The sequence below is a fragment of the Poecilia reticulata genome, chromosome 16 (assembly GCF_904066995.2).
Source record: "Poecilia reticulata chromosome 16, P_reticulata-male-v2, whole genome shotgun sequence".
Classification (NCBI taxonomy): domain Eukaryota; kingdom Metazoa; phylum Chordata; class Actinopteri; order Cyprinodontiformes; family Poeciliidae; genus Poecilia; species Poecilia reticulata.
The window spans coordinates 9,573,416-9,630,412 of record NC_088845.1 but is presented as its reverse complement, the minus strand read 5'-3'; the positions used below and the strand labels follow the sequence as shown (position 1 = coordinate 9,630,412).

General features: G+C 39.2%; 1 protein-coding gene and 1 long non-coding RNA gene across 7 annotated transcripts; one reads left to right on the top strand and one right to left on the bottom strand.

Annotated features, from left to right (window-relative positions):
- Positions 1-8,191: 8,191 nt before the first annotated feature.
- LOC108167037 (uncharacterized) lies at positions 8,192-11,383 on the bottom strand. The gene is made up of 2 exons (XR_001777446.2): positions 11,078-11,383; positions 8,192-9,364 (listed from the first exon to the last, which is right to left on the bottom strand). It is a non-coding gene; the product is annotated as an uncharacterized LOC108167037 (long non-coding RNA).
- Positions 10,399-53,948, top strand: map7d1a (MAP7 domain containing 1a). 6 transcript variants are annotated; one of them, XM_008431100.3, is made up of 19 exons: positions 10,399-10,799; positions 24,778-24,975; positions 31,747-31,815; positions 32,363-32,383; positions 36,685-36,848; positions 37,129-37,240; positions 38,629-38,733; positions 39,594-39,716; positions 39,791-39,936; positions 40,633-40,763; positions 41,132-41,370; positions 42,216-42,495; positions 43,607-43,787; positions 44,319-44,423; positions 48,581-48,631; positions 48,722-48,782; positions 50,585-50,669; positions 50,860-51,089; positions 53,123-53,948. In XM_008431100.3, exons 1-19 carry the CDS (start codon positions 10,769-10,771, stop codon positions 53,131-53,133), a joined length of 2,343 nt encoding a protein of 780 aa, XP_008429322.2. In that variant the 5' UTR covers positions 10,399-10,768; the 3' UTR covers positions 53,134-53,948. The 6 variants fall into 6 exon arrangements, with proteins under 6 accessions (XP_008429322.2, XP_008429323.2, XP_008429324.2 ...); XM_008431101.3 differs by lacking the exon at positions 32,363-32,383; XM_008431102.3 differs by lacking the exon at positions 38,629-38,733.
- Positions 53,949-56,997: the final 3,049 nt, after the last annotated feature.

Here is a 56,997-nt window from a genome sequence, read left to right as displayed (position 1 = left end):
TGATCACATGACATGTTATGAGTACAATCGTTCCACTGTTGTTACATAACTAACTGTTGCTGATACGTTGATGTATTGAAAGTAGATCTGTATCTAAAGACAATTATTGAAATGCTTTTTAAATGATTTTTTGTGAATTGTTATGCTCATGTCCTCATGTTTTATTGAGGTTAAGTTGTGTTGTGCTATTTGGATTTCACAGGAAAGTTTATAAGTTATCTTTATTGCCTTTGGGGAACCAGGATATTTTTTACAAGCAATTAAGTACCCAGTTTCATTTGGCATGCAAAACTATATCTTGTGAACAGCTATTTCTTTTAGCAATACTAACTAAATTGTGTTGCAGAATATAGTAACTGCTGTTTACTTTTTATGTTGTACGACTATTCCAGTTCTACGTAGAATTAATTCCAAATGTAATCTTATGATCTTGAATTAAAAAATAATCCCTTGTACAGTATGTGCCCACATAATACCATGTTTATGTGTGTGATGGACCGAGCAGTTAAGGAACAGTCAGGCACCGATTTTAAGTCAAAAATAATTATTTTTTATTTAACCCAAACAAAACTTGGGTAAATAATAGAAAAAATGACAAAAATTGGGCCCATAAAAGAGGTCAAAGTAACAGACATCAACTCAAACAAACAAACTAACTAACAAAGACAAAAGGGAAAACTTAAATACTGGCTGATCAGGCCACATACAACACCAAGGGGAAAATACACAAAACCTAACTGAAATTAACATAGAAAAATCACATCCCCCCCCTCTGGATGATGAATAGTGGTATGAACCAATTTGGAGTCTCAGCTGGCTTGCTCCACCCCTTCTCCACCTCTCTGCTCTCCTAAAGGATTGGAGCAGCCAGCACTGAGGAAACTCAAAAACAAACAAAGGTTAAATCAAGCAAAACACAACAATGTAGACTAAAATGTGCTCACTTATTCTAGAATACAATGTGATGTGTTGCCTTCTAAACAAAACCAATTATTCTGCAAATTAAATCCGAGACTTAAAGAAACCCAAATATCAGTGAGGTGAACCGTGAACCTATTTGTAGTGAGAGTGAATGTGAACCTGTTGTGTGTGGTGAAAGTGAATGTTACCACATTTGTGTGGCTGTAACTGCAGCCATCACAATGTGTTACAAAGAGACTGGTGTTTGACCCAAAAGCCTTTTCAGCATTATTCTCTGTTGTGAAGCCACTCATCGGTCATGTGCCAAAAAAATCAATGATTTCTGCAGCAGAGAAATCAACCTTTAGACCTCACTAGACATGATTAAGGAAACAGATACATATATGTTCTTTTAAGAGGCTGTGTCTTCAATTAGCCACCATGCAGACGTAACAAAAAACACAACAATGCACACACACACCGACTGAATGAACACTTCTCACTTCTCAACATAGAAAAACTCTGCACAGCAGTGTGAAAGAAAACTGTCTGAAGCTGCATGAAACCTAAAACATCAAACACGGTAAATAAGTTTCATTAAGTATTTAACAAACAAATCGCTTCTACCGCGATAATTGTGTGAAATTAAATGAATTGAAATAGTTTGGTGCTGTCGGGCTCAGAGTCTGAGAGGCTTTTCCTTTATCAAACAATTTTTTTGCCTCTTATTTAGTGGAAATATTGATGTTGATGAGATTTTCTCCAAAATAATAACCTTTTTCAACCTTTAGAACTCCACTGTTGAAAATGAGGCTCTAACATTCACAAATGACATTGAAATAAAATCCAATCCAACATCTGGTTTGAGGATCTTCAGAACAAACAGGCCATGATGCTGGGCTACTGATTATCCCTCTGTCTGGATTACAGGATCAATAGAATCAGTTTAAAAACTAAAATTAAAATGGTTATATGCCAGACATGGAAAACTGGGATGCACTCCATGCCATGATGTTCAGAATTTAGGTCTCATGGCATCTCAAGGTGTCAACATTGCTGCCAGTAGGCTGAGGGAAATACAGCTTTATTTTGTAGCAATTCAAGAGCTACCAGATTTTATATATATATATATATATATATATATATATATATATATATATATATATATATATATATATATATATATATATATATATATATATATATATATATATTTATTATATATAAATATATATATATAAATATATTTATATATTTATATAAATTTTTTATTTATTTATTTTTTTTGTCATAGTACCCCCAAGAATTTAAAACTACTTTCACCCCTGTTGTCACCTAAAGCCGAGATCTAAAGCCGAGATCGACTCAATTGATTGACGTATTGCACCACTGCTCTAGCAAAGCAGGAACAGTTCAGAAACAACATGAAATGAGAAAAAAAACTATGTATTAACTGATTAAGTCATATTGTAGATTGTTCTTAAAAAACTAATCAGTCACGGCTGATTAGTGGGTGAACTCATGGCTGCAGAGTGAACCCATTCATGTTTTACAGCAGACAGCTGCTCCCCTGTCTTGCAGGTTCTGCGTACCCCCGCTAAATCTTTTAGGGGTACGTAGTACCCTGCTGTACCCCCTTACTTTCACCCCAGGTCCCACCATAAATACTGCCTCTGTGCTGTGTTTCAGTTTAAGCCTTTCTGTCCATTGGAGCATTATTTGCTCTCTGTTGTAAAATATCGTGTTGCTATGGTTATGCATCAAAACAAAACGGCAAAGTATGAAAAATATTTCCAAAAATCAGTCTTAAATGGTGTTGGACATGCTTGGACTGTTTCACTTTTTGCCACATCATGACCAACATTTTCAATATATTTTATTGGGATTTAATTTGCTCAGCCAGCACAGAAACACACCTCTCTCCCACATTATTTCTCTACCTATCTTTGCACCAACACTTACAGACACAATAATAAGAAGGGAATGTGAAGCAGGACTTGGATCTTGAAGCTTAAATAACATCAGGAAACTAATAATATTATAGTCCAAAAATTATGTGAATCTTTGGACTTTTCTACAGTTGCTGTTGACGACTTGTTGTCTAGTTGACAGAAGCCAATGCTGCTGTCACAAAAACAGAGAAAGCTGACAGCAAAAACACCCTATGAGAGTTCTGTAATTTGCAATGAAAAATAATGGACCTAGCAAGTGCACACAAACATTTCAACCAGGAACCGAAAATAGTAGATTCATATTTTGTTCATTCTTTTCTTATCCACTACCCTGTTCATGCTGCTTAATGTGCAAAATTTGCTCAGGGGAAAATATTGTGTGTTCAGTTATCTATACCATAGTCTGGGTCAGTGGTCCAGGGAGATTCTAAACATTCCAGCTATTGTTATTTCATTACCAGGATGAGCGTCAGCCTCGCCATTCACAGCAGCTGACCTGCAAAGTGACTGGTGAGGGCACTGCTGGCTGTGGCCTGAGATAACTCTGTTGTTTTTCGATTGATTGCCAGAGGCGGGTAGTAACTAGGTACATTCACTCAGCTGCATCTTCTTGAGTAACTTATTGGAAGAAGTAAACTTTTTGATACCAGAAACTTTGAGCCAGAAGAATATGAAGTTAATGGCAGCCATTATTACAAAGAAATGAAGAAATGGAGAGTAGTAGGAGAATGTGATGTAGTAAAGAACTCGTGATAGGTGATATCAGTGAAGTACCTTTATTTTTTACATTCATCATACAGCATAATTCTATACTGAAACCAAAGAACAACACCTGTTTTCAGGCCCAAGCATTTTTTTAACAAATAGAATGCTTTCTTACAAATAACTACAGTAAAATAATCATTTTAATCATCAATACAAAGTATCGATGATTAAATTAGGACAAATTTTTTATTTATTTATTTTTTTTGTCATAGTACCCCCAAGAATTTAAAACTACTTTCACCCCTGTTGTCACCTAAAGCCGAGATCTAAAGCCGAGATCGACTCAATTGATTGACGTATTGCACCACTGCTCTAGCAAAGCAGGAACAGTTCAGAAACAACATGAAATGAGAAAAAAAACTATGTATTAACTGATTAAGTCATATTGTAGATTGTTCTTAAAAAACTAATCAGTCACGGCTGATTAGTGGGTGAACTCATGGCTGCAGAGTGAACCCATTCATGTTTTACAGCAGACAGCTGCTCCCCTGTCTTGCAGGTTCTGCATACCCCCGCTAAATCTTTTAGGGGTACGTAGTACCCTGCTGTACCCCCTTACTTTCACCCCAGGTCCCACCATAAATACTGCCTCTGTGCTGTGTTTCAGTTTAAGCCTTTCTGTCCATTGGAGCATTATTTGCTCTCTGTTGTAAAATATCGTGTTGCTATGGTTATGCATCAAAACAAAACGGCAAAGTATGAAAAATATTTCCAAAAATCAGTCCAAATACATGGTATAAAAAAAGAAGCAACTTTTGTCCAAACAAAAGCTATTTTTCCTCCAGAAAGGCGGAAATGAAAGTTTAAAAAGTAAAAATCTCAATGAAACAACAGAGCTATTCCAATGTGCTACAACCTTGAGCAGCACAATTTTCCGTGCATCATAAGCAGCTTTTGTATTCTTATATCAGTGGACTGAATTTTTCTGTTATCATGCCAGCAGGGTATATGATATCTGTCAATGCATACCTGTTAGTATCCATAGCCCTTGAACTTTTCCATATTTTGTCACAACTGCAAATATATTTTCACAGAATTTTATGGGAAAGACAAACACAAATTGGTATACAGTTGTAAAGTAGAAACAAAACTATACATGATTCAAAACGTTTTTTACAAATAAAAGCTAAAAAGTGTGGCATGCAAAAGTGTTCAGCCCCCTTTCCCTGAATGCAACCAATTGCCTTCAGAAGTCGCCTGATGACTGCTCATGGTAAACAAATTCAACTCCTCTATGACTGCCTCAAAAGTTGGCTAAGAGAATATTGGGGAACAAACAACATCATGAAGTCCACAGAACACACCAGACAGACAGGTCAGGGATAAAGTTGTGGAGAAGCTTAAAGCAGGCTTAGTATAGAGTACTGTTCCATGAATCATCTGGAAATGAAAAGACAATGGCACAGCTGTGAACCTACCAAGAAAAGACCATCCACCTAAACTTACAGGCTGAACAAGAAGAGCACTGATCAGGGATATAGCCAAGAGGTTCATGGTGGCTCTGGATGAAATGCAGAGATAGCCACACCTCAGGTGGGGGAATCTGTTCACAGTAAAACTATTAGTCATGCACTGCAAAAATGTGGCTTTATGGAAGAGTGACAATAGAAAAGCCATTGAATAAAGAAAACTATAAGAAGTTCCATTTGCAACTTGCCAGAAGCCATATTGGGATACAGCAAAAATGATAAGACAAGACCCAAATTGAACTTTTCAGCAAAAATGAAAAGCGCTATTTGTGGTGGAGAACAAACACTGCGCATCACTCTGAACACACCTTCCCCTCTGACAAACATGGTGGTGGCAGCATCATGCTCTGAGGGTGCTTCTTTTTTTCAGGGACAGGGAAGATGGTTAGAGTTGATTGTAAGATGGATTGAGCCAAATACAGGGTAATCTTGGAAGAAAACCTGAACACTCCTGAACCTGGAGTCTGCAAAAGACTTGAGGCTGGGGCAGAGGTTCACCTTCCAGCAGGACAACGACCCTAAACATTAAGCCAGGTCTACAATGGAATGGTTTAAATCAAAACATATTTATGCAGCATTAGTTAAAATGAAACTAATGAAACAAAATCTGTATCTTTGACATTTCTGGTCTTTATTATTTCTGCCAAGCTTTTCATGTAGTCAGATTAATTAGTGTTGTTCATTTTCCACTTCCCCTTGACAAGTCTGGATTCCTGCTGCTGATGCTCTTGTGACTGATCAGTTTAAGCTCAGTAAAACTTAATGACATGAAGTGAAGGGTTCCCTTTTTACATATTCAATGAAAGGTCAAGGCATAGCACTACCACCCTCTCGTTCTATTTTTTCTGTCTCTGCTATTTCCCTCTCCTTTTATTGTGAGTTGTCATGGAAATGAAAGCCCATAAGGATAGAGTGGGGGTTGGGGGGCATCTATTCTTGAGGCAGTAGTGGGGTTGGTAGTGGGCTGGGAGTTGTAAAAACAGAGCAATTCATGCACTTATAAACAGAGAGTGCGACAGACCAGAAGGGAGGTGGATGGGTTGGGGGCGGAAGAGGGAGAAAGAGTCCAGGGAAAAAGCAGAATAGTGAGAGGCCCTGGGGGTGTTAGCGGCGATAGGAGCCAACGCCACGTGTTCTTGGTCCTGTTTTCTTACTGATAGCATGTTTCAGAAAGATTACATCATGGCTTTCAAGACTCTGCTGTTTGAGACAGACTGCAGAGGAATCACACTCTTCATTGCTGACTGCAAAATGAACTCCTGGTATTGCCACCTGTTGTAGGAAAGTTTTTCTTTCTTCTTTTTTTTAATACTGTGTAAACATAAGTCATAATTCATGCAATTCTATTTTTGAAAGTATGCATTTTTATGCCAGTATATATTTTCTTGGGGGGGATGATTTAATAAATAAAAATAATAGAATCTTGCCCTCAAGTCTAAAGAAAAATTTCGATTTTGCAGGGCTATGGAATGTTGCTGTTGTTTGGAATGCAGTTTGTTTGCTTTTTCTTGAAACTCATTTGCTTTATTGAAATGTTTATTTATTCCTTGATGATACATAAATTAGTTCTGATGCGTCATATCCTGAAGGTGAAAAGATTTCAGTTTCTTACTCCGATTTCTTCAGTCAAAACAATCAAATCTAATCTTAAATGATCTAATCTTAAATGGTGTTGGACATGCTTGGACTGTTTCACTTTTTGCCACATCATGACCAACATTTTCAATATATTTTATTGGGATTTAATTTGCTCAGCCAGCACAGAAACACACCTCTCTCCCACATTATTTCTCTACCTATCTTTGCACCAACACTTACAGACACAATAATAAGAAGGGAATGTGAAGCAGGACTTGGATCTTGAAGCTTAAATAACATCAGGAAACTAATAATATTATAGTCCAAAAATTATGTGAATCTTTGGACTTTTCTACAGTTGCTGTTGACGACTTGTTGTCTAGTTGACAGAAGCCAATGCTGCTGTCACAAAAACAGAGAAAGCTGACAGCAAAAACACCCTATGAGAGTTCTGTAATTTGCAATGAAAAATAATGGACCTAGCAAGTGCACACAAACATTTCAACCAGGAACCGAAAATAGTAGATTCATATTTTGTTCATTCTTTTCTTATCCACTACCCTGTTCATGCTGCTTAATGTGCAAAATTTGCTCAGGGGAAAATATTGTGTGTTCAGTTATCTATACCATAGTCTGGGTCAGTGGTCCAGGGAGATTCTAAACATTCCAGCTATTGTTATTTCATTACCAGGATGAGCGTCAGCCTCGCCATTCACAGCAGCTGACCTGCAAAGTGACTGGTGAGGGCACTGCTGGCTGTGGCCTGAGATAACTCTGTTGTTTTTCGATTGATTGCCAGAGGCGGGTAGTAACTAGGTACATTCACTCAGCTGCATCTTCTTGAGTAACTTATTGGAAGAAGTAAACTTTTTGATACCAGAAACTTTGAGCCAGAAGAATATGAAGTTAATGGCAGCCATTATTACAAAGAAATGAAGAAATGGAGAGTAGTAGGAGAATGTGATGTAGTAAAGAACTCGTGATAGGTGATATCAGTGAAGTACCTTTATTTTTTACATTCATCATACAGCATAATTCTATACTGAAACCAAAGAACAACACCTGTTTTCAGGCCCAAGCATTTTTTTAACAAATAGAATGCTTTCTTACAAATAACTACAGTAAAATAATCATTTTAATCATCAATACAAAGTATCGATGATTAAATTAGGACAAATTGTGACTCGACTGTAACGCTGTGGCCTGACTCCGCTCTGTAGTGTCTCTTTCTTCTGAAGCCTGTGGTGCAAGTGTTTTGTTTTTTGGGGTTTTTTTTCGAGAGAGAAGAGGATAGTTATCTGTAGTTGTTGTCGCTCTTTTTTCTTTTGGGCAAAAATATTTGCCAAGCTGTATACCGTAACGTTATTGGCACACAGGTAGAAAAGAAGCGCGGAGACTGTTTAGCCAATCAGGACGCAGAACACAATGCACTGTGAAGAAAAAGAAAACTGCACAAAAGAACCCCAAAAATCTGTGAAACAGTGACGCCGTGAAAGGTGAACCGAGTTATAGCGAGGGTTTTATTTCTCTTATTTAAATACAAAGTAATTTTTCAACACAAATGTTATCTTTGGCCTTCTAAAATGACCAACACTTAAAAAAGAAGAAGAATGAAAACCATCTGGTTTTCATCAGGTTTTAGTTCAATCTCTGTTATCTTACATAATCCTTGTATATCTTAATTCTCTCATTCAGTGTCTTAAATCTTCTCCAGGCTCTTTTCACTGACTCTTCAGTTTTCTTCTTTGTTTTCAGGATACCTTGTGGATATTAGTGCAACCACTTTGCTCTCTTTTTGATGTTTTCTGTTTACTCACTTCTTTTTTTTATGATAATATCAGTCTACTAAAGATCATGCAATATTTCTACACATCTCAAGAGCAAGGATTAGGGACCCACAGAACTACAGTTGCTGTTTTGCATGCTTCTCACTTTGGATGGCTCATTAACACAGTAAAGTACACCACTGTGTGATAACCTAAGGCATGCTTCCTGACTCTGAGGTATGCTTCCATCCTGTGCCCTTTAATTTTCCTATCAGACTGATAATAGAAACTTTTAAGTGTTGAATGTTCAGGGCAAGGCTGTAATCTTTTATACCACAGTGTTTCTATGAACTCTTGAAAAGTAGGAAATATGATTAATATGATCAGGATAATCATGATTTCCCCATGATTATCCTGATCTTGATATGCGTGTTTGTATTTCCATACTTTAATCCTCTATTACTAAATATAATAATGCATCAATGACACTGGAATCTTCTATGATTTATCTTGTTGCGATGTGATTTTCTGAAACAATTGACAGACATGTGATTACAAGTTGAGGGAAACCCTAAGACAAAAATATGCTTAAAAAGATTTTTTTGCTTTAAAACCAGTTAGGCGCCCACCCCAAAACTCACCCAACCCCCAAGAAACCTCAGCCATCTTCCACAGTCCAGTTGCAACAACAGGTGGCTCGTGGGGGTTTGGGTGAGCGCGACTCAGCAGCTGCACAAAAGGACCCAACTAGGATCCTTTAGATAGGGTGTCCCCTCTCAAGCGTGCCGAGGCGCCTCTGGCCCTGCCCCCATTCACCCGGGCAGATGCTCTGAGAGATCCACAGGTGGCAGATGAGAGGAGACGCTGGACTTCTATTGTTACGTAACACAGATCAGTTGAAAGGGCAGACCTTTTTGGAAGTGATTTTATTCACCTTAATAGGAAAAAAGATTTAATGAGCCAACACAACATGAGCACCAGGTGTAGAAAACACATCAAACAACAAAAACCTGGCAAGCAGAATGCAGTGATTCATGTAACCTATAAAATTCCTTCGCTGTGCTTCCTTTTAATTGCAACCATGTTCTAGTTTCAGTTTTCGTATTGTCGTTACTTGGCAACAACATTTTGCAACAAACTCACACACTTTAATGTTTTTAACTGGGATTTTCTGTGCTAGATCAGCACAAAGTAGTGTATAATCGTGAAGTGCAAGGAAAATGAAACATGGTTTTCAAAAAAATTTTTATGAATAAAAAAATCCTGATACCCTTGCTAAATCTACAGCCTGAAATGTATGCCGATTCTTCTTTGTAAAAGAGGTCTGGCTCAGATTGGAACATCCATTTTCAAGTCTTAACACTTATTCTCACTACAAGTTAGGTCTGGACTTTGACTGGACAGTGGCTTCATATTTTTGTTGGTTGGAGTTTCAGGGTTCTACTAAACTCTTAAGCATCTATTTAGTGGTATTATGTGAATAAACACGTCTAACAAGACATGCTGCAGCTTTGCTCTTTCTTCTCATTTCTGTATGAATTTACAATTGCATAAGTGGTAGACACAATTTGCATAGCGGTATGTATCTGGCAAATTCCACATGTGCAGCTTCACAGTTTCATCTTTTTTTTTGTGAGTACGCAAATAATTCAGCATAAGCAAGAATTTAGTAGACCCCCCCCCCCAAGTCTTCGCAAATGATCGCAAATGAGGCCCCTGAAGTTTTGTAGGCGAACATACCAAACTGAATCCTAGGGGACGTGGTGTTTCCTTCAATTAGAAAACAATGGAGTTATTCTCATTTAGATATGCCTTTGTGCAATATTTAGGACACCTACAACGAATATGTGTGCGATTTGTTTTTCAGAGAAAAAAATATGGCAGATGTGTACTAAATGTCATTTAAAAGCAGCGGACTCCCCTCTGTTTTATAATGGTGAAGTCCGATGTGGAGAGCAGAGAGATCACAGTGAGCGGCGCATCAGCTGTGCGGTTGTCTTGGACTGGGGAACTTCTCTCACCTCCTCCTCTTTTCGTTCCCCCAAATTCCCTCGGACAACGCTATTTTAATTCCCAGCAGCATACTCAACCACCAGTGTTCAACTACAGACGCGTTCAGAGTGTTTATCACCTTTCTGGACTCATTGAGAGAGGATTTCCTGGCTTCCCCCCCCCCTCCCCCCGTTTTTCTTTTTTTTAACAAGTGGAGAGACTCAACCAAGTTTCCCCCTCCTCCGGGCTTCTGCCTGAGGAATGAGAGGATTGCCGGGGAGGAAGAGCAGAAACTCTCAGGTCTGAGCGAACAAAAGGACAGAAACGGAGGGAACTGCTACTGAAAATGGAGGAAAAGACTCTCCCTGGAGCAACACGTAAGTCTACTCACGGGCTGGAATTTGGTCAGTTTGAACGATTCGGCGACTGCTTTGTCATTCACCCCCATTTCCACACTGAGAGGAAATTTAAAGTTATGCCCTACAGAGGTTCAGAAATGAGACGAACAAAACGCCCTGGTCGAAAAATAAACCTGTTAACGTCATTTATAAATGCTAACTCATTGGGGTGTCGTGCTAGCACAACATAAGGACCAACATTTTGGAGGAAAACTGTTTTGACAATGATAATTTTTAATAAAAAAAACATCAATTACCCTAAGCAAGACACCGTCATTCTCACCCCTTTAACCGCTTTGTGTCGTTCTCCATTCATTGCGCAGAAAGCCATGGAGGTTATAATAACACAATTTGCTGTAGATGAGGTAATCTCACCAGTCCCATCCCATCCCCCTCCTTATGTTAGGATTAGATCCCCACTAACACGATGCAGTTACAGACTGGGCTCCATCTCTGTGCAGAGGATGTTTTACATATTCAGTAGTGCACAGGTGCAGACAGAGGTATGGAGTGTCAGAAGTGCCACAATGACTTATTTTGCATATAATGTTTAAATTCAAAATGTAAACAAATGCATTTATATACCTGGAATTTATTACACGAAATGTGTTGTATATTAATCTTCATTTTAAATATTTTTTAAATATATATATATTTTTTTATTTCACTGTTTTAGTGTGCTGCAGTACACTGTAAAATAATTTAAGCGGCCATTGTGACTTACCAAGTAGACCCCAACTTTTACCTGATTAATCAATGCAACAAGTAAAGTTGACATGAGTTATCTGAGGCAGTGATTGCTCTGCTCTCTGAGATTTCTTAATACGTTTCTGAATTCTTGATTACTTCATCAGTCCAGACCAGTGCCATGCTCCTCATTCAGCTGTTGGAAATTCCCTGGATACTTGCCAGTTTGAAGTCTTTCTTTGTAGTACAACTGCTCTTTTGGTGGCATCAGATGTTTGGATCTCCACATTGAAGCATTTGAGCATTGAGATGCTGCCTCTTTCTGGAAATAGCACAATGCAGCCTCGTCCTTCAGACAACAAGAAGACTTCCTTCCTGCTGACGGGGTGGAGGGGCTTCATGGAGGGAGGCTAGCTTGTTTTGGCTTTGCATCAAGAGGGAGGTTAGACATGTTCCACCCCGTTATGTGGGAATCCTGAACGGCAGCCTGCATGGTGAGCGTTCTGAATAGACACAAAACCTTAAAAGTCTCAAAGGTCATTAATCTTGTCATCTGACTTACAGCAGAGAGAAGGATACATTAACTCTTCTGTTTCATTTAATGTATAGTTTGCCAGTCATGTTTATCAATGTTCAAGGTGTTTTCCAGGTTTTAAGATGCAATAGGTAAAAAGAAAACGTTTTACCTATTGAACTTTGTCACATTCAGTCAGATTACAACCCTAAATTTAAATGTCTTTGTGGAAGCCCAACACAAATAGTGAAAACTTGTGTAGTGGAAAAAAAATGCATTGTTTTCAAAATGCACAAATAACAGCTTTACAGTTAGGCATGCATTTATCGGTCTCATTTACTCTGGTATCCTTAAATGAAATGCATTGCAGCCTGTTTTCTTCAGAAGTGACCAATTTGGAAAATACAACCCAGCTTTGTGTAATTGTTTTGTCAAGGCCTGAGAGAAGGCCTGTTAGAGAATCATAGTTAAAAAAACAAAATATCCTTATGGAATGTAAGTAACACACTAGACATTGTTGAGATTAAATTGTGAAAAAGTTTAAAGTAATGTTAGGTTACAAAACAAATTCCTTGCTTTTAATATCTAACTGTGCACTTTGCTTGCTGAAGGGAAGCTGCAAACTGAGAGTCTGTTGACAGACCAGTTATGAGTTATGCAAATCTTGACTTGCATGATCCCCATAGTGAAACACGGTAGTGGCAGCATCACACTGAAGGTATGTTTTTCTTAATTTCTTTAAAGACGGGCTACCTGGTTAGAGTTGGTATGAAGATAGACTGAGCTGAAAACAGATCAGCTGTGGAAGAATCATGGAGTAGTTTAGAAAGCATACCAGAGCAGGGGTGCCCAAAGTCCTCGAGGGCCGGCAACCTGCATGTTTTAGTTCTCTCCCTGGTGGTAGTAACAATCTTTTCAGCATGTCAATGTTCTCCTTAGGTCTCTAATGAGCCATCATTTGATCCAGGAGCGTTAAACCAGGGAGAGAACTAAAACATGCAGGATGCCGGCCCTCGAGGACCGACTTTGGACACCCCTGTGCTAGAGAATGGCCCAGTCAAAGTTCAGACATGAACCACACTAAGACTTTGAGATAAATCTTGAAAAGTGACATTTTATCCTTTTCCTACCACTTTGTAATGCCGTTTTTATGCTACGTCACATAAAAGCAAAATAAACAGTAAAGTTTGTGATTCTAACGTAAGGAGATGTGAAAGATATGATTATGTACTGATACAATGCTACAGCTGACATATTGTTGATTATACGTTTGTAGATTTATTTTCTCGTTAACCTTTTGAAGCTTTCTCGACTATAACATTAAGCCTTTAACAAATGAGAGCATAGATGTGTTTTCTGAAAACCGTTTAAAAAAAAATGGTAAGAATATTTGAAAATAATCTTCTGAAGCCATGTCTGAGCTGTGTGTTGCCCAAGTAAAACATGCTTGAGCAAGAACACCTGGATTCTTCCAAATAGCTGGGCTAGGCCTCCCTTTGTCTAAATACAGCCACAAGATTGTTCATTTTATCTCCTCCTTTGAAAGGCTTGTCCTTGGATCTGAGCTGTTTAAAGCTCCATCACCAGCCCTGAGAAAATGTGCCATCAGGATTTTTTTTCCCCCCAAATCGTCTAATCCGTCTTTTTTTTCTATTCTCCTTTTTTCCCTAAATGTTTTGTTCTGCTGCTTTTATGTCAGCCTGCGCTCTTTTTAAGTGTAGCACCTGAGCAACCCAGGCATGACAAGCTAAGATAAGAAGGGACTCTGCTTTTTCCCCTTATGTATTTGGCATCCTCTGAGAAATTTGTGCTTTAGTTAAAAAATAATTCACTTGATTTTGAACCTGCATCGCCACACTTGCGGTGAAGAGTAAAGAAAGGGATGATGGTGTAATCCTTGTCTGTTTTGTAATGAGGGAGAATCCACCAGCTTTAGCAGTCAGAACTGCTTTAGCTGTAAACAGGATCAGTCAACTATGCTTTTTCAGCCACAAGAGTTATATAATTCGGGGAGGGGGGGGAAGCATGCAACATTGTCCCATTTTTGGAGCAGCTTTGAATCTCTTTGTAAAGAAATAATGGTCTGGATCCCACAGACCCTCCTAGTTTTACGGTCTAATTATAAATCCTTATAGCAACAGAGACGAGTCATTGTTTAGCAGCGGGGCTTAAAAAGTAAGCTAAAACTGGCAGTTTGATGCATGCTAGATTCAACTTTGACAGCGTATATGAATTGTATGGTTTAAGTCATCGGGCATGTAGCATTACCATTGCTTGACTTTGAGCTTAAAATTTGGGTTATTAAAGATGTGAATAAAGAACACATAGAACATGCATTTTTTCATATTCATTTTCTACATTTTAAAGTGTAGAAGATGAAGTCTGTTTCTGAATGACATGTAACACATTTCATGTACGATCAAATAGGTTTTTTTTACTCCCATGTGTGTATGGTTGGTTTGATTAACATTGAACACATCTGCTCATAAAGTGTCTGCAAAACCTACATATTGTCACCGTAGCTATAGTGTGGTGTTCATCTACAAAAGGGTTTCTAGTTTCCAGCTGTGCAGATGGACGCAAAGCCCAGATTCAGCAGATTTCAAAGTGGCTCTGAGCTGTATAAGCTGTACAGAAACAGACGTGAGAAGATCAGAAACATCAGTCGCAAAGAAACTGATTGAAGTCACTCCAGCTCTGTGGCAGTGAGGCCTTGGTTTGAATCCACAGCACAGTTTGTGGACTGTGACATACTAGTAGTTGTTTATGCTGCATTGTACTGTGTCACGCTCTGTTGAATATGTTGACAAGGAAAATTTAGAAATACGACCACAACTTTTATGGTCTCTATTTTTTATTTTATTTTTTTTTTAGCTTTGACCAGTTATAATGATTTTGGTCAATTCAAGTTTCACCTTGTAAAAATGACTTGCTTGAACCCAGATGTAATCACCTTGTATTAGAAGCATAAATGATGTCACACTGTGCGAGCGAGCGCGCGCGCGCGCGTGCGTGTGTGTGTGTGTGTGTGTGTGTGTGTGTGTGTGTGTGTGTGTGTGTGTGTGTGTGTGTGTGTGTGTGTGTGTGTGTGTGTGTGTGTGTGTGAGAGGGAGCAGCAGCAGCTCTGTTTTTTTGTCTTTTTCATGGATTATATATCTCATACTCTCAAGGCACAGTGACAGTTTTAACAAATATGTAATAGACATTGTTTTTTAAACAAAGACTCAAGCCATTGTGACATAACCCAGGTTTAAGACAGTTGCACCAACATTTTTTTTATCTAGAATAAAAAAATGCTCTAAGGAGGAGCAGACTGTGTCTGAAGTTCAACTCCCCACATAGACGAAGGGTCATGTCAGTTCTAGTCCATTTTTTAACACCCAACTGGTGTAAATTACACCACCCTGATGTTGACCTATCTTAGGGGGACAGAAGGTGGATCCCAGCCTGCTGGAAATGCAAACAGTGTAGCAAGTGGTTTCTATTAAAACTTAAAGTGGTCCTATTGTGATACCTGCTGAAAGAAATGAAGACGTTTGGACCTCAGTTTAAAAAGGAGGCATGCATGAATGCTTTTATGGTGGACACATGAATCCTTTTAAAGTGTAGCAGGACCACATTTAAACTTTAACCCTGGCGGCTCAAATTCAACAAGGACTCTGCAAATAAACCCTTCAGTAGTCCATATGTTGCTGTTAATCCTTCTGAAATATACAGGTTACAGTGTCGGCCTGTGTGTGGTTAAGGTTTTTTATTCCACTTATGATGAGAAATGTATTTATTTCACTCTTGGCAAGCTCTCCAGCTAGCAAGCTTACTAAGCCAAATGTCACATATTCTTGCAATGATATCAGAGGCCAACAGACTTTAGTCACATCTTGCCAATATTTATTCAGTGCAGCAGAGCATAATGTAATCTGAAAGACAAACACTGTGAAGGTTGGTTCAATCACTGAGCTGAAGAGAAAAAATATAACCTTTCTCTTTGGGCTCACATTTGAACTTTACTAGTGATTGACTAGTCAAAGCTGCCAATAATGTTTTAGAAATATCATTAAGATGTACATTTGGCAATTGGAAAGTTATTCAAAGTTAAAGGAGCAAGTTGTTGTTGTTGAAATGAAAAAAGGCACATGCAGTTGTTGGAAGGCATCTTTGTGGACACCCCTTATCTTTTGTGTTGATGGTGTTGCTGATTCAGTTGTGCCAAAGCTGAAGTTTACAGTCAGCTGCCTGGCTGTCTCCTTGGAACATAGAGGAAGTGCAGGTAAAGGAAGTCTTGATTTGGATTGTGTTGCTTGTTTCTGCCACCTCCATTGAGATGAATAATATCCAAGATGTGCCTCTCCTGCTCTCTGGTCATCTGAAAGTTCCAGTCATCAGATCTGTCGGCTAATATTAGACCACTTCCTCCTCAGTTAAAGGCCAAACATCCGATGTTACCATGTAAACAGATCATCTCTTGCACATATTTCTCCGCTTCTTTAAAATAATTGCTTTAAAAAAATTACAAATTTGCAGGAGTTGATTTTTATCTTCTATTACAGGAGCCAGCTGACATAAGGAGCCATGAGGTGACGTTGCTGTCTGTAAATGAGCTCTGGGTTTTTAAGCGGGGAGACAAAAATCCTCCAAATGATGGTTCTTGGTTGTAATTGTATGGTGTTAAGAGTTCTGCTTAGATTGAAGCTTGAGGTAAGTTTGTGAAAATATCCACGTTGTCCATGAGTCTAAAGAGCAGGTGATGGCCAGAAAGAATCTGAGACAAGTATGCTGCCGTAGTTGTGCTTATGATGGCTTGTTTGTAGCCCATAAGTAATGCACAGGTCACTTGCCAATTCTTGCCAACCTGGTTATGATAAAAATCTTTTCAGTTCTGTATCTTTCACACTCTATAGTGTTGCATGCATAAAGACTTGATAAAAAATAATGAACTTTAATATAAAGGAATTGCCCAATGTACAGATTTGGATTATTAATTTTCCCAACATGTGCACTGCAATGAGATACTCATGCAATTATTGGTAGGATATTATAATTGATGTTATATATTCATGCTCTGCATACCACTAACACACACAGCTCTGATATGCAATGTTTTATCAACTCCAAAGGAGAAACATTTAGAAGCTACTTTATAATCTACTTGTTTTAGTGTTAACTAGGGTGCACATCATCTGCTCACTAATATTACTAGATCCAGATATCCCAGATCAGTTATGGTAAGCAGGAGAACAAAAGCAAAGGTCTGTATGTTTTTAGTTGCATGAAAAACAATTTTTTTAAAAAACAATTTGAATCACTTCAGTATGAGATCTGTGTGATCCAGAAAGTTTTTTTTTTTGAATAAAACAGATTTTTTTTAAGGGGTGGGGGGGAATTTGCTACTTATCAGAATAATTATTTTAGTCAAAAGTTTTAATAAGGTCATTTCAAAAGTGCATATGCTCATTTTAAGATGCCAACGTTTTACACCAGACTGTCATATTAAAAGTAAATTTTCTTATTTTTGGATAATTGCACATAACTATAACAGGCAGATAATACACACTTTCACGCAAGCAGGAAAAAAACAACGCACATCCACCCACCCATCCTTCTGAACTTCTGGCTCTAATCACCCAATATACTGTTAACAAAATGAAATAAAATGGTGAAACTGTTGCTGGGCAACACTTCTAGATCAGTAAAAAAGGAGAAAGTGGTAGCCAAGATGATAAGATTATATGTTTGAAGGTGATGAGATGACATCTTTCTTTTAGGATTCTGAATATGGCGATCATTAAGGACTTTGGACAGAGGTGAAGAAAAACCAGAGGCTCAGCAAGTTTGGGCACTGTAAAAGAAACATGAATTAATTGGCCAGAGGAGAAGCATTTCTAATTTTTGTTGAGAAAATGTAAGTGTTGCATTAATAGAAGTTCACACAAGGTTGGATGTTTTCTCATCTGTCATATGTAAAGTTTAAGTGAAATAATGCAAAGTCCTGATGTGGAATAAAACAATGTAACTGGCCTGAAGTCTCAGTAACATTTACTTATGCAGCTATATTTTAGGTTTGTAAGAAAATCACTGTTGGGTTAAGGTTTTTGTTTTGTCTTGGTTACAATTTAGTGTGACGGCAACATGGTGAAGGTGCTTTAAACTTTTGGTATTTTCATTCAGATTGATGTTTTGATTTGGGCCAAAGCAAGCCAAGTTGCATAGCGACCAAGCATGATGAATGAAACTGAGTTGTTCCAGAATAAAAATTCAGAAAAACACAAACCAGACAGAGTCTTCCCAGCCTCTTAAAATAACTTGCATCACTTCCAGTTAATGTGGCAGCATCGGTGACCTAGAAATCCCCCTCGTCTTCTGATGTCATTGAACACAGCTTGTATTTTCTGCAGCTTGACTCAGTTTTCCTCCCTAAGACATGCCATCTAGGTTGGGTCTTGGTGTTTGTTGGAGCATGTTCCCTGGCAGCAGCGGCAGATGCTGGGTCCGTAGGGAGCTGCTGCTAGTTCAGATAAGCGGATCCTTTCATCAGCGCAGTGGCTTTGGTGCGCGCACACACAGAGGCTCTCAGCGGAGAGCAGCAGCTAAATGCCTGGCATTGTCATGAGTCCAGGCCAGGTGATGAGAAGAAAGCTGCTGCAACCATTTTCAAAACATTAGTATTCACAGGTCTGGTGGACAGCAGTGAAGGAATGCTGGTCCTGTCATTCAGTCAGTATGCACACCTACCTGAATGGATAAGTCTGATTACTGAAAGAAAAACAAGTGACTGCCTTATAGTGTCCATTTTTTTCTGTGTTTAATTGGTCTTACCTGTGTAGCAAATGATGAACGTTAATCTTGTATATTTTCGATCATACACTGACAAAAGCAATTCATTAAAACAGTTGTAGGTCTTTACTTAAGATATTTTAAATACCATTTTTTCCGCACTATAAGGCGCACCTAAAAACTTTCAATTTCCTCAAAAGCCGACAGTGCGCCTTATACTCTGGTGCGCTTTATATGTGGACCAATATTGAGCCATAGCAGGTCTAGCAACTACGGTAAGCTACCGCCGACTTCATTTTCGCCCGTAGGAGAAGAAGCGTGCGGTGCATGCTGGGATAGTTGTCAGAACGCTGGTTTGTAATCTATTAATAAAGTTTGACTGACCCATCTACCTTCCGACCGTCTAGAATCGGGTTGTCTGCAGGTCATTTAGCACCACGTTCTCCACCAACATGCTGTGCGCGAACGGAGACGGGTGACCATCGTCTAGCCACACCCCGGCCCAGTTGCGAAAGGCTCTCCTCGCCGACTGTAGTCGGACTGTTTTGTTGACATTCTGTTTAGTGCAGCTCCATCTAGCGTAACGTAACTCCAGCCTCTACTGTAGCGTCTATTCTATGCGCATTATGTATGAAAAAAGTTTTAAAATAGCCCATTCATTGAAGGTGCGCCCTTATAATCCAGTGCGCCTTATAGTGCGGAAAATACGGTACTGTTATTGACAGTAGGGTTAGGTGATGTCACTAAAAATAAAATCTGATTATTTTTTTATGCCAGATGCGATTTTAATTGATCTCTGTGAGGATTATGAGAATATATATGCATCTTTATTATTAGCAGAATAAAGATGTAATTTTACTAGAACATCTTAAAATTATGAGAACTCTGTGTTAATGATCTTCAAAAACCAAAAATTTGATCAATAAAATTGATTTATTGCCCAGCTCTGATTAACTGACCCTTTCAGAGCTCGATGTTATTCTGAGGCAGTAATGCAGGTGTGTGGCAACATGGGAACATCATGGAGGACGGCGAACTTCCAGCATCAGTGTTGGTTGGGCACCACTTTATTAAGCCAAGACCGTGTGTAGCTTTCTTCCGTCAGTGATGAGTTCTTTCAATTCCTACCTTTTAATGCTGATTCCGCTTCTAATAGCTACTCAAACCGTTGGTCTGATAACAGTGGCTCAGAGTTCAGTGTGGCTCAGCGCTGCTGCTTGTTTACTCTGCGCTTCCTCTGCGTGTCTGGGCCCCTGGCTCTCTTACATCATCCTTTTGGAAACTAATGGACACAACCGGGTGCGAGGGGTGATGAGTTGGGAGTAAGCGATGAGGTAGTTAATTTGTCCCATGCTCCATCCCAAATGAGATGCAGATCCATTATGTGTGTGTTTCCCTGAGTTCCTCTTTTCTTCCTAATCAGTTGCACTCTTTCCTTTTTCCTTTGCAGTATTTTACTCCGATACACTGTCTTCAATATGTTTCAAGTATGTTTCGTTATGCAGTTTGTATGATTTAGAATCCTTCATAGCAATCCTTCCTTTCATGCTGTAGTCTATTTCATAAGTGGTTTTCCTGCCGCATTTACTCCTTTTCTACTAAGGGATGCTTGGCTGGAATAGAGCTGCTTCAGAGAAGAGCTCCTGGCTTCATAAATATTACATCTGCTGCCCTATATTTTTTACTTTGCCCTGTATCTTGGCACGGCAGTGGCAAATCTCTGGATGCTGTGAAATGAACATCAGCTGCAACAGCACAACAGTAGGTCCATTACTGGATAAAATAGGCATCAAGCTGTTGCTGATATCAAGCTATACAAAGATTTTAAACGGCTATTGTTTAAAAAATACATACATCTTGTTTAAAAGTCATTTTTTACAATGCTGGAGAAAGTCCCAGACTGTCCAGGGTTTTTGTTTATCTTCATGAAGCGCAGAGTGATGCATGTCTACCCGTTCACCACCTGTTGATCAGATAGTTTTAATATTAAAGCATCTGATATCAGCTCTTTAGATTCAGGGTGTTACTCCATTAAGATCAGAACAGCCGCATATTATAATGATCTTCAGGTTTCCTTGAAATCTGCTTCTAACTTTAGCTGTTGTTTATTTTTAATGTTTGCCTGAGTCTGCCCATGTCTATAAATATATACATGTATGGTTTCAGCTTTATTTAGCAATACCTTTTGCTGCTTGTTGCAACAATGACTCCTGCCTCTGTTTTTAAATAAAAGCAATTGGCTCATGATATATTTTTATCCAGTTTTATATGAATAATGTAAAACTATTGTTGCTGGAAACGAGACAAGTTGTCTCTTTGCATTAACACACATTAAACGTAGAATGACATGACATGGTCCATGTCCGTGACATCTGTACATGTTATCAACATAAACACACATTCATAGAAATATGTTACAAATATAATTTGAACGAGATGGATAATTTCCTTCCGAGTTTTTTTTTTTTCTTCTTCTTCTGTGAAACGGCATCACTGTTGTCTAAACGGATTTCTCACAACTGAGGAATTTTCTGCTGAAACACTAAAGGCGAATACAGTTCTGGTAATATCTAATCAGACTAACCCAAATTAGATCAATGCAGTAAATAGCTTCAGGGCTTCAGATTATGTCATTGTGTTGTCGAAAGGCCTTTGATCTCTAAACACACAAATAACAGATCGACCTGCTCAAAATGCTGATGATGCTTCAGCAAATCTGTGTGCAGTTAAATTTAAGTGCTGTGCTCCAAACATGAGGATATAAACACATTCATTCCCTTTTGTTACAAAAACCAAACAAAATTTAAGACCACTTATTGACTGCACTTAGGAAAGTAATAAGTGGCAACGAATACTACATGGGAAAAAAAAAAGGCTCTCATGAGTGGATATTTATAAAACGGCTCAAAGAATTATTAAAGCGTGAAATTGGATTTCGGCTAGAGTCCATTTTGTGTCGCAGGATTCATAGTCGCCTCAGTTTTAATTTGGCTTTTTTTTTTATTTTTTATTTTTACCCCAAATCTCCTCAGCTAAACTACAAAGTGCTGCACCTTTGAACCATCATCAACAAACACTATTAAATTAAAACAATGAAATTAAATTTGCAATTGCCCTGACATTATTCTATGATTTTCCACTGGTCCACTTTACAGGATGAAAATGCCACTGACTTGTGCTAATTACCTGCTGATTCCCAACCTGTCCCTTTGCTGGCTTGCTGTGCCCATGCATGCATGACATCCACACACCTCTGCATGGGTTCCTTTGCTCCTTGACTCGACTTGAGTGTCACATTTACACTCTAATGGACACATTTGTATGCTTCCTTGCCTGATACCTGTAGGGTGGTAACTACATGGAAAGGGAGAGCTTGAGCTGCTGTTAAAGGTGATGTTCAGTGAAGCAGTTTCCTGAATCTTCTTAAATCTAAATTGTGTTTTCTTGCAATCTGTTTGTTGTCTAAACAGATTGTGTGTATATAAGTGCTTTTAAGCAGTACAAACAATTTTGTGCCTCTTTGAAAAATAATCTTGAATGAAACTTATTTCAAGTGCACCTAAGAAGAAAAAACAATCTTTACATAAACCCTTTATTTAAGAACGCTGTTCTATTATTATTATTATTACTGCACAGGTCAGATCCTTCAGACTGTATGTGACTTGTGAAATATTGTTTCATCTATACATGTTTTTCAATAATCTGCATTAGATGGCTTTTCCATGCACAAGCTGTAGAGTTCAGCTTGTTTGAAGAAGTAGATGTGCATTGATTCATTGATCTAAATAATGTAAAATGATGTCACAGGGGAGTGGACTAATGGTTTTTGGCTGTAGTTCCCCTGTGGTTGCAGTTTCCTTGGGAAGCTTGAGGATACAACTGGCTGATTTACAAAGATCAGAGACTCTGCTCTAGTGTAATAAGAACAATAAAATTGGGTTTATTATTATTTTTGTTTCAAACTCATGCTATGCATATATGCAAATACATTAAACACAATTTTAAATATTGTTTAGTTTCAGCTTTTCTCTCGCCTCTGTCTTACAGCAGCTTAACCAGCCTTTATGTGCACTGAGGAGAATGCTTATGCATTATTTCCACAGACACTGCTGGAAGTAACAAAACTCTTAGTCAAGTCATCTACCATAAACTCTCTCCTCCCAGTTATCTGGCTGTACAGGCTGGAGCTGGCATCAATCAGCCCTTGTTTTAGTCTCCAGCTCTGCAGCGGCAATCCTCCCTCTGATCCCATCGCGTTTTACTCCCAGTGCGCATCAGATTTCATCGGCATTCATTGTCAGCAGCACCTGCATTCCAGAGATAGTGTTGCATTTTCATTCTCGTCATCATTGGCAATATAGTATGACCAGTAACTACAAGTCCATTTCCCAAGTGTCTGCAAAATAAATGTTTGTAATGACTGCTCTGGTTCCTGTAGCTCTTGTTACCCTCGATGCCAGATTTGCCCTTTGGGAACGGTGAGGAAATGGTTGTAAATTCCAGCACAAAGCTCTCGTGATTCACCACCGGAGGTGTTGCAGTAGATAAATGCCTGCAGCTCTGTTGCATCACTCATTTGCATAAACATTTCAGGGATGTGGCTGCAACAACACGTGAAAAGTTCTCTGACACACACAAATGCAGCTGGAAAAAGGTCAAGGTTGTTGCTTTGCCTTGCTCTTTTACTAAATTCTTGGCTCCTGATGCTTAAATTATTAACTTATGTTTTTAGGGCTTCCTTTTGTTGTCCTGAACTGATCCCAGTGTTCATCTTCTGCTCGCGGTTTATCTCATTACCATCCCCCTCTGCTTCCTCTCTTCTCGCTGTCATTGCAGTGTTTTGGCTGCTGTCCCGTTGCCATGCAGAGACCTCAACAATGGCCCCTCTCTGCCTGGGAATGCTTATTCAATTGTGGCAAACTTGGACAATGGAAACATAATGTCACATCTTCCACCTGAAATCCTTTATAGACTCTGAGAGGGATTGCTAAAGCTCATAGTCATCAGCAACTTTTCCACATCCCACACTAATGATTTATTATTTCCGTACCTGCCTAGAGACCACAGACTGTCTCTGAAGCGGCATTGAGCATGTGTAGATCCAGGATCCAAACTGTCCAGATGGACAGAAGAAACGGTAAAAGAAAAAAAATCTGCTCCTTTTGAAGTTCCCTGAATTGGCTGCTCATTTGTTTTCTGCACAAGCGTTTGAACAGCACGGCATCTGCAGAGTAAATCTTTAGTGTTCCAGTGTGACAGCCCCCTACTGTCCGAATTGTTTAAGCCAAAGTCTGAATAATGTATAGCATGTTCCCCCAGTGTTTACCCTCAGACTATACAAAAGTGAATGTGCCCCAACGTGGTTCCACGGGGAGTGAATGGAATACAGTAGTGGGCGGACAGAGCCAAGTGTCCCTGCCGGGACCGTCTTTCTTTGGCAGTCCAGGCCGAGACAAACTAATGTTTGAGACGGAGATAAAAGTTCAGCAGACTGCCAAAAGTGAGTCATGCTGTAGCTGAAGTTCCAAGCAACCATGCTCGCTGCTAGTTATCTACAAAATATTTTAGATGTTTGTCATCAAAAGGAACGCAGACTGTTTCTAAATCAAACATTTGTGTTTCATGTTCAGTTGCTGTTTCTCCCATTTAATCTGTTCATTAAATTTCTGAACATCAAGATGAGCCTCTTGCTTTTGCTATTGGGCGATAATCTGCCGTTACTCAAATAGACTGTTTTGATTGTGTTTTTGTTCTATATTTCTGTTAAAAGTGCTGAAATTAACATTTCGAAAAGAGGGGATTTCTCTCCTCTGAGCCATGAGCTCCACCTAATCGCTGCATGGCTGACGTCACCCACGCCGATCTGCCTCATGGACTCGGCTGCGAAAGGAATGAAGAGAAACGAGTCGAGATCTGTTACTCAGGTCGGCTTTGTCACCCTCAGTCACTCACCTGTTATTTCTTTGTGTGTTTCTTTTCGACCAGCTCCTTGCTCTGCCCTAAAAACAAGCTCTCTCAGGCCTGAACCAGAGGGAGAAAGCTGCCCCCTGAAGATGGACAACACCAAGCGGACGGAGTCTCCGGTTAAAAAGAACAGTGATCGAATGCCGACGACCCCCGTGAAACCAGACATCTCTCGATCACCCAGCTCTCCTGCTTCACCGGTGTCCAGGTCAAAAAGAGGTAAACGAGCAAGAGATCTTATTGATGGTATCTCTGTGATAAAATGTCTTAAAATCTGCCTTTTTCTTGCACACCAGACTGGTATAATTGTTACCAGCTTGTTGGATTTATTGGACTAGTTGAGTTATAGTCCAGGATCTGCCGAAATATTTATACAAAGTCTTTTTGACCAAGCAATTCAACTGTTTTTGTCAAAAGCTTCAGTACAACAGACCTGACTAGAGATATATCAAATTGGTGTTTGTATCCGTATCGGCCCCGCTATTGGAAAAAAAAAAATTCTAGATTGGGTATCGGTGACAATGATCCGTATCAGCCGATGCAAAACCTTAGATATCTGCATCGATATCGGAAGGGAAAAACATGGATACCTTGACCTGATGCACGGCTGCCTTCAAACTTTCAAATGATCACATTTTCATGCTGATTTCTTGGTGCCATATGGATTATGTAACCGTGCTGCTGAAATTTTGAATAAATAAAAATAAGATGATCAACATGCATTTTGAAGGTGGCACAAAAAGATAGAAGAAGGAGACAGATTGCTAAAGATGGAGAGAAATAATGAAATATGAAGTTCATTAAAGGTGACACAATAATTCACAATCTGGCCAAACCTCAGAAAACTTTCAAGCTCGGCAGAAGTTTAGGAAATTTTAAATAAAAAATGTAAATGCTGTTATTGTGAAGGAGCAGTGAAAATACGCAGGTGTGGTAATGCTGCTATCTGTATAAGTTAGACACCCCAGAGAAATCGGTTGGTCTGGTTAGAGGTCTGTTGTCTTGAGTAAAATATTCTGTAAGATGATTTTGCTTTGACTTGAGGCGCTGTTTTGATGGCCATGCACTTCCATCTGCACTCTGCTGGAGTCGGCTTGGGTCGGCTCTCTTGAGGCAGTCTCCAGATTAAAAGTGACCACAGGCTTTCAGACAAAAGAGAGAATCCAATAATAATTTTCAGGAGGTGGAACAAACTTGAATCATGTTATCAGAGAATCAAGTGGCTCAACTTCTCCAGGTTAAATCAAGTTAGTAAAGAAAATGTCTCACTAATATGTACAAATATTCTCTGTTGTGAAGTGGATGTTAAGGAGTCCCATATCAGTCAGTTTGACCTGGCGGCTGCATCAGTTGTTTCCTTAATGGCTCCACTTGAGTTTCAGGGTCTTTGAAGTGTAAACCTCTTTAATCTCCTCAATAACAATTAATCATTATATTTTCTGTTTCACTTTTCATCCACCAAACTTTAGTTTTAAGTGCTTTAAAAATGTTAGCAACTGCTTGATTTGTTGCTGTTTTTTATTTACTTGTAATTCTTTAAATGCAGATTGTTTTAATTCAAGACAGGTTTGACCTAATTTAACATAATCTGAGAGTTTCCAGATTTCCAAAAATGACCCCCTCGTCTTTCTTTTGATTCTTTTTAGCCGCCAATTTCCTTTCTCCGTTGTTCTCTTAAGCTCATTTCTTTGGAGGTTTGGACCTTGAACCGTTTGGAAATTAAAGCTCTCTCTGAGCCGATAATTAGTGAAATAAAAGGATAAGACTTGTGGTTCAGCTGCTAGCTACTGCCTACGGTGTGCTTACACACATTTTAAACCATCTGAAGCATTTTCCTAAAATAGCTAAATAAAGCTCCCTAACACTACATTGCATAGTTGTGCTGTCCCCCCATAAGTCAGAGGCGAAAAAAAAATAACAGTTTCCATTTTTAGAAGGGCATGGATCTGTAATTTAAAACCCATATCCCACCCAGCCACATTTCATAGGCCGGTCTGTTTTTGTCTCTGAAGCTTTATACTCAGGATTGTTATGGTTAAAGTGGCTGAGAGGTGCAAACAGCGCCACATCACTCCGACCAAGGCTGCACACATGGACTTTCCATCTCGCTATAAATATCAAAGTGGGTCAGCGGTTGTTGTTGTTGAGAGGCTGCAGAGCAGATAGTTTCTGTATTTCAAGATTCATACCTCACCCTGTTAGAGGAGTTCCCACTTCGAAGACGTTCACCATCTGGGCTATGAAGAGCGAGGGAGATGATGCAGCATTGCGACTCGAACCAGGTCAAGAACGTTATCTGTGCCGCTGCTTCCCAAAGGACCACGTTATTTGCAGTCATCGCATTAGCCTGTTCTGTAATATGGAGTCTGGTTTTTCATTGCTGTTTTATAAAGTGGTGATTTCAAATGACCTCAATGAGTTAGAAAATAGGTGACCTATATTTTTATGTGAAGGATTTAATTATAACAGGAGAGATTTTAGAGTGAGTGCTCAGATTCTGATAAACTTTAAAGCTGCAATAGAACAAACATGTACGACCGCTGTGATGAAGGTTTCCAGGGTTACGACAGATGAGAAACACCTAAAGACAGAAGAACCTAAATGTTCTTCTGTCTGTACATCTTTTTCTCAGTAAACTCTCCGTCCATCCATCCGTTTGTTTTTGTTAATTTATGTCAATCCATTTGTTTTGTTGTTCCATCTATATGTTCTTCAATCTTGTTTCTCCATTCTCCCTTTCATCTAGTTTGTAGTTTTTGCATATTTTGTATTTAAAGTCTGGGGTTAATAGCAATATTTGTTGTAAATCTGTAGGCAATGTTTGTATTTCTGTTAAGAGTGGCACCAAAATAGACTGAATACTTTAGAACAGTGTTTCTCAACCTTTTTCGGGCCAGCGCCCCCCTAGCCTTTATCCAGGTCCCTCACCGCCCCCCACCAAAAAATTTGTAGGCTACTTTGCACTGACAATTATTTTATTATTAATGTTACTATCATCATTGTAGATGTTTTGAATCGGCGCACCGATTATGTTTTCCGAACACTTCAGCGTGCCTTATGCTCCTTCACCTCGCGCACATAGCGAGTTTTGCCCTAAACGTATCGGCGTCTGGAGGAGGGGAGTTGGGAGGGGGAGGCGAGCGTATGTTTCTACGCTCCTTCATGGGGGGGGGAGGGGGGCGATTTATGTTTTCGCATCCACCTGAATAATGTGCAGTTGCACCCCTACCCATGGCACTTGAACAATATTATTTTACCTTTTATCTGGAAATAGTGTCTATTTATTTTTGCCATACAGTCCTCTGTATTAATTATTGCTCTAAAGGTCTTGCCGTACCAGTTTATTCCTCTGTATTTACTTTAGTTTCTTAGTTTATTCTTGCATTTTGTTCTTCATTCATTTCCATTTAGTTTCCTTTGATTAGTTTTATCCTCTCTTGGTTTATTGCTATGTCCACTTTAGTTTCTTTCCTGTTGCTAGATTTATTTGATTGTTTATTGACCATCAGTAATTTTCACTCATCACCTGCTGCGCCGCCTAATCATCATGTGTTTCACATCATGTGTTGAGTTTTCACTGTTCAGTGTCGGATTCTCTGTTTTTATGCCATAATTCACATCTAGTTCGTTGCTCCGTTTTGCCCGCTTCTCATGTTTCAGAATTTTGCGCAATGTGCGCAGCAGGTTTTTTTTTTTTTAACTTCCTAAGGTGCAGGGCGGTCGGGAAACGTATCGATGGAGTAAAGGCAGACTGACATAAACCTTTTAAAACAATTTCGGTATTCTGATTATTGAAATTTAAAAGTGCTGTGGTACCGTTGTTCCATCAAACCCGTTTCATGTCGGACCACTTACAGCACCGCATTTTATAGCGTGTTAACGCTATAAAATGAACGCTCTCTATCGAGGTATCACCCATGGAGATATTTCTTTATTTAAATAGCTTCATTTTTCAGAGGGATACAAAGTGAAGGTATCGTGATTTTAGTAATTACATGTTTATAAGAGCGATTTTCTGTTCTTCCATGGAAGCGGGCAGCTTTCAAACGGAAATAAAACACTTTTTAATATAAATTGCTGCTTTGACATGATCACAGAACTGCCAAAACATATGTAGCCTATATAAATACCAGACAAAGTGAATCACAGCAGCGTCATCAGACGGTGTAACGCTGAACTGATGCGGAGCTGCGCCATGAAGCTACAAACACTGAATAGAAGAAGAGCTGCCATCGATACCGTTGCCGCCAAGCATGGTTTAATGTTACACAATACAGTTTTACCAAGTTGCTCAAAGTCTAAACTGGTATTGTTGTGCATTTAAGGTGTAAACTTTACCTTTGACCAAACGCCCCCCAAAGGCATCCCAGCAACCCCCTTTTGTAAAAATGTCCGCCAGCGCCCCCTGCCATCCTCCCTAACGCCCCCTGGGGGGCGGTACCGCCCACGTTGAGAACCGCTACTTTAGAAAATAGTTGAATTTGATAGAGTGGCGTTAATCAGTTTGGAAAGCTTGTGTTGCTTTTATTCTTAACTTTTTGAATTTCTTGTAAAATAAACTGACATGAATTTTCAGCTAAGTTCTGCATGGGTGTTGAACTGTTTGACTGTTGAAGCTGCATGAACACATGGAAAGTGTGGCTGTGATTAAATACAGCATTAGCCACATTTTTTCTCTGGAAAGCTCCTGTTAGTTTGTGGTTTGAATTCTTGAAATAGTTCATTGTCTTTTGTTGCTTTTCTCCGCCATCGTCCTGAACCGAGTGCGTCCTCTGAGACATTTGGAATTTTATGTAACCATTGGTTGGAGATGTGCGTGTCCTCCTCCAGGCATTAAATATTAAATTCAAACGTTCACCCGCATGAAGGTGACATAGATTTGCTGTGCATTCCTCCTCTCTTCTGGAGAGGAGACTGCCTACTCTGCACCATTCACTGGAAGGATGATTTTTATTTTTATTTTTTCTCATCAAGAATATGCATTCGAAATGAATGCGTAAATAGAACATAAATGTTTATGGCATATTGCCTGTTCTCTACATGGATTACCTTGTAGAGACATATTCTTGGCTTTGATTGTTGAGATGCAGAAAAAAATATTACTTGTATTCCTCAGACTCCTTGTGTTTTATTGCCAAGGTCAGTCCTCAATTAAACAAGGACACAAATGGAGCAGCAGCTATTTAGTAGATACTGGACAATATAAATGCAGAGTTGACTAAATTATGTGTTTTCTAAATGAAGCAAATGACTGATAAGCTATGTATGTTGACTACTTTGCACACGGGTTTGCTAGTTTGATTATTAAGTGTTGGACTGGCAGCTGCTAATTTGATGCTCTCTGTACACAATGTTTGCAGTGTGTACTGTACATCTTATTAGCATTTTCTGTTATAGACCAGCATAAGTAGTGCATATTCTTGAAGTGGGAAAAAAAAGGTAGCATGCTACAATTTTTCATATAGTCCAACTTTGATCCTGTGTGAAATTTAGTCTCTGCTGTTCTCCAAAGTCCTCAAATGTTTGAGACAGCATGATTGATCAAACAGCATCATAGAAACCAAGAAACAGTCCAGACAAGTTGGGGCTGAAGTTGTGCTAGTGTTTAAACCTTGTATACAATATAAACAACAGCCCCTGCTTTGAACATGAAAAGAAATTTGAAAGACTGTGGCTTAACAGCAAACATACCAAAGCGTGGTCGTCCGCCTATCCTGACAGATCAGGCAAGGACAGCATATTAATCAAAGAACAACCAATCTGGCCTGTTTGGATGTGCAGTTAAAGGAGGTCATTGTTTAATGCAGTGGTTCCCAAACTTTTTCTCCTGCTTCCCCCCAGTGGTTTCCAAACATTTTCTGGGCCCCCCCTGTCCCTGTCCCTGCCCCTTCCCCTGAGGGGCGGGGAAGGGGTCGACTTTTTTGGGAGCAAAATGAGTGTACGTAGCTGAACATAGACAACAACATCGGTAGCCTACAGGCTACTTGTTAAGCTGAAGGTGCTGTATTGATATTAGCTAGCTAGTCATCTTTTAGCTAACATTACCTGCAACCAGCAACTTTATTCAACTCAGTCGGTTAGTTTGTGGGAAAAACTGTGAAAAGTTATTTGTGTTTTGCTGGTTTGCTGCCATGATTCTAACACACCTGCGTAGCTCTGCACAGCAGCAGGTCTCCTTCACTGCCGCGTAGGTGTAAACCCAGCGCGAGCGTCGTAGCGCTCATGTTGCGTTTAAAGGCAGCTCGGAAAAACAGGTTACCACATGTTGACAACGGATGAAACAGTTTTAACTGCTGATAAAAATGACAGAGAACACGGATATAGGAAGTGCGGAAGCCCCTACTGTATCAAATTGACAGGAATAAAAGAGTTGGCCATTCTAAGGTAAAAAATTCAGTGCATACAGCGTTCATGTTTTTTGTTTTTTTTGTTTTCATCCAGACGGCTTCCCGCGCCCCCCCTGCAATGGCACGGCGCCCCCATGGGGGGCGCGCCCCACAGTTTGGGAACCTCTGGTTTAATGGAGAGGTTAAGAAGTTGTGTTTTCCATGTACAGGACGCTCCAATTATGTGGTTGAGACGTTCCCTAAAAGACTTGAAGCTGTAATTATGACAAAAGGTGGTTCCACAAAGTAATGACTAAAAGAATTAAGGGTGGGCCTGTAAACAAATGCATGTCACACTTTAAAAAAAATAAAATAAATAAAATGAAATAAAATAAGGCCATGTATCTTGTTTTCTTCCCTCTCTTGTAATGGCACATAACCTTTGGTCTATTAGACATATTTCTTGAAATATATTGAAGTTGTTAGCTGTGATATGACAAAATGAGAGATTATACTTTAAGGAGTATGAATATTATTGCAAGCCAAAGTACATGAAGAGATAAAAACAATTTATTGTATTAATGTTGAGTAAACTTGATGTAATTCAGGGTCGTTCCTCTCCTTCACACTGCCTTCTCTTTCTCGTTAATTCTTCTTATCTCAGACGTTACGAAGTCAGAGGACAGACAGAAGCTTGCGAAAGAACGGCGGGAGGAAAAGGCCAGATATCTGGGTAAGTAGAAACAAAGAGTGGGCACACAAGTATGTTGGTTACATGTGATGAGAGCTCCCCCTTGTGTTGGCGTGAAGGATGTTCAGTTTGTTTTTCTGCACTGGTCTGGCTGCGGAATACATGCACATGCTTCACAGACACTTTGAGAAAATGAGAGCAGGTGGAACTTCTGCAGAAGCAGAAAATATCAACTAAAAATCAACCAAGTGGGCCTTCATTCTGCATGTTTCTGTAAGCAGCATTTGCTGAGATTGCCACTTAGCTGCTCACCCGACTGTCTTTGTCTCGACCAAGTCATATAAAAAGATTCTTCACATGCACGATGCAAAAAAAATAAAAATAAATAAAATAAATAACTTGACAATTAGAGGACACAGATTCTCTTTAGTCATTATATCTGGAAGTTTCACATCTCTGAAAGACACAGCTCTGCTGTTTATTTAGCTAGAGTTTTCCTTTTGGCTGATGCATTTTATCACCTGGCTCCACTCAGCCTCTCACTGCTTTGCATGATTGACAGTTGCTCCTGTCTTCTTTCCTCCTGCAGAAGAGCTCAGCAAGTTGCAAGGTAAGCCACTCACCTGCATTTCTGTGGTGGTGATGGCCTCCTTCCGCTTTCTTTCTTTCATTTTTTTTAATCATTCAGTTTATGCTGGAAGACTTCACTTATGATTTTCATCTGTATAATCTAGAGCTGGGTAATGCATCAATAAATACAATTGACACTAGGGCTGCACAGTATTAAAAACCCCCATGAAATTACAGTTTATTGTTGAAAATATTTTATGACATGGGTCACAGCATTTTCCTTAATATTTAGCAACTTGTTCACAAACAACTATTGTCAGATGTGGGTATTCAAGAGAGTGACGTCCATCTAAATGGCCAAATAAGTTAACAAGCAGGGCTTGAATGCATAGTCAACCAGATATTGAAAGCCGTTTTTTGCCGTTGAAATTTTGCTGACATTGATTGTATTTCAATATATTGTGCAGCTCCAGTCAACACCGACTACAAGAGATGGAAACTTGGAAGACATAACACATCAGCTTGTACCCAAAATGTATTTGATTATTTTAAATATTTATATATGTTTTAATAATGCACAATCTGGTAATGGCACAAAAAATTTGTGATCTTAAATTTAACTAAATTGTATATGTTGGTGATCTTGCCCAGCCCTGGGGTATTTTTTCCTTCCATTTTTGATCTAATGGTCCTGTTTTGAAAACATTTTTGTCATCTTTTCCTTTTTGATATGTGGAACCCAACTAAATGTCTCTGTGAACATCCTCATCATCTTTTAAAGCAATCATAAAGTGATCATTTAACCATCTTCCATATGAATGGATTTCATTTAATGCACATAGGCTGCCGAGTAACCTGCCCTTTGTGTGAACTTTGGTCATTGTTCGGTTCCAGTTACAGAAGATAACATGTTAGAACCACAGAACCACTGATTGCCATCTTCCTGGGGAAATTGAAGGTTTTTTGAGCTTCTTCTGACCTGGCTGTGAAATTATAGTTAACAGCGCAGCGTTGCCAGATGGGACGTAACATTCAATTTATTCAAAAAAAAAAAAGAGCTGTGGCATTTGAAGTAAACATATTTAGCTGCATGGCTCATAGACTGTGCAACATAAATACGTAATACTGATTTGTATTCTTCCCCATTGTAAGTTTCCTCCAAAACGGGTCATCATTTTACTTGCAGTGATGCATTGTCCTTGTCTAATCCGTCTTAGTGTTTGAATGTTTTAAGATGTGTTTGACACAGTTGATGCTGTGGCTCAGTGTAATTGGGCGATCACAGGGGCATGCCAGATGGTATGGGTCTTATCTAATTCACTGTCAGACTGGGATAACAGAAGAACTCCAGCCAAAGCTCTTGTTTACATCGTCGGCTTAAAGGGAGGAAGGTATCGGTTCAGCCGCACAAATGATGGTGATTCTAGTAACAAAACGCAAACAGCAAATGTACTTGTGTTGCGCTGTTTAGTCACAAGGTATTTCCCTGTGATTTTTAAAATGAAGGTGGGGAAAAAAAAAGCTTGGATCAAAGAAGGCATTAAAGAATAATACTAAAATGTAGAGGTGTGCCGACCGATCGGTCACCGATCATAATCGGGCCGATTTTCGTGAAAAAGTGCATGATCGGCGATCATTGGCTCTTGTTGCCGATACCGATCACCTGCATCTCATTTCGCAGCCTGCCTGTGCAGCTGGTCTCCTCCCTCTTTCCTTCACACTGCACAACGGCAGCACACATCCTAAGCGATGTGGAACTATAACGCACTGAGTGAATGGGGACGTTCGCGTGTTGCGGCGGAAAATTGAAGCACGTCAAAATGCATCAACACAACGAAGCTAATATGACATAAAAACAATGACATACTTGACGGAGTTTGGCTACATCGAGGCTCACTGCAGTAAAAAAGACATACGGAGGATCAGATAGCAGGTAAAGCAGCGCACAGCTACAAACACTCACCTGGATTATTAGCATGATGGTCAGAAAGCTAAACGAAAAACCCGCAAAATTATTTAAGTCTTCGAGCTGCGATGTAAGACGCTAGTTCTGTTCTCGCTGTTGAACCGCTGCTACGCGCTACAGGTAGTAATATTTCAGATATGTCAATATGTCAATGTTGAGAGGTTTTATTTTGACTCTTTGCATTATTTGGCCTCTTCAGAGCCTTCATATGTTTTCAGTTTGTTAAAGATAGTATTATTGATAGCAGTACAATTTGCAGAATGCCTGTTTTGTTTAGTTCTTGGAAAAAGTTATTAAAAACAAGTTTTTGTCTAAATTAAGGTGAATTCATGGTTCTTTTTTCCACATAATGTAACCGGTAGTGTTTATGATAAAAAATAAATAAATACAAATATTTATGTGATCGGTATCTGTGATCAACCCTCATGGGTGATCGGTATCCACAGTAAAAAACCTGATTGGCACATCTCTAGTAAAATGTCATAAAAATAAACAAAATGAAAAAAGAAAAACAACCAAAACTAAATGAACTGGTACTTTGGCTTGTCTGGCAGGTTTTCAATTCAATTTTATAGACGCCATCTCTTTGTCCTTCATCGTGCTAATCATTTGAAGCATGTAGCTGACAAGAGTTTCAGTGAAATTGACATCTGAGTACTTTACTTAACTCTCTGGTTTTTAGGTTTATTGAGTCAAGTGGATTAATGATCTCTGACTCCGTATGAAAATGTTCACCCTTCCAATCACTGATATTATGAACAATCTTACTCTTGAACTGCAGGGGACGTCAGTAATGTATTGACACAGATAAAAAGTTGTGTATCATTGTAATGCTTCATATAATCTGAACTAGGCGAAGCATGTAGTAGATATTTATTAGAAGTGTTCTGAGAACTGAGCCTTGAGGAACCTCGGATTTGATTCAGCCAGTTTTTTTTTAATTGCCATGTGACAGAAAATCATTCCAGTCTGCCAAATAAATTTAACCAGTGCATCACAATACCAGACTCTTTTCCAACTATGACCAGTTGAGGAACTGAGTGGCAATAAGAGTGGAAAAATAGACATTTTTAAAAATTATTTTATGTATGTTATCTTGCAAGTTGAACTGTTTTTTTTGATGTAGACATAAATATTTAAAGCTCCAGGTCAAAGCTCCTCTCTGGCTTTTTAATGGCCTTACTGTAGTCTGAATCAATGTTGATTTCTGGTAGGAAATGTGTTTACTATGCACCAGCTTGCAGTTTCAGATTTAGACATCTGTTTAAAATTTAAAGCCCCATAATCTAAGTGAATAAATATCAATAGCACTTAGCTGCCATCAGACTAACTTCAGGTAGTGTTTGGCTGAAGACTGAAGCTAATTTGCTGCTTCTTGCATCCAGAATCTTTGTTTTGATGACAGAAGGATGTTAAATTCAAACATTAAAATCAGAATTCCTTCACATTTTGTATTAAGTAGTTTTGCTCGTATGCTACTTGCAACCAATTTTGTCGTCTTCATTTTAAAGTGTCCATGTTTACGAGAGTGAAGGTTATTCAGTGATAAAAGGTTGTCTTGAGTATTTTGGGTGGAGTTAGAGGAAGAGCTGATGTCTCTTCAATGTCAAGCAGCAATGAACAGATCTGCACTGCAGCAGTCGTTTTCTATGCTTCACAGTGCTGGCAAGCAGAGCCTGGGCATAACTCAGCTTTTTTGTTCCATTTTTGCATGAAAGACAAACTATGTGTCTTTTAAACTCGTTGGCTTCCACCATCACTGCAGTTATCCATCACAGTCTTCCGTAAACAACAACTTGTTGTTTTTTTTGTTGTATTAGGAGGACTAAGCAGCACTGATTATTTTTTTTATGGAGGCTTTCTCTAGCGGTTTAATACAAAATGCAGATGTGTGTACACAGGAAATAAGTCTTTTTAAGCCACGATTCTTAAGTCATCTATTTTCCCAACAAATGGATGATTTCCATATCAAAGTGTAGCTTTAGTGATGCTTTAAAGGATTACAAAGCTATAAAAATGTCACCTCAGATGTAATTCATTTGGCCTTACTTGCCATTATGCAGCACACTGACAGATTCTTTTTTTAAAGGTTTAAATTCTTTGAACAAACCCATAAACAAAGTGAGTAATACAAATTTAGAGGTTTTTAAACCCAAACAGCAGATGTGAAAGAAACAAAGCACAACATGTAGGAAATGTCGTTTTTACTGCAGGCATAAAACCCGTAGTATATTTAAGATTTATTAAAACAAAAGCCAAATTTCACAGTTTCACAGAACACACATGGAACAGTTTTCCCACTAGAGAGGGGGCGAGGCACAGGTAACCTTTGAGAAACTTTTCCTTCTCTAAACATGCCCTCTGTCAAATTATAGCGGCCAAAAAGAACCAGTGGCTGGAGAAGGAGGAGAAGGCGCGGCAGCTGAGGGAGCAGCAGCTGGAGGAACGGCGCAGGAAGCTCGAGGAGCAGCGCGTCAAAGCCGAGAAACGGCGAGCCGCCTTGGAAGAGAGGCAGAAACAGAAACTGGAGAAGAATAAAGTATGTTTGAATGGAAACAGAGACGATGTTTGTTTAAAGTAACACATTTAGAAAGTGTTGCATCACCAGTCTAATAGTTTAGACAAAAGTTCAGTGAGGAGTGAGAAGTCAAAGCTCTTTTTTGCCTTAATGGTGCATGAAGTGGGTCAGTTGCAGATGGAAGGATTTAGTTTTACTCAGACACACGTGAGTCATAGTGCTTGAATTCGTGCTGTTCATCTGACTGACGTCCAACAAGATAAGTTCTAACAGCTTGCATCTTTCCACGCATGTTCCCCAGGAACGCTACGAGGCGGCTATACACAGATCGACTAAGAAGTCGTGGGCGGAAATCCGCCAGCAGAGAAGCTCATGGGTCGGCACGGGATCCCCAAACTCCAGCCAGAAAGAGAGTGAGTTCATGCTGCACATCTGGATCAATGTTATAATTCAGTCTTGATGAGATGAAATCAATTACATGAACAACTTCCTGTATGACTGTTGGTCCAAATATAAGACAAATATTTAGTTATTTAGACTGGCTACAGATTCTGAGTGATGATGGTTTTTCCTCGTGTTACCGCTTTCCAGGGCTTTTGATCTGCATCCTCATCCACATGCAGCATTTAGACAAAACAAATACTGATTTAATCTATAACACACAACTTTTTAAACTTTTCTAATGTTTACCAAATAATATTTTTGTGGGGACCTAAATGTAGTATTGATCATTTCATAAATAGAAACCCAGAAGGAGGAACATGTCACTATTTTTGAAAAGTACTGTAAGCAGTTTTGTTGCCAAAAATGCTGAAATGTTCTCATAAAATGAAATTGTCAAAGGAATATTACCTTTTTGCTCACTTTTGAGTAAAGTAGAAGTTTGAATTTTTGCTGCTTTCATATTGTTTTGCTATTAAAACAGAAAAAATGATATTGGACTCATTAGCATTAGTAAACGAAAAGAGCAATCTGTGTTTTTTGGTTTTTTGGTTTTAAGAAAGAATGCAAACCTTTTCCTGTGGAAAAACTCTGCCAACATTTCCAAATCTAGCATACTTTGACTGCAAGAGTTTGAAAGCGCAATAAAGTTAAAACGGAGAAAAGGAGTAAGAGCTGCCTGAACGAATGGCTGGCTGACAAAGAAAAGTTTCCTTTTTAAAATAGCTTTTTGCAGCCAATTTGTCCTTCTGTTCACCTCACTGATACTGAAAATATCTCAGTTTCAGTTTTTAACCGCCTAATCCTGCTTGAAACCTGCTCTGTCTAGTGTCCGTAGACATTAACATTCTCTTTCAATGGGCGTTTCTCAGATTTTATATGCATTAACTAATTTACAAATTAGTAAATTATTACATTTACTGATTCTTTAATTACATTCAGTGTTCCTTCAGTGTACATGATTTGAGGAAAAGGCTTTTTTTGTTTTGTTTTTACAATGATCCATTAATTTGGGACAGACTGCTGATTGATATAATTCTAGTGAAATGCTATTAATGTTTTGTTGCTACCATCTTCTTTTTCTGTTGAACAACTGATTGAGTGTGTTGTATGAATTTTGCTATTTAACACTGTTCTTCATGCATTTAAAACAGGTTCTTCTTGAAAATGGGACTTTGTGTCTCGCTGATCTTTACATGTCTGAATAAAAAGGAAATGACTGCAGCAAAACTAATGCAGCTGCTCCTTCAAAGAGTCGATGTGTCCTAGCATAACTCATGACGCCTCAGACGCTCCCGTCTGTTCCTCTCAACTGTGTGACCTTTGTGAACATCTGTGTGGCGCTCTCTTGGCTTCTTAGGCAGATGCTCTGTCTCTGCGGTCAACCTGCCCAAACATGTGGACTCTGTTATAAACAAGCGACTCTCCAAGTCCTCGGCCACACTCTGGAACTCCCCCAGCAGAAGTAAGACTACATCTGGAACGGCCCGCGCCTGTTTAAGCCTCTCCATCATTCAGCCACTGGCGACACCCACGAGTCCTTCCATCGTTGTCCTTTTTTTTTTTTTTTTTTTTTTTTTCCCCCGCAGTTGTTTCCTTTCACTGTCTGATTTCAGCACCTCTCCTGACCCTGATGGTTGACAGTTGACCCATTTCCATCCTTCAAAACCACAATCCTTATTTTTGTTTTTTGACTCTCCAGACTTGGTTGTTTTTTCTTTAAATTGTTCTGCTTGCTTATATTTTTTTATGGGATTTTTTTTTTACTGTTCTTTTGGTTCTTTCATTGTCTTGTGATGGTCATTACATTCCTGGTGGGTTTTGCACTGTCCTTATTGGTTCTTTTATGTTCCTTATGATCATAATTCACTGGATGAGGGACATCTTTGATTATGTAATTTACTAATGACATAAAATTTGTGGAATTAAAGGAAAATTCTTTTTATTGATGTTTAAAAGGTCTGCTGAGGCTTAAGAAGTAATGCAAAGGTGGAGAAACATTAGTAGCAAAATGTTTCAGTATTTTTTTTTTATTGTTCATCTTCCCAGAACGATTCCTCTTCAGTGTTGATACAAAAAAATCCTATCTTTCCATTTTACCCCAACAAAGAGTGATCAATAACAAACACAAAGCCTTCCAAATGATTAAGTAACTACACTGATTGATTGTATAACACATCTTTTAAAGTATTTTCCTGCAGAATCCTTTATTTCATAATTATGGGAACTCTTTCTTTGGATCTCTGTTGTGTTGGGTTAAGGAAAGATGTGGTTCTGAGGCTCATTTTGAACCCAACTTTTATATTTTGTTTTTCTTGCTTGCAGCTCGCAGCCTTGCACTGACTCCATGGGAGAGCAGTATAGTCGACCGACTGATGACGCCTACCCTGTCGTTCCTCGCCCGCAGCCGCAGTGCTGCGAGTGTCCTGAGTAATGGAAAAGATGGACGTAAGTTGGGTTTCATTAGACCACATGAATTCATAATGTTTTATCAGCTTTAACCTCTTAACTCTCAACCACAGACTCTTCTCTGTGCCCTCGTTCGGCCTCAGCCAGTCCCCTCACCCTGTGCGCCCACCAGCCACACCAACGCTGCTCTGACCGCTGGAGGGTGACGTCTAGCACGCCGGACATCACTCAGCGGCAGCACAGACGAAGCTCCACGCCTGTAAGTTAAAAGCAGTGGATACATTTTACTAGACCTGATAAATGAATAATAGGTGAAATTGAAACTACCAAGAACTTTGTCAGGATTTTTGTTTCTGAAGTGCTTTGCTAAATCGAACATCTTCAGCATTTGCTTTGATGGGACTCAGTTAATCAAGTGCTGACAGAACATGAAACGGTTTCCTATTACTTTGAACTTCATAAATTGTATGAGTGTTTCAACTCCTCTAGAGGCGCCTCAGTTCTTTATGAGCAGCTGTTGAGAGGATTTTTGAGAACAAAGACCAGGTGATGTTTTTTTTTTGTTTTTTTTGCAGCAGACAATAACAGCGTCTGGTTTCTTGTGATTAACATTTTGCATGCAGGGGCCCTTAAAAAGGGTTTAGATTTTTCTTTAATTAGCTATACAAACACTCTCATGTCTGTTTTAGAGATGCAGCTGACATAAAATCCCAGAAAGTTGACAAGTGATGAGTATCTAGAGTCGATTTTAGTCGGGGAAGCTGATGAATGTAGTTGGAAAAGCGTCGATCGTGGCTTAGATCCAGTATTTGGGATTTTTAACACACTTTGAATTAAAATGTATCCTAACCTGCAAACTGTTTTTTCTAAACTTTTCAGCTTTATTTCTATAATTAAAAAAAAGCATTTTAAGCAAAACTAATGCTAATTTTGGTTAACAATCTTTTTATTTCAGATGGATAAAAACAAGAAGGAAAAAAGAGACAAAGAACGGGAGAATGAGAAGGAGAAAAAGGCCATCAGTAAAGAGAAGGTGCTGAAGAAGAGACAATCCCTTCCCAGCATGAGACACAGACCTGATCCAAGGCATGTGATGTATTTGTAATATTCTCAGCTTAAAATCTGTGGTTATGACTGTTGAAATAGAATATTTCTTCATAATATTCACATTCAGAGATTCCTCTCTAATTCCCAGACCACACAATAGGTCACTTCTATAATGGATGGATGTGTGAAAGGGGAAAATAAATCAAGTTCCTTGAGGTGCAGGCTTGGAGGGGGAAAACATTTTAAAGACAGGAATGGTTCACTTCCAAGTGTTTGTGGGGGCAGCGCCTGTTTATTTTGCAGTGAGACTGCAATTATTCAGAATCATTTTATCTAAACAAGCTATTATGTGTTTTGCAATCATTTCCTTCATGTTTCATATTTTCCCCCTCATCTCTGTCTTCCAGTCCAAGTCCTTTATCTAGACAGCGACCAGCATCCCCGGCCACACTCAAGGGCAGAAATGCCTCTCCAAGCCCCGCTGCCTCCCCGAAGCCCCCATCAACCCGTGACAGCCCAGCCACTCCTAAAGCCCGGCCGAAACGAGCCAGCACCCCGGCCAGGATAGACCACCGGACCGCTTCCCCTGCTCCACTGGAGCGAGTGAAGGAGCCCCGCAGGCCCGCCACTCCAGAGAGACGGAGGAGTGAGTAACTAAAACTGGAAAAATGCTGCATTACTTAAGATAGTGGTTCAGTATGTGCTTCTCTAACTGGAGCTTATATGAATTAAATGCTTATTGAGAGTCATGCATGGAAGTAGATACAAACATGGTTATAGATGGGTTTGATTTTTCTTCAGATTGAAGTGTAAACTGGAGTGAAATGTTTCAGACTATATTATTGCAGTACAGGTGCATCTCGATAAATCATATAATCAAAAAGTACATTTCAGTAACTCGATATACTCAATATATGATTGAAATAAATTAACCTCTTAATGACATCCATTCTGTGTATTGAGAGGAAGAAGTGTTCTACATTAAATACTTTTTGTCAAACTTAGCTACATCTTAGTATAATTCACAAATAACATTCCTATGGTATCCGCTAAGCTAGTTTTATCAGCTGATGGTGATGTTGCTGGATAGTTTTCTCAGAAGAAAGCATTTGGATCTGGGAATGGCATCCCACCAAGCATTTTAATTTAGCATTTCAGACCTGGATAAGTACAGAGAAAATGTGCATGAACAGAATTTATTTAAATAATTGCCTTAAACTCTCTTCTCTTGTGCCTCGGTCTATGTCTGTATCTCAAAGAACAATAGAATAAATATAAAAGGCCTGTGTAATGTTTTTAATGAGCAATAAGTATCAACAGCCATCTGTCATATCTGAAGGTGCAGTAAGTACAGGCAGACTCTGCTGATTAACTAGGCCATTTAGTCCAGTTTTATGCTAGAATTGCTTTTGTTTTGGAGAAAAAGTAGCTGGAAATATCCAAATATTGGCACCCAGTTAAAACTGATGGCTCCCGATACTTGTGTTTCAGGTTCTCCTGTGGCTCCTGCCATCACAGTTTCTTCTGCTGCTTCCACGCCTCAAACTCCAAGCATCCCCAGTCTCGCTCCCACTCCTTCCCAGCCCGAGCCAGCGGCTCCAACCCCGTCTGCCCGCGCTGTGTCGCCTTCACCCTCTCCGTCAGCCAAGCCCATGGCCGGCACCAACAACCCCGAGGAGGCGGCCCGCATCCTGGCAGAAAAACGTCGCCAGGCCCGGGAGCAGAGAGAGAGGGAGGAGCAAGAGCGGCGCGAACAAGAGGAGAAGGAGAGGTCAGTCGGTCTGGGGAGACTAGATGCACAAATGGAAAGCTGCTGGTTTGATTTATAGAATGGAAGTAAGCTTTTACTTTTGTTGTTGTTGGTTTTTATTTTATTTTTTTTAGGGATTTGACACATCTATCAAATACGTACTTTGAAATGCATTGCAACCAAATTGCCTTTAGAAGACGCATAATTAGTCAACACATTCCACCTGTGTGGTATTTAATGCCAATATAACCCTGCAAAAACACAAAATCTTACCAAGTATTCTTGGTCTAATTTTTAGTGCAAATATCTTATTACACGTGAAATAACGTACAACTAACTTACAGCTAACTCTTCAGGAAGAAATATGAGCTTATTTTAAGTCAGAATTTCCTGAATGTTGATTAAAAACTAATCAATATTCAGATTATTTCCCTTATAACAAGACTTTTTTTTCCCCCATGTCACAAGTAAAATAATCTGCCAAGAGAGTTGGTTCTTCTTCATCAATATTATTAAATGATTGACTTGACACATGCTTCTGCATTTTGCTGAAAAGTTACTTGTAAGTGCTTAGATATTTGCACTTGAAACCAGACCAAAAATACTTGGTAAGATATTGCTTTTGCAGTGTCTATTAGCCATATGCTCCCCAAGTCGGACCTTTTGGAAAAGACTGTGAAGAAGACAATGTTGAAACAATAAGATCAAAGTCTTGTTTTCTATTTCTACATGTAATATAAAAGTAGAATTTGCACTAATCAGAAAAGGCATAAAAATATAACTTTTTGGTTCAAGTGCAAAACTAATAAACCAGAAACACTGCAAATCACTCGGAACACATTGTCCTCATAGTGGTTCATGATAGTGGCATCACTGTGATGTGGGAATGTTTTTATTTCAGCAGCAACAGAAAAGACTACAACATAATTTGGTTAGAATATATTTGTGTTGGGACAGCCTAGTCAAATCACAGATCTAAGGTAATTTTACTGATTCAGACAAAATTCCAAATTTGTATCTCTGAAACTGATTTAAAGCTTCCATGTGGATCAGTCAGAGTTGTGATCAAACACATTTAAGAGGGAAAGTCCTGATGTAATTTGAAGTCATGTTTTGTCCTCATATGATCCAGGATCCTGAGAGAGGAGCGAATTGCAAGAGAGGCAGAGGAGAGACAGCGCAGGGAAGAGGAGGCGAGAGCCATGGCCGAGGAGCAGCGGAGGAGGGACGAAGAGAAGCGGCTGCAGGAGGAGAAGGAGGCTGAGGACAAAGCCAAGGCTGAGCAGGAGGAGAACCTGCACTTACAGAAACAGGTCATTTGGATAAACCGGTCAGAACGACACAGCTGGAGTTTGTGTGGATGAAACTAGAGAGGAAGTGGGTTCAGCTAGAAACAAACTGAAATCAACCAGAAAATGCGCTTAATTTGTTTTATATTTGTAGACACATAACATAATACTGTGGTGTCAGAAGCTCTAACACTTTACTGCCCTCTTGTGGTCATTCCCAGATGTCTTTTTGTGGTCAAACCTATTCCAGCATCTCAAACACAAAGAGCCCATTGTTTTGATGACTTCTTTATTTTTTTTTCTTTTTTCTTTTTCTTTGACTGTATTGTCCTCATGAGGACAGGAAAAGTCCAAAAAGGATCTTTTTTTTTTTTTTTTTTTTCAATGTGCAGGAAAATATCCCGTTTGTGGTTGTAAACAGTAACAGCAGGGAACAACCACACCCCTGTTACGTTAAGAAAAAAAAAAGCCATGCTTTTTTGGCTGCAGTGTTTTTCCCCCCTTCATTTGCCTGCAAAGAAGTTGTGGTTGGATTTTCATGTGTTTGTGTTTCAGAAAGAAGAGGCTGAGGCGAGAGCCCGGGAGGAGGCGGAGAAGCAGCGTCTCGAACGGGAGAAACACTTCCAGAAGGAGGAGCAGGAGAGGCTGGAGAGGAAAAAGGTAGGGCTGTACATCTGCTCTCCCACCGCTGTTTTCTCCACTGGAGTGTAACTCGAGTTCAAACAAGATATTCACCATTACGGCTTTAAAGGGAAGCATGCATCCAAATCCACTATTCATTGAAACAAAAGATACTACAAGTTAAGAAACAAATTGGCTGATGCAAAATCTCCTTCACTCCCCCATGAGTGGTGCAATTATATTCTGGGTTATGTTTGCTCTGAGGTCTGGCCTCTGACACAACAAAAATCAGGCTGGAAAGCCGAGTCCCTGAAACCAATACGAATGATGTTTTTGGCTTATCCTGGAGGGGCTGTCTGCATGCCATGATTTAATAGGCCTTGGAGTGCCTCTGTATTTTAGAGTGCGTGTCTATATATAAGTCCTAATATTGGCAGGCTAGCTGCCCCAATCTTATCTGAGCGGATTTGTGAAGATCTTTGCACATGTATAATGATACTTCTGTGACCTTTATGTTCATGCTCAGTAGCCCTAGGTCAGCCGTAAGATCACAAGGGGAGGGGACAGAATGGTAACTAAAGTGAAGCACTTGGGGAGAACAACCACAAATCTGAGGTGAAAAATGTTTTCTAACCTGTTCACAAATCGACAAAAGCATTTTTAATCAAACCCCAGTGCAGCAAACTGCCTTTCAGAAAGCACCAATTTACTTTATAGAGCCCACCTGTGTGCAATACAACCCCACTTCTGATCCAAGAGGTTTTTAGTGAACATAAGTGATCAAACAACCTCTTGAAGAACAAAGGAACACACCAGAATGGTCATAAATAAAGCAGAGTGTGTTTCCAGCTTTAAAGATTTTTACTGGACACTTTTTCATTTAAACTTAAAAATTTAGAAGATGTGGCACAACTTCAAACCTACGTAGATGTGGATTTTCCAAAATTGAAAAACTGGCAAAGGAAAACATTAATTAAAACAACCATGAGGCCCATGGCGGTTTTGAAAAGCTGCAGAGATCTTTAACTAAGGAAGGAGAATGCCGACTGTTAGTAATGCACTCTAATAATGTTGCTTTTATGGAAGAGTGCCAAGAGAGGAGCCGTTTTAGAGAAAAAGGTATAAGAATCTTTCTTATAGCTTTCAACATGTCATATAGGAAGCACATCCGACATGTGAAATAACTCAAATTGATTTAAAATGGGACAATGTACAACATACATCAACCACTGAAGGAGAGATGTACTGTACGAGGTTATAGCTACAAATGCTGATTTTCCATCTATAGTCCCCAAAACATACAGTAATATTAAATCCAACATGTAAATATAGAAAACATGAGTATAAATAAAAACAATCACATTGTTCAGACCACAAAGAGAACAATAAAAAACAAAAAATGAAATGACTACAGGGTAAATACCAGCATTTATAAGGCTCTCTGCTCAAAGAAAAACATAATTTTAGTCCCATGGAAATGACAAAAGGTCAGATTTGTGTGGATAAGAACCAACACTGCTCATTACCCTAAACATTGAATAGAATAAAGGATCAAACAAGTGACCTTAATGTCCGCATTTATGGTCTGACTATAGAAGCGTGACATATCCCATCCATGTTCGAACCTGGAGAAACCCTTTGGGTGAGAACGGTAAACGTCTTCAAGAAACAGAAATCCAATCTCGTTTTTACGTTTAAAAATTTTGAAGTTCTTAAATTAATTGAAAAAAATCTGATTGTGATGTGAAAAATGTGCTAAAGCTTGAAATGTATCCATACTGTTGCGAAGCAAAATGATATACCTTATATGAACGTATCTTAATACATTCGTTGAAAGCAAGAACGTGTGTGTTTTTTTTGTTTGTTTTTTATTATGCGACTCCTTTTGTTTGGTCTTAATAGTTCATCCTCCATTATTATCTCAAAAGAGCTTTGTAAGCATGCTGCCTCTTCCCGGCAGACATAGTTCTGCCAGGCGTCACTAAATCAGCAGGACTGAGCCCACAGGAACATCTCATTCTGCACAACAAAGATGCTGTTCTTATCCGCTCCGTTTAGACCGGGTTATTACCCCTGGGGGTTCACACAGCAGCATCAGCAACTTACTGGGACAACAGAAATCTACAGTGTGGAAGCACGTTTTGCAGCTAAACCAGATACCAAAGCTATGAGTGTCTGAGCTGTGGGTGAAATAATCCCGGATCTTAAAAATGCCTCTCTTTTATGAGCGGCAGCTGCAGTTATGGTGTAACCGCGTCGGATGAAGGTCAGATCTTGTGTCTAACTTCAGTGCATATATACGTGAAAAGCAGAGGGGTTTAATTTTTATTAAAGCACTTCACTGCTCAGCTGTGCAAAATTCAACCAATACCTGTTTTATTTTTTTTTGCTAATTACACAAGTTACACTTCATCACTCAAAACCGTGTGACAATAATAGGACAGTCTATTAATAAGTTGTCTTATTAATAACTAGTTCAGTATTAAAGTTACAAAATAGAGAAATATTATGACATAGAAAGAATAAATAGAAAATGAAACATGAGACTGAAATTGTAAATTAAACGGTCTGAAGCTCTGATTGGCTGAGTTTTGCCAAACCAAGTACTAGAAACTAAAGTAGTAACCGTCATCAGACTCTGGGTATTTATTCACACAAAACCCTGAAACAAAAATGCATAACGGTAATTTCTTTTAAACAAGAAAAGCAACAGTTTTGCCTCTACCGAAGTAACATAACGGTAACACGGTTATAAAATTAGACATAGAAAATGTTACTTTATTGCCCAAGTATAATTGTAGAACACAGTTTTCTAGCTTCCAGGCTGTTTTTGTACTTTGCTGTCATTCTGTTCAGAGTGCAGCAGCCAATTTTGTAAGTTCTTTAAAGCAGAAAAGCAAAATTACTCATGTGTTGCTCCTGTTGAAATAACATCATATTGACTATTCTAAAATTAGCTGTAAATGTTACTTTGATGCCTCGCTATAAATGTAGAACACACAAAGTTTACTAGCTTTCAAGCTGTTTTGTATTACGTTGTCATTCTTTTGGTCAGAGTGAAGCAGCCAGTTTTATATGTTCTGTTCTTTAAAGCAGAAAAGCAACAATTATTCTTGTTTTGCTCCTGCTGACGTAACATCATGTTGACTTTTCCAAAATTATCCTTAAAAAAGTTACTTTGATGCAGAAGCATAAATGCAAAATAAACACAAAGTTTAGTAGCTTTCAATCCACTTTTGTACCATTTTGTCATTCTTCTGTTCAAAGTGTAGCAGCCAATACTGTAAGCATTTTTGACATTTTAAATGTCAAACAAGCATAACCAGCATTCAAAATCTTTAACAATGTAGTCACTGTAGCTAAACAAATCATATTTAGGACTGCATTGGGAAAGAAGCTCGTAGTGCAGCTTCCTGTTATAATGAATGGCAAATTTGTCATTTGTATTATTTGTTGCACTATTTCTGGATTTGTAATATTGGAGAATTGTAGTACTGTTCAGAGAGAACAGTCTTCATGTACTTGTGATATTTTTTATAATGTTCAAAAACTTTATTACTATTTGATAGGTTAAAGCAATTTTTGGTCTTATTACATTTAAAATGGCACTATATATATATATATATATATATATATATATATTTTTTTTTTAATCAGTTGCTAGAGTGGCATACAAATAAGCTGATATTAGCTGGTTTAATAGTCATTCTACTCCGTTAGACGACCTGCTGTGGAAACAGTTTCACTGTAAAACAGTGACGGGTGGCACTCTTTTTGTTTCCATGCCATGATTGTCTGAGAGTTTTACTACCAGACTTTCTTCCAAACAGTTGAATTTGCCTTTTTGTTTTTTTTAAGCTAAGGAAATGTGTAAGCACTTTGTTTCAACCAGTTGACCAGCCAGAAAAAACTAAACTCATCACTTAGGCACCTTATCAGAATGACAGGAAATCTTTGCTAGTGTTGATTATTAACCGACACTTGCCTACATCAGACTATTCATAGAACTGAAACTGGTATCCCAGCTATACAAGGACAACTATTTCTATACTGTAATGCATTGCTAAAATGCAAAACATTGCATATTAGAGAATTCCAGTACTGCTCAGTAATTCTGCAAATTAAAAATATGGATCAAAATAAAAAATTTTCCCTCTGCTTATTCCTTCTGTTTTGTTCTTTTGCTTTTTTGTCAGCGTCTGGAAGAGATCATGAAGAGGACACGCAAGACCGATGGGGGTGAAAAGGTAGATGTAAACCTTTACTTTTTTACTAAAACAAGAAGCAAAACCCTTTTCTGTCCAGTAAGTGACCAAGTTCCTCCTTAACCTTTACAGAAAGAGACTAAATCCGCTACGGTCGCTTTCTCCAATGACTTGCAGGGAGAGACCAGCAAAGGTAAGCAGAACATTGAATTGGATTCCTCTGACTTTTAAAGACGGTCATTAATCAATTAAAATAAAACATCGTTTCCCCAGCAACCTTTAATTTGATGAAAATGATCCTTTTGGACGTAACTTTAAGACAAAGAGTTAAAATTAAAGTGAAGACTTCAGGATGGTTTTCAGAGTCCACTAAAAGATGTTTACGACCTCAATTAATAAACTGTAATAAAAAGTTATCTGACTCATCTTGTTGCAAGTTAACTGATTTGATTTATTTATTTTTTATTAAACCCTTGAACAAATGTTCCGTTCCAATTTGTGCGGCACTAAACAAAAGCAGAAATATCTGCTGCATCTTCAGTCTGTTCTCCCATCTGAGTCAGATTCACCGTGAAGCTTGTCGTATTAAAGGGTTTTTAGATGATATCTCTGCCTCATATCCTGTGCAGCTGCAGTCGAGCTTGTTTTACCCGGCACAATGGGACCCATGTGTGCTCACTGCTTGTTGAATCCCTTAGCCTGAGGGATGGGAGGAAGAATGGGCTAATGGCAACAACCTGCCACAGTTTTACACCTATTTTTGATGCATGACACTTTGGTGTCAACCCGGATCTAAGGGGTTAAAAAAAAATTGTTTTTGATAAATGTTATCTGAAAGTAAAATCAGCAGCTTCTGTTATGTAACAATTGAGTTTGAGTTCTCAGAGAGAGGCTGCTGGTTCCAGTCTTTGTCTGAATGAGGAAATCGTTAGCCAGGGGCTGATGTGGTTGGAGGTCTGGCAAGCAGGGATCCGCTTTAATCAGGGTCGGCTGGCGCTTCGTGTTAGCCACAACCAAATGCTTAAGAAGCTCAGATTGGGGGGTCCCCGAGTCCTTACAAAAGATGCCTGAACAAAGTCAGACCTTTCATTCTTTACTGATGTTTGTAATGGTATTTGTTCTGAAGTTTTATAATTATCAGTAAATTAGAATACCATTGAGTATAGTTCAGAAATGAAAACGGTTTAATTCATATCATGATATATTTCAAGATATTCAATTAATTTTGATGCTGATGGGGGGGGAGAAAAACTTCTGTTTTTTCAATTAATCAAAATATTACAACAGAGTAATAAAGATTTTAAAAACTTTATTTTAAAAACTTTATTTTAAAAACGTTATGGGCTACACACAATCATTTACGCGACAGCTCATTCTACAGTTGTCCAATAGACTGCTATAAAAGGTCGTGACTAAAAACATGGCTGCTCAATGCCCCACCCAAGCATATTAACGGAAAGTTGAGCAGAAGGAAAAAGTGTGGTAGGAAAAAGCTTTACCAGGTGTGGGATGAGGCTGTTGTGCAGGCTTTTACTGCACTTAATGCAGAAATGGTGAAGGCTGCTAAATCATCCTGGACGTCCTAAACGCTTCAGCAGAACCACAGGCTGATTCTTTACTTATCTGATATATTAATATAATTTTATGAAACACAGATTGTCCCTTTTTATAAGCTGTCAGCCATAGTCATCTAAATTACTTGAAATATATATTTCAACTTGTGTAGATGTACCTTTATAGTGGAAATTTATGATGTACTATAAAATCATTTGTAAAAAATTTTTACTGCAAATTATTAAACCATTTTTGTCATTTTGCTTCTGTAGCTTGTACGAAAACAATGTCACACAGTCTCAGAAGAACATTGAGTAAAAGAAGCCGCAGGAACCAAAATAACAGCGCAGCTTGAAATGAATCTATAATCTGTTTTATGTTGAACTTTGGTAGAAAATGTGGGTCAGCTGTAACGCTACTGTTTACTTTGTGTCACTTTAGTATCTGCTGACAATCAGGCGAAACTGGAGGAGAGCCTGCTGCCCAACAACAAGGCAGAGAATGGACAGAGTAACTTCAAAGAAAGGTAAGGTGGAACATTACTACCAAACACTTGCAGGAAACGGAAAGCCACAAGGATCAGGATGTCAGTAAAAAGTGTTAATAGTTGAAGAATGAACTGATTTCTTCATTTTCTTCAGCAACGGCAAAATGACTCACTCTGATCTGAGTCATGTTGGCCAACCGAGCTGTTCTCCATGTTTCCCTCTCCATAGCCTCTCAGTGGTTAATGGGCTCCAGCCGGCGAGGCATGAGAACGGTCTGTCCTCTAAAGGAGACGCTGGCCACTTCGAAGACTTCATCCACCTCACAAACCAGGACAACGCGTCCAACGGAGCCCGGGACAATTCTGAGACCGGCACGCCCGCTGAGCCCATCCTCGCTTTCGAAAGCGAGGAGTCCTTCATGAAGAAAGCAGGCCCCATGAAGCCGCAGCACGTCGCAGGTACACAGTGTGGAAAACCTTTTACGGCGCACAGAGAAGAGCTGAAAACAAAAGTATGCTAAAATGAACAGGTGACGTAGTTTTTAAAGCCTGGATTTTTTATTTTTTTAATTGGCACCACTTTGGAAAGAAAAATCATCTTGTGAGTTGAGCACGGTGGAGGCGGTGTGATGATGTGGAACAGCATCTCCCTCACTGCTCATCAGTGAAAGCAGTCTCCAATATATAAATGTTTGACAGGATTCAGTAGTTCGCTCTTTCTACAGGATATTTTGTGCAACGTAGAATTCAATTGTTCTAGAAAACCCATTGCTCCTTGGCTGATGTGCATTAGAAGTAGACAAAGCTCGCTTTGTCTTTAAATATGGGTGAACTACTGTCCCTGCAGTGAAGCTGCTCTCAATCAAACATGCAGTTCATCACCCCAGTGAAAGCGAGAAGCCCCCCGAGAACAGGAAGGTGCGGCACAAAGAGTTCACTTACACTAAAAAAAGGTGGAGATGGGATATGGAAGCAGTGCTGAAGGAAAAGTCGAAGAGCAGCGGGGGTATCTTTATCCTGTTGACAGCTTTTATTCACCAGCTCGACTGACTCGGACCGGGGCCCAGAGAGGAATTCCGGAGGCGACGAGGAGCCCCGATCCACAAGTGCTGCGCCGCCGGGGGTTAGAAACACGACTCCGCAGCAATTAAGCACCATGCAATGCCTGCACTCATTTCCCTCCCAGCAGCAACGTCAGCAGCCTTCCCCCCCATAAATCTGCTGGATTTTAACTCTCACCTGTTACCAAAGTACGAGCCAGAAATCATAATTGGTTAGCCTGGAAAATGGATCATGACTTTCTTTGGTACCATGTCGATCGGTTTCCTTTCTCTCATTCTCAGTCCCGCATATCTCTTTCTGTTAACGCAGTCATAAAACCTAAACATATTTGGCTTCTCGTCTTCACTCGTAAATCTGGATATGTGAGATGACTGTCTTAGCAGGACTAATACACCAGGCGGATCTAAAGTCACAATGTAACGCCACACGGGGGCAGTTTATATTCAGACCTGAACTTAAGGTGAAGGCTTAAACCTGACCAGAGCTTGACCCCACGTCTTAAATATCTCTAAAACAATGTGTCCTGCGTTTCACTTGTTGGCTGCTTTTCTTTGTAATGTGTCTAAGTTTGGAGCCTTGCTGCCTTTTCATTTGATCCTTGTAAACAAGACAGTAAAGATTTATTGGGAACCTGGCCCCTGCGGCATGGTTAGCATCCTTTTGCAGTTAGTATTGTCAACGGGTCAGAGGTTTGTGCACCACATCGTTACCCTGTTCAGTGATACCAGCCCGTTTTAGGCTACAGATTGGAATCTGTACTATGTTACTATGATGATTAAAAAGTTGCGTCTTAATGGACGCAAGTATCATCAAAAAATATAATCATTCATTTTAGTAGGTTAAAAAGTGAAACGTATTCATTAGACATAGAGTTGAATATCTCAAGCAGCAATTTCTGTTAATTTTAAAGAGTTAGGAGAAGATTCACAAGCTGAGAGCTGAAGTCAGTGCAAAACTGTTGGATTCCTTGTAAAGTTACTCCAGAGATCATCTTAACTTGGATAAAATCCTTAAAACCCTTTTGAAGTCGTGTTTATCTGGGATGATTCTCCACTTTTTTTCTACTTTTTCCTTCCACTTACCTTTCCACTAAAATGCTTTGATTCAACTGTCCTCAACTTGAGCCGATAGGCCTTAGCAACACCGTGACATGATCTCATAATCTTTCTGAAGTAAAAAATATTTTACTTACTTTTGACATAATCTAAACTATTTTAGACTTTTAGTTGTACTCTATAATCTTAAAAAATAAGACAAACACTTGAAATATGTCACTATGTGCTGAACCTTAAGGAGTTTCATATTTGAATCGAAAAGCTGAAACTAACTTTCCCATGATATCTTATTTTTTATATGCACCTGGTATTTATTGAATAGCTTTTTTTTTTTTTTTTATCTTTTAACCTTTCCTTTCTGTGCCTCTCTTCCAGAGGTCCTGTGACTTCCTCCTGTTGGAGTCATCATGTCGCCTTACATTGTCCTGAACTCTGCCAACGCTCGCACAGCGAGCCCTGTGACCTGTGCCAATCATCAATCTTCATCCAGCTCTTAAACGTAAACATGCCTCTGTGAAGATGAAGGTTACCACAGACGATGACCCATCCGGGGAACAAAGATGACACGGGATGAAGCATCACATGACGCATCAGATCTTCATGCCACCGATTCAGGACTCTTCAACACTCAGCATCATCCTTCCAGCTGACTAATTATTTCACAGAATAATGTTTTATTTGTTCGCTAGATATTTAACTGAAAGAAGTATATAAAGGACTGGCCACGTCTTTGTGAATACTGTACATGAACTTTGTGTCAGAGGAAGGAGGAACCACACAGGATTTTAAAGCTCTACAAAAGGGAGTCTCATCAAAACCCAGCTGTTCTGCAGCCTGGTTTGTATAAAGCTACATGTAACGGTTTTGTAAAGTTAAATAGGAAAAACATTTTCAAGCGCAAGCTGACGAGAAATTGCTTCTCGCTGTCTACTAGCTTTGAATGATTGTATGCAAACTCTGGATGTACTAATGAAATATCCATCTCTGTTGCTGTAAAACAAAGTTGTGTTCCTACAGAAGGAGTTTCTCCTGTAGTTTTTTTTTGTCCTCCCACACTTGTTCAAGCATGACGGTTTTCTCTCACTTGCATCGAGATTCACTGAACTTGTAGGTGTTTTTGAAAAGCTGTAAACGCTCTGATTTTGCTGTGTTGTAAGGTCAGTGGGAGTATCCGAAGTCTTAATAAAGACGGGCAGTCTAATCTGGAGTCTCATCTTTCTTTTCTGCTATTTTTCTGGTTGACTATTAAATTTACAACAAAAATAAAATGAGCCCTCATCTGCATCCAAAATGGATCCTAAACTCCATCCATTTATCTTCTGCTTAGGCAGCGGAGAAGCCTGGATTTCACTCTCCCCAGCCGCTTGGACATGACGGGATTGAAGGAAGCAAGATGATGAAGCACATGTGGAAACAAAAATCAAGATTTGAAAAATGTTGCGAAGGAACCCAGAAGTTTAATATGTCAATCTGATTCTGAGAGGACAAAGGGAAAACCGAAGGCAATATTATTGAAAAGATTCAGTAATTTATGACTAAGTAAAACATTATTATATTCCACCTATGATCTTGTCATTAAAAAGACAGCTGATTGGTCAGCTGTTCAGCAGACAGTCCACTGGGACCATCCACAATGAAATGAAATACTCCACTAATCCCTGTTGCCCGTTTAACTTTTTTCTGTCAAGCTTTTTCCTCCCATTCAACTTTTCCTTAATGATTCAAAACAGCACTCTGAACAGCCATTATGCTCGTGAATGACCTTTTGTGGCTCATTCTCCACTTTTGTAGAATATAACGTGACATTTCCATATTTGTAAGATTTGGTTTTAGGTGTTGAAACCACCTTCCAAAACCAAGGCCAGAACATTTGAGTAAGACTTGCCTCATTACCGTCACAGCCAAGATCCAAGCTAATTTGAGTTTAAGCTAAAAGCTTAAGTTGTAAGAGTTGTAATTACAAAATAATAAATTATCCCAAATTACGGACTAGATCTCAAACAGCGCATGAGATTAAACAGTTTGACGTTTTTCCCATTTAGATATTTTTTGTGTCGGAAAAACTGGAATTTCTCCACATAGTTTATAAATAAGGGAGATTGATGTCTGATGACTAACAATCTCAACTGGGTTGGTGGCCTGGAAAGTTTGAGCTTTATTCTAAAATATGCTTTTGATGCCTAAGGGATTAGTTGCGTGAACTAAAAATATACTGATGTTGCTTGTCTCTAAAATTGAGCGATTTGGAAAACAAGCTGACATTGATCATGTGTTACCAATTTGACAGAGGTATTGGTGTACTTTGGTCTATTTCTGATCAGTGAGCAGTTTGCATTTGAAGTGTTTCCACTTGGGAATCTTGCCCGCCACACAAAACCAAATGCTGTTAAACTTCATGAACATTGCAAGTGCGTTGGCTCAGCTGTCCAGTTCGCTTTGGGTCTCCTTTTACAAAATCTTCACGGGGGGCGGGGGAATGCAACGCCGCGGCTCTGCCCTTCCCATTCCACTTTATTTTTGTGGCCACTGGCAAGCCTGGCACAAAGCTTCCAGCCTGCTAGACAGCTGACGACATGATTTATGTTCCCCTTCATGCGATCGCAAACACGTCCCACACTGATAATCATGTAGAACTCGCGTGATTTGAATGTCTTAAAGCGGCTGTGAAATATCACCGTGGTGTTGCCCCCTCGAACAGAGGACCAAAGCTTGTTCACAGTTTGTCGTGTGAGGATGGTGCCTTAACTCCTTGTTCAATGCCTTGATAAAATATTCATATCCCTGGGACATTTTCCAAGTCAAAAACTTCACATTCCTGGGATTTGAGTTCGTAGACAAACACAAAGTGGTGCACAATATGTGGTTTTAAAATGCCAGAGTAAATAAAAATCTGGAAACTATGGCATTCATTTCTTTTTGGCGCCCCAGGAAAATACTTTTATAGATCCACATGTCGCTGCTATGAAAACTGCAAGTTTGTTGGTTTATGTCATTCTTCTATACGAAGTAGATCAGGCTCAGTCAAGTTGGATGGAGAGTGTCTGTGAATATCATGCCACATTGAGTTGGTTTTCAAACTGGACATTGAATGTTTTAGAGCAGGGGTGTCCAGAGTCGGTCCTTGAGGGCCGGCATCCTGCATGTTGTAGTTCTCTCCCTGGTTTAACGCACCTGGATCAAATGATGGCTCATTACAGACCTAAGGAGAACATTGACATGCTGAAAAGATTACTACCACCATGGGGAGAACTAAAACATGCAGGATGCCGGCCCTCGAAGACCGACTTTGGACACCCCTGTTTAGTAGAACTACATTCCTGTAATAGATTGGTGGCTGGTATGTTTAGGGCTGTTTTCCTGCTGGATGGTGAAACTTCTCTTTGTTTCCTCAGTCTTTTCCTTTTTTTTTTCCTGCATTGTGCCACATTTAGCTCCATCCAACTCTGATCAGCTCCTTTTGTTTTCCTTTCTCATTTGATGTGAACATCAGTTGATATTACAAATAAAACTGAAAATGTGTAAGAAAAATGCAATGAACGTAACGAATAATATGTTTTTATTTCGTCTGTTCTTCCACATTTGCTTTGTTGCCTTCATAGCTTGTGCCAAATTTTAAAATTCTTGCCCTTCAAAAATAGCCTTTTTCTTGCCACTCCTTCTAAAAGGCCATATTTGTTATGAGCAGCTTTGAGCTTTCTTCTCGACAGATCCTCCCAGCTAAGTTGTTGATCTTCACAGCTTCTCCAGAGTTGCAATGGGCCTCTTGGCTGCTTTTTTCATTAAATGACTTAAACTTCTCTGGTGAAATATGATCTAAAATCTTTGTGGCGATGAACAGTTGGATTGAAAGATTAAAAGACAGCTAATTATAGAAAGCCATTTCCTTGAGCATGATGTAAGCGCTTTACCGACAAGAGAGTCTCAACAACGTGATCTATCAGTTTCACCCCACAAGAGGGTGTTGCACTGCATCAGTGCAGGGGATGCAGTTGAACTTTTCTGGATTATACCTCTAAAGTTATTTCCATCTGACATGTGCAGCACACGTTAATTGGCCAGATCACGGAACTTACATAGTTCATTGAAATTAAAGGCAGAAAAAAAGGGTGAACCCTCTTCTTTGCTAAAAGAGGCTTCTTGTCAATCCCTGGTAATGTGTAGCACTTCTCAGAGGGGGTTTAGGGATTAGTGGACACTATTTTTAGGGAAGTGTTGCAGGGCAGTGCACAATTACAGGTCAAGTAGTGCCA

What these genes read in the sequence shown, in the direction of transcription:
- map7d1a (XM_008431100.3), top strand. Translation starts at nt 10,769, where the DNA reads ATGGAGGAAAAGACTCTCCCTGGAGCAACAC. An exon ending in AGAGCTCAGCAAGTTGCAAG is followed by an intron (nt 32,384 to 36,684) that starts GTAAGCCACTCA and finishes GTCAAATTATAG; the next exon opens with CGGCCAAAAAGAACCAGTGG. An exon ending in GAGTAATGGAAAAGATGGAC is followed by an intron (nt 39,717 to 39,790) that starts GTAAGTTGGGTT and finishes TCTCAACCACAG; the next exon opens with ACTCTTCTCTGTGCCCTCGT.